The sequence below is a fragment of the Peromyscus californicus genome, unplaced genomic scaffold, assembly GCF_007827085.1.
Source record: "Peromyscus californicus insignis strain IS unplaced genomic scaffold, ASM782708v3 Scaffold_19__1_contigs__length_69161282, whole genome shotgun sequence".
Taxonomy (NCBI): domain Eukaryota; kingdom Metazoa; phylum Chordata; class Mammalia; order Rodentia; family Cricetidae; genus Peromyscus; species Peromyscus californicus.
This window is the reverse complement of record NW_026294491.1, coordinates 55,975,278-56,036,783: the sequence shown is the minus strand read 5'-3', so window position 1 is coordinate 56,036,783 and position 61,506 is coordinate 55,975,278. Positions and strand designations below refer to the sequence as shown.

Below are 61,506 nucleotides of genomic sequence, written 5' to 3'. Positions count from 1 at the left end.
TGCGGAAGACTATTTCTCCCACTCCAGCATTCTTCAGTCCCCTGGAGTTCACGTGCAGGGTTGAGGCCTCGTGGCTTTTCCCTCGTTCACTTTAGCATGACCATTGGTGTCAGCCTGGTTCAGCTCACATCTGGGCAGTCATGGCGGTGAGACTTTATGCGTGTAGCTTCTGACATTTTGCTAAGAGATACACAGTCTCACAGCGAATTCATGAAAATCTTCTTCTGACTTTCGAGGATGTAGGGCAGACTGGAGTTTCACCATTACGGTTCAGTATAGCTCAGCACGGACTGACACACCGGCTCCCGCTGGCCAGCGTGCTTGCAGCTCTCACAAGTAAATGAAAGAGACAGCCAGAGGGTCCGTCTCAGGACTCTTTATACATTTAAAAAAAAATCACTTCGAGATATTAAAACACAGTGCTGTGTGACTTATGGAAGGGACTCTGAACACCTGTGCACTCAGCCCAGAAGGGACATCGATGACAAGCCAAAGGCATGACGTCACTCAAGTCTCGCTTGGTGAGCCTGTGAGTTTATTGGGGTTGATTACAAGAGCATCGGTGACTCAAAGGCAGCAGCATCACTGGAAAGCCCACCCAGCGTGAGCGATGACTCACTAACTGCGTTCTAGGAGGTCCCTGTGCAGCAGTCAGAGGCCAGTTCTCCCACAGCTGCTGCCTCTGTGTGTGCAACATTAGGGGGCTTGGGAGTTGCATGCCTCCCAGGAGCTTCCTGAGCCCGCGAAGTTTTGTTTACTCCCTGGCCATCATGAACCTCCCTCCTACCCCCATGGGAAAGTATTTTCATTGGGAGGGCCATAGAGCTACACAACACACAGAAGCATCACCCTGGAGGAGAGCTACAACTTTCGGGCTTCGTGAGTGTCTTTCCTCCACATTTTCCATTCATGGCTTTATGTGCACGGATACATAATCTCTCCTCATTTAAAAGTGCAGGTGCTGTGTGAGGGGGCTGCCTCATTCCTTAGCAAATAGTTTTCTCCTTTTTCCATTCCCCAGTTTAATCCTTCATCCCATCCCGAGGCAAGAAAAGTACTTGGAAGCAATAATCTTGTACTTCCTTCAGATACACACACCCCCAACTAGGATCCTCCCAATTTTCCTGAAAAAAAGGAACGGACAGAGTTCTCCTTGCTGCTTCAAAGGAGCAAAAAGGAGCCTGAGACTTTGACAATTTCATACATGCATGTAATGTATTCTCATTGCTCTGTTCCCCATGCCCTCTCTGAAATCCTGCCCCCCCCCCCCCCCCCCCGCCACATTTCCTATCTCCTCCCTGTCCCTACCAACCTTTCTCAGGTTCATGACTTCTGACTTTTTTATTTTTGAAATTATAATATAAACACATCATTTTTCCTTCATCTCTCCTCCCTCCAAACCCTCTTATATACCCTTCCATGCTTGCTTTCCAATTCATGGCCTCTTTTCTCATTTATTGTTGTGGCATGCATATATGTATGTAGATATATATTCCGAAATACAACCTACTCAGTCTGTATAATGTTACTTGTGTGTATGTTCTCAGAGCTGACCATTTGTGATGCATTAATCAGGGTCATCTGTGTGACCAATGGATGGGATTATTCATTGGAGCCCAATGGAGTCACCAGTTTGTATACAAATGAAGACAATGATTTCCCTCCTCCTTGAATGAATCATTCAGTAGCAAATGGCTTAGCAGTGAGGATTAGGGCCCCCAGAGCCCCTCCTCCACCCATGCCTAACTGTTAAAGGGCCCTTTCTTGTACTGAAATTGTGCAAGCATCTGCAGCTGCTATGAATTTGTGGTATGTTTCCCATCATGTTCATGGACCACTAGCATAAGAATGACTGAGGGATTTTGTTGCTGAAATTTTCCTGGTCCTGCCTGGCCCATGGTCAGGACAAATCTCTCTCACCTGCCAGTCCTGCAGCCACTTGGACCCAAGTAAACACACAGAGGCTTATATTAATTAAAACTGCTCGGCCATTAGCTCAGGCCTACCACTGACTAGCTCTTACATTTAAACTAACTCATATTTCTTATTTATGTTTAGCCATGGGGCCTGGTACCTTTTCTCAGTTCTGCCTTCACATCTTGCTTCCTCTGTGTCTGGCTGGTGACTCCTGACTCAGCCTTCCTGTTCCCAGAATTCTCCTCTCTGCTTATCCTGCCTATACTATACTTCCTGCCTTGCTACTAGCCAATCAGCACTTTATTTATTAACCAATCAGAGCAACACATTCACAGCATACAGAGTGATATCCACAGCAGGATTTGCTAAAAGTCAGTGTTCAAAGACTAATTCCAAACCCATGGAGACTGAGTCTGAGAGAATAGGTCAGAACCTTGATCTGCAGATAATTCTCATCTACATACAGCTATGACTCCTGGGTGATTACATCACTGTACCTCCAGGGAAGCACACTATGGAGATAAACAGTTTGGCTTGTTCCTCAAAACCTCCTATCACCTTGTTACTGGCATTTAGTAATACTAAGTACTTCCTGATTAAGTATAGGAACAGAACAGAGGCTTATAGTCATATAAGAAGATACTTTGCAGGTCAGTTAGGAACAAACATGTAAACATAATAGAAATGAGGCTCTACTGCTTATCAGTGTTTGACCAGGGTCAGGAATGCTTCAAAATTCCCAAAGATACCAAAGAAATATTACTGTCTTACTTCATTGTGAAGGATAACAGAGTTTAAAGGGCTTAAAGCTATTTTCAATAGAAGCAATCAAGAATAATGAATGTGGAGTAGCAGTGGCCAGCCACAGCAAGGCTTCTAATCAGCCAGACTCCACCCTGATACCCGAATGTCTTTTTCACCATGCCATTCAGTTTTTCTTGCCAGAGCAGAAATTCCCACAGTTGTGGTCATTTTGCTAAACCAGGAGGGAAAACAGTATTATTGAGTAAAACAAACAGCTGTTATCAAGGATGGACTTAAACTTTTACACATACAAGCTTTTTCTCCTATTGGCTAGTGTCCTCCATGAACCTCAGCATAGGCTAATGTGGCATAGGCCCTGACCATGAATATCCACAAGCCTAGCCATATATGCATACATGGGAACATATGTATGCACATTATCTGTGGGGTGAACTGGAGGGAGATCTATAAAGATACAAGAACATAAATTCTGAAGCCCGTTTTAGTGATTTGTTCTTGTTTTTTTTTTCTGATTGTCTCCTAGAAGTGCTTCAAGTCAAAGGCCTCTTTCTGAGATAAGAGATGCTAACAACCAAAAGATGCTGGCGTTCCAAAGGAAATGTCCTAACTAACAGCGCTGTTCCCTAAGACTTCAACCGCTTCAACCTCACCCCTGTGATCTGTGGTCTATAGACTTGGAGGTGTGATCGCCTAGGGGAGGATTTAAAGTGGACACCAGAGGAATCCTTTTCAGTTCAAGTGTGCAGGAAGCTGAGGACTGGACATTCCCAAGGAGTTCAACAACAGTCAGGCTACACAGTGGGTTCCAGAGCTGCTACAGCATGACACCCTTTCTCAAATAAATATTCTTTTCAGAAGAATTTCATTAAATCACATGATTAAAAACCAAATTTATTTGTTTCTTCATGCTTGAACATCCATGGAAAGGAAATAAGGAATATTATTTGGAGAGGGTCACAGCACCCAAGTGCCTCTTATTTCTGTTTTGGAGGAAAGGGATACGGGTGTGAGGGCAGATGGAGACCTCACTAGGCAGTTGTGGGGTTGGAGCCAAACACACCAAAAAAGAATCCGGTCTATGGCCAAGGGTAAAGAAGAGGCGCCAAGGCTGTGTTTGAATAGGTGGAGAGTCATGAGGTCTAAGGGCGGAAAGGAGACCCAGAGAGGAAGCTGGAATTCTCAGCTACCCTGGCCTGCGGCTGCTCCTCTAGTCTGTGACTCGCTCAGGCCACACCCAGTGCCTGCACCACCCGCGGTTTTCCGAGCGTAGCTGGAGTTTTCCTTTGAGAACTGGAGAAACGAGGACATATGAATGACCCCCTCGCCGGGGACGAGATCCGGGGGCGCGCCGGGTGCACCCTGCGCGCGGTGGGGTGTGGGCCACCCTTGGATCCCCGCGCCCCGGATCCCGCCCTGGCTGGGACCGACGGGGACCTTTCAGCAGCAAGTGGGGACGTGAGATCGCGAACGCGAGAGAATCTGGATTGCCAGTCCTGGGTCAGAGAGAAAGTGCTCTTTCTTCTGCACCCCGAGAGGTGGTTGGGAACACCAGCGGACCCTGCTTGTGCAGAGCTGGAGGATAGCGAGGACTTTCCCCCGAGGACTGGAGACCACCGCGATTCCGAACCGGACCCGAAGCTTTCCCGCAGGCGCATTGCCACGGTTCCCAGAGTCCAGCCCGGGGACCCCGCAGCCACACCCAGGTCGGTGTTGGTGCGGGTCGTGGATTACCAGGTGACGCAGGAGGTGCTGCAGACAGCGTGGACCAAGGGGCGTATGACTACGAGGACCGAGGAGCGCTCTGTGACCGCGGTCACCTTTCGCACCCAGAGTGAGTGATACAGTTTGTGGGCCCCCCGGGGCCCCGGCAGAACCTGGATGTACCCCGCCTTGCTACGGGAGGATAATTCGTCGCCAAGGACCCGAACCTGAGAAATGTTCCAGGGCTGTGAATGCGAGAAAATGCTCGAAGTACCAACTCGAAGCAGCCCTAGACTTCCTCGGTGGCGCCAGTGTCTCACAGTCGTTTAAGAGGACAAAAGGTATTTTTACATGGGCGGTAGACGGGAGTTTGAAAGCGCAAAGCCTTAGTTCACTTGTTGGCGTTTTGGGAAGTAACTCTTACTGCTTGTCTGCGTCTCTCTTTTCCTGTTGAGCACCCAAAAGCGGAAGTAAAGTTTGAAGTCTGCTCTCTATAGGATGTGTGTGGTGTGTGGAGCGGGTGCAGAGAGGCTTGCTTTGAAAGCCTTAAGAACTTTTGTTGTTTTTGTTGTTGTTTAACATATAGAAGAGAAAAAAAAAAAGAAACAGGAAGTGAAGCAAAACGTTTCTAGGCACTCTGTACTGGTGTGCAGCTTATACCCCTGTCCTTTGTATTTCCGTGTTAAGAAGAAAAGGAGTAAGGGAAAGAAAGACCGGGGTGGGAAGGTGGGGTTTTTTGGGAGGAGGGGACTGGCCTGAGCTTTGAGGGTAAGATGCCATTTAACAGGGCTTTATCCCAGAGGACATCTAACCTAGTTTCCTGTTTAATAAGTAAGGTAGATATTCTGTATGCAATATGTCATAAATGTTTGTATGCCCTATTCTTATTTTTTTAATTAAATTTATTTATTTTACACCCCGACCGCAGTTTCCTCTCCCTCCTCTCCTCCCATTACCCCTGCCCACCATCCACTCCACCTCTGTTTCTGTTCAGAAAGAAATATGCCCTATTTTTATCCATACTTTTTAAGCGACTAAGATTTCTAATTAACACTGAATTGACAATAACTCTGCTGCTTTTTAAAGTCTAGTTTTATTTTTATTATCTTCAATTAGATGTACGTGTACGTGGTTATGTATGTGCATGTGAGTGCTGGTAGGTAGGTGCCTGGAGGCCAGAGCTCCTTGGGACTAGTGCTATAGGAAATTGAGAATTGTGGAATTGCATGTTGGGAACCAAACTTGGTCCTCTGCAAGAGAAGTCTGCACTCTTGACCACTCTGCAAACCTTTCCCTGTGTTTAAAATGATCTAAGGCTGCTTACACTTGGTCTTTTAATGTATATTCCCTTTGTCATAGACATTATCATTAAAAAAAACTTTATTATTTTATTTATGTGAGTGTTTTGCTTGTACATACATCTGTGCACCGCTAGTGTGCCGGCTGCTCTTACAAGTCAGTGTTGGATCCACTGGAATTGAAGTCAGAGATGGTTGTGAGGCACTGTCTGGGTGCTGGGTATTGAACCTGGGTGCTTGTAACCACTGAGGCATATCTCCAGCTCCACATCATTATTGTTTTTAGTACTGGGACTTAGTGTGGAACTCTAAGGAGCAAAACAAAGCTCTTAGAAAGAGGTTGAGGGGAGAGGGCTTGACTTGACCCTATGAGAGGGGTATTTGGTAACAGATTAGTAACAAAGGAGAGGGGCTCTGCTTTTGGGGGTGAAGCTTGAACAGCTGCTCTTGTCCCAGTCCTTCCAGCTGTCTTCAGTTAGAGCTTGAATAGCCTTTAAGCCATCATCTTATCCACCTCTTCTAGTCTTCCTGGCCAGCTAGCATCCTTCTTTTACAGATGAGCTAAGCTGGGCCTAGAGGTCACATAGCTTGTGGAAATCATAAGCAAGTGTTTGCATATGCTTACTAAGTAGACAAGAAATGTGATCATCTCCCTCCTGAAGATTCGTGGATGAAGTTTGTTGGGTCTTACTTCTAGGAATCCAAATAAGCCCAACCAGGAGAATTTGAGTTCTAGGCCAGTCTGCTACACAGGGAGACCATCTCAAAAGTGGAGATATCTGAGGGCACCATGGGTTTCTAAGGCAGGTTTAGAAAAAGTATGAGAGTGGAATCCCTGCATCCTGTAAGGCCTGTTCACTGAGGTTCACCACTGGCACTTCTCAGGCCTGGGAGAGCTTCCCTTGAGGAAGGTCATTAGTCCTTGAGCTTATTCACAGATCTGTTGAGTAGTTGGAAAACATGATGTTAGCCCACTAGTAGATTCTTCTTTTCCAGAAATTCTTTGTGGCTTCGTTGTAAGGTTAATCATGACTGGTAAGTGGCATCTCTGCACTTGTTGGATTGGTCCTAGGAGATTGAGTACTGAATGGAGACAAGAAAAACAACCCTCTTTTGCAATGACCCAGAATGATAGCATCCTTCAGCTCTCAGAAGGCAGGCTCTGGAGTTTTGTGGCTCATACCAACCCTTTGTTAACTAGTAACCTTGGGCAAGGTGCCTAATCTCTATGTCTATACTTGTTAAGTGGGGATAACAAATGCTGAGCTTTCTGGGTAGGATTTAGTTAAAATACTTAGAATACTGCCTGGCATGTAATACATGCTCAACATTAACTCCTAGTAGAGTTGTTATCATTTAACCCCACTTTTCTCTGAACCAGGATTCAGTTTTTTTTTTTGTATTTCATAATGTAGTATAGAAATCAACAACAAAACAAACAACAACAAATAATGAAAACTGAACTAGTGTTTTTTTACTAAGACTTGTATATTCCTGAAAGACTTATTTTCAGCTTTTCCCAACATTAATGGATCATTATGTACATTTTCCAAATTTCTTAGAAACAATTTCTACATCATGTGGGAGGCCTCAGCTAAGGCCTCACAGTTGCTATGCTGAGTGAATGGAGTGATTGAAAAGCTTTCCTTGCCTCCTTGGCAGGTTGAAGCTTTGGACATATATGTGTGTGTGTGTGTATGTGTGTATACATATATGTACACACATATATATATGTATACACACACATGTATATATATATATATATTTTTTTTTTTTTTTTGAGGGTCTTGCCATGTAGTCTTGATTGGCCTGGGAATCTTTATGTAAATCAGACAGACAGACTTCAGATCTGCCTGCCTCCCGAGTGCTGGGACTAAAGGCATATGCCATCACACCCCATATTGAAAAATAATTTTAAAGCTACTTTACTAACCCCCTGCCCCAGTTAGCTGTCTGCAACATGTTTACAGGTTTAAAACAGATGTCACATTAAAAGCAGAAGGTAGTTGCTGAACTGTCTTGATTTGCCTTACAGGTGAAGAACACTTTCTATTTCACAAGTGTCTCGGGAAGAGCATTCGAACTTGTCTCCAGTACTAAGGAATCTCTCAGGATGACCGGGTCTCCGCTCTTTGACTTAATCTCTACCTCACAGAAAAACAAGTTCATCTAAAATTGTCTTTGTTAGATAAATTGCATCAAAGACTCCCAGATGCCCATCTGAGCATGTTATGACCGAAACAAATGTCAAAGCCACATAACCACCATGGATCAGGCCAGTGTCTACCTCTTTTTTTTTTTTTTTTTTTTATTAATATGTATTTTTAATTTGTTTGAGACAGTGTCTCACTGTGTATCCCAGGCTTACTTTGGACTTGGTGTCTAGCCTGTGACGATTGAACTTGAAATCTTCCTCAGCGTCTCACATACTGGGATGACAGTGTGTGCCAGAATACCTGACTGCCACCTCTTTTTAACCCATTTTTCCACACCTCTTACTACCTGTGATTACCTGTGATATTCATTGTATTTGACTTGCTGTTGTATTGAGGGGCCTTACCAGCTCACGTTAATAAAGCTCACTGTGACTCTTTTTTCTTCCTCAGATTTTAAAATTTTAAGTTTATTTTGTGTATGACTGTATGCCTGCATGTGTGGATGTATACAATGTGTGTGCCAGCGTGTGTGCCAGCGGCCTACAGAGAGAAAAAGAAGCTATTAGATTCCCTAAAACTGGAGTATAGGTGATTGTGAGCCTCCATGTGGGTAATGGAAATTAAACCCAGGTCCTCAGTAAGAGCCACAAGTGTTTTTAATCGCTGAGCCATTTATCCAGCCCCCAAAGTGATGCTTAGAAGAAGAAAGAATAAACTTTATTTTCAAAATAAATTGTTGGGGCCCAGTGTAGCATAAGCCTTTAATTGCAGCAATCTAGAGGCCTAGAGGTGGGAGAATCTGGGATCCTAAGGCCAGCAGGGATACATATAGTGAAACCTTGTAATAAAACAAAACAGAAAAAGAAAAGAAATAAGAAAGAAAATGAGAAAATGTTTGCTTATCTAGAAGAAATATTATGAGGTTAATAAAGATAGATTAAAAGACAACAAAAATCCCACATCTCTTTTAATATTTAGTATCACTTAAATATGGTTTTAATTCTCTTTTTATGTGTATACTTAGGTTGACACAAAAATACAGTTTTCACCTCAATGGGAATAAAAGACAGTTCATTCTAAAACCAAACATGGGTGACCATGGTCCAGGAACCCAGTGATACAGGTTATGCCAAAACCCATGTGCCAATGTGGTATCATGACATTCTTATAATATCAGAACATCAGAATAGTTCTTAAATGCACAGGCTTTTTAAACACACTGGTAGAAACATCAGGTAGATGGGTACAGCAAAGTGGGAAACTTCTGTTAAAGGTCTCAGATGCAATCTGCCTTTGTGTTGGTGGAATCCAAGAGTCTATATATTCCGTGGATGTTACATCACACATAGAGGTGAGCTTACATAACCCAAGATACATTGGGTCTTGGCCTGCAACATTCAAACTCTGTATAATCATTCAAGTTATAATCAGTTAATTAATTAGTTTATCAGCAACGTAGAATGTTTAACTCAAAGTGTAGCTTTCTTGTATTAGTTTCAGCTAATGCAAACTTATGCATTTATTTTATTATAAGCATAAATTATAAAAAAAAATGGTCCTGGTGTAACCCCTGTTTTTTTTCTGAGTAATGCTTTTATGTAAGTGTCCTGGTTGGTTACTGGGTAGTATGAGAAAAAATGAAGCATTTCCTCTACTGAGTCCTTTTTCATCATAAAGTTTAATCACAGCAGCAGAAAAGAACCAGAGTGATAAGCTCCCATGCATGCTGTTGTCAATGGTAAGTTCCATTCAGGCTGTTGTCAATGATAATCTCCCAAACAGGCTGTTGTTAATGGTAAGCTCACATACAGACTGTTGTCAATGGTAAGCTCACATACAGACTGTTGTCAATGGTAAGCTCACATACAGACTGTTGTCAATGGTAAGCTCACATACAGGCTGTTGTCAGTGGTAAGCTCACATACAGGCTGTTGTCAATGGTAAGCTCACATACATGCTGTTGTCAATGGTAAGCTCACATACAGACTGTTGTCAGTGGTAAGCTCCCACACATGCTGTTGTCAGTGGTAAGCTCCCATTCAGGCTGTTGTCAATGGTAAGCTCACATACAGGCTGTTGTCAATGGTAATCTCCCATACAGATTGGTGTCAATAATAAGCTCACATACAGGCTGGTGTCGCTGGTGATCTAGCTCAAGGGGCCCCCCAAGGAGAGAAAAGCAGAGTCTCAACTTCCTTCTGAGTCAGAGCATGCTGTTCTGCAAAGATCCCTGGGTGATTCACATTAAAGTTTCGCAAGTGTCAACCTATCCCTCAGGTTTACTTCAACGTATCAGTCACTTACTAGAATTAAAAATATAGTTTTAAAAAAAATTATCATTTATTGTTAACAATACCTGGTCAATAACCATGTGGAGGATTATGGAACTAGTGTTTATAAAAAAGTATAACAATACAGTTCATAAGGGATTTGTAAGTTGGAAAAAAACTGTCTTTTTAAATAGTCATATTATTCTATAATTGTCCTTAGTAAACTATTGATTGATTGATTATTGGCTCTCTTAACTGAGAATGAGTCTTTCATTATCAAAGAATGTGAACTGGTTTCTTGTCAGAAGCCCTTGGGGGAGGAAGGGCAGGAAGTTATTAAGGACAGCACAGTGGCAGACCTCTGCGGCTGAGTCACAGCTTGTCAGTCACTCGTGATGAATTATGAGGGAGTCAGGTAAAGGTGGGGCTTGAATTTCAATCAACTGATTCAGGTAAGAAAACAGGGCCGGGACTCTGGAACACCCTGAAATCTCTATAGCCACGGCCAGTACTTTGCTCTTTAATTAGAAAGGGTGACTCTTTATGAATTTATTGCTCTAAATAATCTCATAAATGGAGATAAGGAAAGGAAAAGTCCAGATTACTTGGAGCAGCAGAAGGAGTATGGTCAGGTTATGGGCACTATTCCAGCCAATAGTTCCCAGTAGAGTAAGAACAGTTTATGCTCAGAACAAGGAAGTGAATTTAAAATCAGAATCTGACTTCACAGCTTAAAAGAGAATAATGGAGGGCCGGAGAGAGGATTGCTCAGCAGCTCAGAGTGCTTACTGCTGCATCTGAGTTAGGTTCCCTGTATCCATATTGGGCATCCCATAGCCACTTGTAACTCTAGCTCCAGGGGCTCCAGCACCTTCTGCTTCCTCAGGCACTAGCATGCATGAGACATACACTCAGACACACACGAGATATACAATTACCCCCACGTACATATGTAAAAATTAAAATCTTAAAAAACAGAATAGAGGTTGTAATAATGTTAAGGGAGTTGGCTAGCATCTCTCAGGCCGGCTGCAAGCAATAACACCCAGGTAGTGGGAAAATTTTACTTGCTTTCTTAGCTTGACTTAGCCCATGAGTCATTTCTGCAAAATGGAGTCATTGAGGAAGAGAGGACCCTGAATTCTCTTTCTCTGTGGGAGATATTCCATTACACTGTGTAAAGATATGTCACTGTGATTGGTTTAATAAAAAGCTGAATAACCTATAACCAGGCAGGATTTTGGGGGCAGAGAGGATACTGGGAAGAAGAAGGCAGAGTCCCTATTCAGACACAGGCAAAGCTGGAAAGCAGCATGGGCAGTACAGAGTAAAGGTAATAAAGCCACAAGGAAGAAAGTAGATTAATAGGAATGGGTTAATTTAAGTTATAAGAGCTAGTTAGAAACAAGCCTAAGCTACTGGCAGAGCTTTCATAATTAATAAGTCTCTGTGTCATTATTTGGGAGCTGGGGCAGGAGAAAGACTGGATACAAGAAACCTAAATTTCCTAACTGTCAGGTAACAAACACGGATTGCCTAATCATACTGTCCAACCTGTCTCCAATACCCTTCAGCACATTCTCACCAGTTTAAAAGCTTTCCTGCCATGGCTCTCAAAGGAACTCAGTTTATTCTCCTTCCCGAACATAAAAATCTCCAATAAAGTCTCCATTTGTTCAAATCTGTCTGGGCAAATTTTCTTTGACAGTGAAGTGGAAACAGAGAAAAGGGAAAGGCTTGAGATATACTGCTTTAAAAATCTTGGCATCAGAATTTGGGGAGGGGGCTGTTTAGAAAGACAACTTCTCATCACAGGGATTTATATCAGGGAGGGACTGAGTGACAAGGTGGACCCATCAGAAAGCAGGCAGTTATTGAGTAAGCTTGCCATTAGGGACAGATGGCAGCAGAGGCTGAGTGGCATTCTGTCAGCATTGTAGCAATTCTCTAAGATTAAATTTAATGAAAGCTACGTAGTGCCTGTCATATAATAAACACCTAAATTAGCTATTATTATCATCATAGCAATCAGTCATGGTGCTCATGTTTACTTCCCTCTTCATTCTAATCAACTGTAATTTTTATTGTTTATTATTTTGTATGTGTGTCTCTGTGGGGGTAATGTGCACTTCAGTGCAGGTGGCTTTGAAGGACTCTGGAACCCCTGGAGTTGGTGTTATAGGCAGTTGTAGGCCACCCAACAAAGATGCTGGGAACCGAATTCAGGTCCACATCAAGAGTAGTCTCCATTCTTAAGCACTGAGCAAACTTGCCAGCATCCCAAGCTGTACTTTCTAATGACAAAAAGCAGAATACTTGAAACAGTTTCTGCAGAGATCCCTTTCCACCTGTTTTCAAGTATCTCCATGTAAGATCTGGCTGCTGTCACATGGACTCAACCTTGGCCTGGGGGCGTGGTCTAGCACAATGCTTGCCTGACATGTCTGAGGCCCTGAATTGGATCCTCAGTACACCCACTAACTCCAGTAAATAAACTGACTGTGGATCCAGTCCTCTACTAATTTTGAGTTTTGCATGTCTTGGAGATTAAAGTCTTGCCAATATAAAACATGCTGCCTGCTATGGAGTTACATATCCATCCCACTTTGATCAAGAAGAAGTGTGAGGATTCTGGGAATTAGAAAGATATTGTCACAGAATAATAACAAGGCTGCAAAAGAATTAAGACTGGGCTAGACTTAATGCTGACCCAGATCCTCAAAGTTACAAGGACTCAGGTGACAGGGACTCTCCATCCCGACGTGGAGGAAAATTACAAAGGCCTAAGTGAAATAATCTTATAATAAAATTCTCTTCGGGGATTATGTTGGAGTAGAAGAAAGGAACCAGCAACCCATATTCAGGTTTGAGCCAAGGTTTAAGCAATGGGGATGGAGGATTGTCCTGAGAAGTAAACAGAGGCATTCAAAACTGATGATAAATCAGGCTAAAGGTTGGTCTGCTTTTTATTGTCATCATGAGTTTAGATATAAAACACTTCCGTTTTTAAAAAGTTATTGATCTGATTTTTATTTGTTTCAAAATTTTAAATCATTAAAAAACTTGCTAATAAATAAGTAAGTAAAAACATCACACATCAAAGCTAACCAGACCTGAAGTCTACACAACTCAATGTGTATGATAATCCGCAAGTGTGAAATCTAATGAGAAGCTCTGCAGCTTCCTTTCTGAAGGCCGAGTCTGGCTGTGGTTGCTGCTTGAATTTTAATCATGCAGATGTAAACTTTAAAGTATCATGTTTTAATTTCCCTTTACCATTTTTTCATGCAGAAGCTCATTTTAAAGAGCAGTATTTACTCCCCCCACCCCACACACAAACAAAACAAACACAAAAATCCTCACTTTGTGCGTTGACTTGTAGACCCTCCTGAAGGGTAGACATGTCCATTTCAAGTGGATCTTTTCTTCATCCTCAATCTATTTCTACATTTCAAGAGTAGATTCAGCTGGGTGGTACTCAGAAACACAGCTTTTGTCTAATACAGTTTCAACACTGAGCTTTGCAAAAAATAAATTCAAGGGCAGAGCACGAGATAGCTCAGTGATTAAAGGCATTTGCTGCCAAGGCTGACAACCAGAGTTCAATCGCATGTTGAAAAAAAGATGTACACGTGTGTACATACAATAAATTCCATGTAATAAGAATATTTTAAAAAAATTTAAATGACTAATATAGACAATAGCATAGCAATTATGGTGGCTAAGGAAAAAAACTAAGTTATATTGATTCTGATATATAGTTTATGTGTAACACTTAAAACAGGTAAACAATAAAATGTAATGTTTTTACTATATAAGTACAATGTTATTAGACATGAATAGCTTGAACAAGAAATTCTTTATTTTATAATTGTTATTATTAAAGAATGAATCAAGGAATAATATATTAGTAGAAATCAGTTTTCTATGGTATCTTCTACAGACATTTTTTAGCTTTCTTGAAGTTTAATTATTAGTTATTTTACAATGACATAAAATGATGTTTCTTATTTTACTCTCTGACCACAGCAAAGATGGCTCTTTGTTTTACTTTATGCTTATCACTAAACATTATTTTCCCTCCAGCTCCTGGTGGCAGACAGAGCATGTATACCTCACCAGTGTGTGGTTCTAATGTCATAAAAATATAAAGCTGACAAGGTTGTAACTTGGTTAAAAGTTGGGTCTCCTGACACCTGACGCAAGATATTTTCACCACTCCCCAGGTAAGAGAAACAGGTCCACCAGCAAATTTTGATTATTGATTCAGAACTGACTGAAATACTAGTGAACCCCAGCAAAAAACTAAGAGTAGCCAAGACAGTGTACTTTTCTCTGTGTGTGTGTGCGTGTGCGTGTGCGTGTGTGTGTGTGTGTGTGTGTGTGTGTGTGTGTGTGTGTTCAAAAAGCAATATAAGGCTAGTACGTTCCATTTCTTTGTTTCCTTTAGCTCTCTGGCAAGTCAGGGCACCTAAGGACCTCCCATCAAAAGTCTTTGTGGATAACGATGTCTTGAGGATGGCCTAGATGGCTTAACTTTGTCTGGCCTTACTGACCTAATGACAGGGACTTCTCTCTTGAGATTTGAGTTGAGAAATGTTCTTGTTAATTCTTTCCCTTTGAAATCCAAGTCTTTTTTAAAAGATCTCTTGCCAGTTTCACAGATGTGGACTCTATTTCTGAAGAACCTAAGAGCTTTCCTTGAGATGAATTCTCAAGGAAGATAGGTCATTCTGACTCCTATTGTCCGTGAGAAGTAGCAGCTTTTCAAATGAGGCTCAGGGCCTGGGCCTGGAGCTCAATGGTAGAATGCTTGCTTAGTATGCACAGTGTTCTGGGTTTTATCTATAGCAGTGGATAAAAAGATCAAATGGGCACCGAGTAGCAAGGAGACAGCCAACCACGGAAATATTTGAAAATGCAGGAGTAATTCAGTGAGCTTGACAGAGCCTATTGGCCAGACTCCTTCCCAACTTCCAGTACTTTTCCATGGCACACCCCACTGTGGAAAGCCTTTTTGCTTTGCTCTTCTGCACAGTTGGGCCCTGACCAAGTTCTAGCCTAGTACAATCAAGTCTTAAATAAAGTCTTCTTTGTCTAGTGCAATTCTCACTTAGATACGAATCAGATAAGAGCAGGGGAGAAGCACATGCATGGATGGTGGGAGGCTGCAGTTGGCTTCATAAAAGCCAGAGATGTTTTTGTGTCTGGGGAACAACATGGTTTTCTTTGTTCTGCTGCCAGGGTCCCTTGTATATGACTTCATTGGGACTTTAGAGCACTGAGCACAAGCGTGTGACTGCACATTCTGGATATGCCAGAACACAGATGAATACTTTCTTTTCAAAACAAGTAGTATCATTAGTAATAATGTGTGTGTGTGTGTGTGTGTGTGTGTGTGTGTGTGTGTGTGTGTGTGTATGATGTATGGGTGTAGGTACTCATGCCATGGCATGCATGTGCAAGTTACAGAACAACTTTTGTGAAGTCAGTTCTCTCTTTCTACCTTTACGGGAGTTCTAGGGATCAAACTTATGGTGCCAGGCTTACATGACAAGTTCCTTTACCACCCCCCCGCCCCCCCCCCATCTAGTAGAACCCTGATTCACTAATACTTTCTGATCTCAGCGAACTGACTGTACTCCCAACCAATTACCTGTTGTTAGCCACCACTTCTTTATTCTCAGAATGTAAACAATGCCTTATGTTTAGTGTGTGCGTTACCAAGAGTTGAGTTTTCCTTACTGCAATTGTGATGATATTCATGGATATTATCCCGTCCCCTGTACACAAACACCAATTATGACTCTTGATTGGTGGTCCTTAGATGTCTCATGGCTAAGAAGACCATGTCTGTTTCATGTTTGGGTTCTTTTTGTGGAATTATCTGTTCTTTTTTTTTTTTTTGTCTTGGGTAATAGTGGTAGGGAGCTTTCTTCCATAGCAGTTAGCAGAGAAACCCATTCTGACTTGAAACAGCAGTCCTCTGTGGGAAGGCGGCTAACTGCAAAAATAATCATGAAGGATTTAGCGAAATATCAAAGCTATAGAAATGACAGAAAGGAAAGCTTTTGTGCTAGGGACCACAGGTGACGCCAAGAGCTGGGGCTGCAGCAGTAAACTCAAAGAGCTGAGGCTCGGAGCACAGCACATATCTTATGAGGCATTGGTTGGATGGTAAAGCCAATGTCTGGGGTTAGGTCCAGGTCCAGATGGGAGACTCCAGGGGGTGGTTGGAAGGTAAACTTCTGCATGAGACTGGCGAAGAAAAGGAAAAGCTCCATTTTTGCCAGCGGTTCACCAGCACACATCCGACGACCTGGAGACACAGACACCATAGGAGGTCATAAGGCATCAGCACAAAAACCTGAACAACCCCAGACAAAGACAAGACCAGAGCACACGTTTTTCCTCCACTTTGGAATAAGTGGATCAGTCATCAACCTCTTCTGAGCTTTATTGGTTGTGTTTCACAGCAAGGCCCAGAAAAAGAAATCCAATGGCAGCTTTAATGATGGAGAGAAGCAATTAAACCTAATAAATTGTCCTCATTAGTTTTTTATTTTAAACGATACAACCTAGAGTCACTTGGGAAGAGGCAACATCAATTGAGGAATTGCCCAGATCAGATTGGCCTGTGGTCACGTCATCTCTGAGAGGTTTGGATTGATGGTTGATGTGGGAAGGCCCAGCCCACTATGGGTGACATCCTCCCTAGGTAGGTGGATATGGGATGTGTAAGATATCTGGTTGGGCATGAGCCAGAGGTGGAGCCTGGAAGCAATGTTCCCCCAAGGCCTCTGGCTCTAGTCTCCTGTTTTGAGTTTCTGCCTTGACTTCCTCAGTAACGCAATATGACCTGGAAGTATAAGCCTTTCCTCTCTAAGTTGCTTTCTGGGTCATGATGCTTACCACAGTAACAGAAAAAGAAAACAACAAGAACAATATTTTAATCTGAAAATATTTTGTGACAAAGTCAAGTGCAACACATGATAGTGTGTAAAAGCAAGCACATGATATATCTTCTTAAGTAAAAGCTAGCCATTCAGACCACAAACTCAAATTTAATGTCAACACGACAGCTACTGAACTTGGCTCAGAGTTGGCTATTGTTCTCCAGAGATTTACTGTGTAGCAGATGACCTGCAGATGAATAGGTGATTGTAATACTGTGTCACAAGCCAGGAGGAGACCTGTGGCAAGATCGCCAATAAGCCAGGGAAAGCTCATTCTTTGATCGAGAGCTTCATAACTAAGCTTTGATAGAAAGGATGAGAAATTTGCCCAGTGACGAAGAGGGAAGGTGAAGATGAGGTCCTTGGGCCATTCATGGGCTGGATGAGATTTGACTCTCACTACACCTGGAGCACCAGGTAGATTATCTTGCATCAGAGGAAAGAGCAGGAACTAGGTCACAGTGATCTCGAAAATGATATTAAGCTGCAGAAGCATTTTGGTAAAAGAGACCCAACTGGTATAATTCTGAAATTGTTTGGGAAAATGAAATAAAATTTAGAAAGGAAACTTTCCTGGTAGAAGCTTATTAAAAAAAAAATAGTTATCTGTATTTTCTAGATTGTACTGTTTGAATAATGATCTTACTTTTAGATTAAATATAATCAGTTTTTTATTCATTTTGTAGATTGAAGGCAACCTATTTGAATGAAATGTAGCATTTTAAACGTAAAATCTGATTTCAGTCCTTCTGAAGAGACAGCAGGTCTATTTATCCTGCTCCCAGGGGGGAGGGCTTTAACATGTTGCTTCGATTATGACCAGCAATTTTTGTAGTTAATACAGTTGTAGATCTCTGTTTTATTTTTTTGAGCGTAAATCGCAAGTGTACAAAATCATGGAAGACTTCTATTTTAGAGCAGAGGGAAAAGATCTCATGTTAACCTTTTGGTTTATTTGAGACCTACAAGGAATAGAATAACTCTCCATATAATTACACATTTTGTTATTGGGCACAGTAATGAGGCAAGATTTTTATGGGGTGAAAAGTCATGGGTATTTCCTCTCTGTTTAGAAACGTCCATAAAACAGCTAACCACTCAGTCCACGAGCAGGTTTAATGTCAACAAGACGCAGGTATTATTGTGCTTGGTTTTGAGACTGCTATTGTTCTCGTGGGCTTGCCTGTGTAACAAGTGACCCAATAGGGAAACGGATAATTATAATACAGTGTCACAAGCTATGGAGGAGTCTGTGGAAGGGTCAGCTAATATAGTTTTGGGTTTTGATCTTTCCATCTCCCAAGAAATAAGGACATAATTGAATGGTGTTTAACAGGATGGTAAATAAAGTAACTTGCAATGTTAATTATGACCATCTGTTTAAGCTTCATTGAGTTTCATGGTAAACTCTGAACAGCCCAACAAGATAAAGCATGTATTATGAGACATTACGACCATAGCAAGAGAATCTTATTGTACATGTAAATCTGAGAATGATCTTTGGATACAATTAAAGGCATTTAGATCACAAAAGCCCTTTAGAGAGCAGGACTTTGAACAGTGTGGCTGGAAATGGAAATGGAAATGGAAGGAAAGGGTGCCTTCCCACAGATAGAGGGATACAAGGTCAGGGAGGATGTAGCTAACATAAAATTATGCATATTTAATATTTTTCTTATAGTTTAAATTTTACTTGTTTGTCTATGACTAAGAAATAGTATTGGGCTGGGTGTGGTGGAATGTTGTACGAATCCTAATTGGTCTTATAATAAAAACCTGAAGCCAGATATTGGGGTAAATGCTGAAAGATCAGAGAGACAAAGGAACAAACCACTAGAGAAACTTCTCACCACTACTGAATCCTGAATCCTCAGACTGAAAGGGAGGTGAGATCCTGTCTCCACAAATCCTCAGACTGAATTCCTTTGAGTCCTCAGCTGAAAGGGCACTGAACTCCTCTCTCCTCCTGCCTTATATTCCTGTCTCTGTCCAGCTATATCACTTCCTGTCTCATTCTTCCTAGTGCTGGGATTAAAGGCGTGTGATTCTCAAGTACTGGGACTAAAGGTGTGTGCTACCACTGCCTGGCTCTATTTCTCTTTTAAACTGGATTAATCTCATGTAGTCCAGGGTGTCTTTGAACTCACAGAGATCCAGATGGATCTCTGCCTCCCTCCCAAGCTCTAGGATTAAAGTTGTGTGCCACCACTTCCTGGCCTCTATGTTTAATCTAGTGGCTGGCTCTGTTCTTTGATCTTCAGGCAAATTTTATTTGTTAATGAGTACAAACAAAATATCACCACAGTGGCACATGCCTTTAATCCCATCACTCCAGAGGCAGAGGCAAGTGTATCTCTCTGAGTTTGAAGCCAGCCAGGAGTACATAGTGAGTTCCAGGATGGCCAGGGCAACATAGAGAGTTCTTGTCTCAAAACAACAACACCACCACCAAAATCTGATCAAATAAAAAAGTAGTATTGTTACTCCTAGCTTTCTTTAATTGAGGCCTACAATAAATTCCCTTTTTAAGATTTATTTTTAATTATGTATGTGTATGTCTATGTGTTGGTGTGTAGGTATGTGCACATAGGTCAGGTACCAGCAGACTCCAGAGACAGTGAGGACTCCTGAAGGTGGAGTTACAAGCAGTTATCACTATCAAATGCGGGTGCTAAGAACCAAACTCGGGTCCTTCACAAAATCTCTTTTAACTGCTGAGCCATCTCTCCAGCCTCATAAAGAAAATTTTGATTTCCACACTAAATTGAGTAAAATCCCTGAACAGGCTTCTCATCCTGAATAAGGATGACGGCTGCTTGTTTAAAGGTCTAAAGAGGCTTCACAGTGTGTGCAAAAGCCAGCTAGGCTTGGATACAATGCTGATCATGGGACCAAAGGAAAATTGGAGATAATTGTCCATAGGGCAAACCAGAAGACATCAGCATAATTTGGAGGTGACATCTCTCTTGCTTTTCAGACTAGCTGTGTTAAGTAAGGCTCCTTACCCACTGAAAAGGGCACGAAAGCATCTCTCTTGACAAACCTCCCCTCGGAACTGAGGAAATGAGCAGGATTGAAAGTGTCTGGTGTTTCCCACTGCATCTGATCCCGAAGTACTGACGTCAGTAAGGTGATGACCTCTGTGCCCTAGAAATAAAAGTGCTGTTAGTGAAAAAGATTCAATTTCTTCCTAAGAGGATTCTCTCCAATGTGTTATAACCATGGTTGGCAAATTTCCAGGTAAGGTGTGTTCTCGAAGGAATACGGTACTCAGGGAAGGCTTTAAGTTCAGTAATAGTAAAAGTTCATTTTAGTTACCAAAGTTTTCTTTAGTTCCTAACTGAAAGCAGGACCTGAAAATGAGCCTTTAGTGTGTATCGGTCATGTGATAACAGCATGCTATTTAACAGGTCCCTCTATGTGGCTCAAGATGGTCTTGAACTCACTATGTAGCTCAGGCCAGCCTCAGACTCATGATCTCCAGCTTCTCGTGTGCTGGATTTACAGTATGAGCCACCACACTCAGCTTGTTAACTTTTAATAAATTCATTTCTAAGTCTGCATGGGGGGAGTTAAATGATCCTCACTGGCATTGCAAATTGTAGGTGAAAAAATACAAATGAAAGAACCTGGCAGAATTTCTGGAAGGTTCAATGGCTCGGTGAAGATTTGCTCTTTTATCCCCAAGTTTCATGATAGTGGATGGCAAATCAAGGAAGATTATATGGACAGATTCTAAAACATAAACTTCTCTGCTTTTATGGTGCCACATGCTGTAAAACAGCTTTCTATCAATAAAGGGGGCGATTTTAATTGTATAGGAAAAGACATTCTGAGAATGAGAGCACCCAAACAAAGTAAAATAATGACTAAACACAAAACTCTGAGCAAGAGGCATGGTTCAGACGCAGGAAAGCTTGCCTTGGGTATACAACATTCAAGCTTAGTCATCAGGAAATAACTAAATCAATTAAAGAAAATATTCACTACTTTATCTTGATAGCTACATCTTTAATGAGGCTTTGGATTATAATCTTCTGGTTAACTATTTTATCACCTGAAGTCTTTGTGATTTTTTTTATTTAAGTAGACAGTTTTGTTTTAAAACTTGTGTGCTATCATTATCTATCTTCTATCTATTTACTATAATTCATCTATATATCTATTTATATAGATTATATGATTATGTACTTTCTCTGCCTCATAGCAAACATGTTATTTATATTCATTTCTCCAAAGAGCTGACTGAGATGTGCCAAGACTGAGCCTATCTCTTAGTAGCACAGCACATTAATTAGATCTCTCTGTACCTGCAAAGTCCTCTTGACAACACTGTTTTACATGGATTTTAGCAGAGTAGATGGCTAAAACCAAAATCCTACCACTATTACTGTTTTTTGTGGATCACATTTAATATTATTTTTCTGTTTTCACTTTTGCTATGGTTTGAAGATGGGAAGAATCTTCCAAAGGTCCTATGTTCACAGCTTGTCCAAAGGATGTGGTAGAACTTTAGGAGATGAAGACCATGGGGATGTTCATCCTTATACCAGTGGAGACATTCCCTTCTAGGGGACTGTGGGACTCTGTCCATCAGTCTTTCTCTGTCCACTGGCTTCTCCATACATTCCCCTCAATGTCATCTATTGTCCCCACCAGTTCAATTTAGATGGGGCTGGTATGCCTGATCTTGGATGTGAACTGGCAAAACTCTAAGCCGAACGGACTGTTTCTCTTTACAAGTCAGCTGCCTTGTATATTTTATTATAGTAATGTAAAGCTGACCACTGCCATGTTGCTTGCATTTTTTTTTTTTCTGTTTCACTGTTAATCGGGTTAACTCAGCTCAATAGTGTACCTAACATAGGCTGAGAAGAAAAGCTCCAAATGCGAGCATAGTCTTGTTCAGAGAGTGTTATCAGAGTAGGGTGCAGTAATGTAGGGAAAAGAACTCCAAATAATCAGTAGCTTCATGGCTTTATGCAGACATGGGCCCACCAGCAGTGCTCAGACTAGGTATTGAGGAAAAGAACTGGTGCCATATGTGTATGATAACCTTCTGCTCACGCTTGCCTTCAGTCTAGTTTTAAGGAAGTTATACATACATCTCTTCAACTGTCCATAGGAGCAAAAAGGTTTGCATGAAGAAGGTGCCTGGGAATCAGAGTGCATGATTCCATGGGAGGATGGGATTGAAGCATGGAAATGTGGATGAAAGAGCCTGCCTGGAAAAAACTCAGAGCTCTGATCCTGACAGCTTACCTGGAATCCTGGCTCCTTCAAGGAGCAACCTTTCATCCCAGAAAAGGCTGACATTCTCTGAATCCCATTTCCCCCCTCCTCAGCTGTAACATAAAATAGGATAACATTTCACAAAGTTTTAGAGAACAGTTGTCATCAGTCACATACGCACATCCTCTCTCTCTCTCTCTCTTACATACATACACACACTCAGTTATCTTGTTTTGAATGATGGGGAGGGAGACAAGGGAAGAGATAGTAAAGGAGAGGGAGCAGGGTGGAAGGAGACTTCAATCTCAGTGCTCTCCATCATTGTCAGCATCTGGAATACACCCTCTCCTCTCTCCTGCATGAGCCCTTACCTTTGGAATATAGTAGTTCTTAAATACAACATCTGTGGTTGTCTCATGGGGTAAGCTGGTGGGCAGTATGTTAGCAAACCTCTGTATTTCGTGAACGACAGCGTCTGTGTAGGGCATTTGAGTTCGGTGCTCAATCCGAGGCTGAGCCGAGCCCACAACTTTGATGATCTCATCGTGGACCTTTTCTGGATACAATGCAGTTAGAGTTTAGCGTTCTGCCTGGGCACGGATTCAAATGATTTTACACGTTTTCTTCATATAGGAAAGTCAAACCCAAATGTTCTCCCAAGTTGAGGGCTTTTTTTTTTTTTCAGCATCCTTCTTTCTTTCCGCTTCTGTTTCTAAGGCTTCTCTGTGAATGAGCATGGGAAGATTTCAGACTATCTCAGGGGGCTTAAAGAGCAAGCCCTACTTCCTTATAAAAGGTTTATTTAGTTTTCAAGTGTGTGTGTGTGTGTGTGTGTGTGTGTGTGTGTGTGTGTGTGTATGTGAATGTGAGTTCAGGTGCCCATGGAGTACAGAAGAAAGTGCCTTTGGAGCTAGAGTTAAAAGCAGTTGTGGCTGGGTGGTGGTGGCTCATGCCTTTAATCCCAGCACTCGGGAGGCAGAGCCAGGCGGATCTCTGTGAGTTTGAGGCCAGCCTGGTCTACAAAGCTAGTTCCAGGACAGGCACCAAAACTACACAGAGAAACCCTGTCTCGAAAAACCAAAAAAAAAAAAAAAAAAAAAAAAAAAAAAAAAAGCAGGTGTGAAAACTGAGACTTGCCTGAGCTCTGATCCTGTGCAAGAGCAGTATGCACACTTAATTGCTGAGCTATCTCCTCATCCCCAATGCTCCCTTTCTTATTCTCAAAGGAAACTAACCACGCAAGCTTTTGTCAAGGCTACAATTTATAGGTATCCACTATGACTGTAGAATTCTGAATTTTTGATTCCTAGAGACTTTTGTTCTCCTTCATTTGGGCAATGCTCTCAGAGACTTACCCTGAACCTCAGGGTATCTCATCATGAGTATAATTCCCCAGCGCAGTGTGGAGGCTGTGGTCTCAGTTCCTGCTGCAAACAGATTACTAACAAGGGGTAACAAATTTCCTTCATTGAAATAGTCAGCAGATGTATTGTTTTCCTAAAATGGTAAAATACATCATTAGTCATGGAAGAATTTCACAAAGGTTAATTGTAAAAGATTACCATAAATTAAAAATAGCAGGTATTGCATTCTTCAACTTAGAGGAATTCCCCTTTATTATACAAACGTCATACCGAACTTGCGGATGCAGAGTATATCCCAGATGCTGACAATGGTAAATGAACTAAACATAACAAAACCTATTTTGTTTAGGAAGGTTACAAGTTAGCATTTAATTGAGTTATTAAAACATTTCCCACATTTTATTATAATATTGTGAAATACTATATTAATTCTCTTTAAATTTTTTTCTCTTTAAAAAGTTTATATTTCTCTTTAAAAATTTTAACAAAGTAATCTTTCTTAGATTTATCAGCTGAAATACATTTCAAGATTGTAAAAACAGAATATTTTTAAAAACTAATATAAAAGATCTATATATCTTTTCCCCCAAAGAATACTATGGAAAATGTATGGAAAATGTAATAAATAGCATTTTCAGATTCTTTAAAGTACACACTATTAATCTGAGTCTAGTCATCTGTCTTTTTTGAAGGAATGTTTTGCTTCTAGAAGTGATTAGTTAAATAGTGAATATTAGCTAAAGAATCCTCTGGGAAAAACACCATTACCTCCTGCTGTCTGAGAAGAAAGGCATCAATGAGACTTCTGGGATCATTTTTGTCAAGATTATGGTGGTGTTCTAGGAAGGTCATCCTTATGAAGGAAAATAATTCATCTCTGTTTCTTATGATCTTCTTGTGGCTTCTTAGGAGAAATCCCAAAACAGGAAACATATTAAAAAGCTAAAGGAATATAAAAAATGTACTTTAAATATGAGCATAAACTAGTTGGGATAATGTAAGTGATAATGTTATTGAAAAATTACAGAAATAACACTTTCAATTTTTGCCTCAGCTAACAATGATAAGCAGGATTATATAATGATGCTTTTTCATTTGTCAGAATTAGGCGATCAACAGTGAATCCTGTTACAGCTCATAATCTCTGTGTGTGCAGAGTATTTTACATATTGTATCTGTGGGGTAATATAGTTGAAGATGATAAGGTACACCACAATAATATCACCTTTATGCTAAGAGTGATAGACCCAGTATTTTTCTCAAAAAAAAAAAAAATCTTATGTGAGTCCTGGTAAGCAACTGCATTATTTTAATCCTAAACAGCACAATAAATTTACTTATGTTTCCTGTAGAATCACAGAAATACTTGGGTTTGTAATAGACATTATCTGTAGATCCTATCAATAAGTACCAGTTAGTCAAGTGATCCCCTACTCTTAAAAATGTTCAGAGAAGATTTGACAGGGACACTTCCTCTGTATTGTGTACTCTAAGGACACTCTTGAATTCCTTGACGTCGAAAAGGTCCACCAGGTACACGATATTACTAACTTAGCTTACACATACTATTACTGGTTGACTTGTTCTCAGTTAACCACCTCCCGGCCCAGATGCTACTGGAAGAGTCCAAGGGTAATACTGACTGACGACAACTAGATTTCAAGACGTTCTCAGCTCAGATGGCCAGACAACGAGGGAAGAGTGCAAGGGATGCTGAGGACAAGAGAAGTCTCAGAACTGTGCCAGATCTCTTGACCAGAGAGGCAAGACTGAGCCCCAGGAAACTGACTGCCTTTGTCTCTCTCCATCCCCTCTTTTCCCTATTTAATCTGCTGGCTGAGGATGAGATCTAAGACAGATTGTTTTAGGATGTGAATGGCTCTCTGAATAAAACTAATTTTAAAGATTCAATACTTTTTTTTTTTTTTTTTTTCAAATCTGCAACTGGTAGGCAGCAGTAAGCTTTGACATTCCAGGTACAACTTTACTGTTTGCTAAAATTTCTCAATATACTTATTTTTAGTTAGGTGAGATCGGATATTTAGCCACCTTCTCAAGGGAGTTCATGACTTCCCCAGATGACTTAATGAACAAAAGAGACAAAAGATCTCATCTAAGTTTCTGTGAGATAGCTACCTGTGCCTGTCCCAAGCACCAGTATTGAGAGCTGATCTGCATTTAGAGTAAAAGCCTAAATTGTTCCAAAGTGAAATGATATGATTGGCTGGACTGGTACTATTCAAAATTTTACAAAACTCTTTTTCTTCCCTCGGATCTGGAAGATGAAAGATGTAAATTATATAGATATCTCACATGTATGGGTTTTCATCTGCATGTATATCTGTGCACCACTTGCATGCCTTGTGCCTGCAAAGGTCAGAAGAGGACATCTGATCCCATGGAATTGGAGTTACAGATGGCTTGTGTGTCCTGGGAATGGAACTAAGATCTGAAAGAGCAGCCAGTGCTATTATCTGAGTAGCCATTTCTCCAGCCCCCAGAAGACGGAACTTACAATGATAAAAGAATCGGATTGCTGAGCCACTGTGAACGTGTATAGCTCAACATAAATATCGAGATAGTGTTTAGTTGGGCACTTTCTTTCTCTTTAATATGCTTGTTAGTTCTTCTTGTTAAAACTCTCTTTCTTAACTGAATTCTACTATGCACTTCTGTTTAATTGATGCTAAGTTCATATCCCATGAATAGTTGTTGGTGTAGGTAATGACAGATGGCTACAATTATAAGACAGACCAGAGCCATACAACATTAGTGTGAGTCACAATCCATGCATTAAGGTATTTATTGCAGTGTTTTGTGGTGACAGAATCATCAGATATGCTAAACAAACATGTTTGTCATACCATTAAACTTAGAACGCATTAACATCCTTTGCACAGTCTCTTGAACAATCAGGTGTACCTCAGAGGAACTAAATCAAAAAAGGAAAGAAGTTACCACAATTCTCGGGCTTCCAATGAGTTTCACATTTTCACCAATTAAAGATAAGAGTCTCAGGAACTGGGGGTCTTGGTAGTCAAACCGTTTCCCAAGCAACACGGACACAATGACGTTGGCAACAGAAGCATTCAGTACTCTTTTGATCTCAAAGGGTTTTCCTAGAAGGCAATTTATCAAGCAGGTCAGGAATAGTCACACTCACACAGCACTAAGCTACTTCCAGACTGTTGGGGCAGCCTATCCAGTGAAGAGTTTCATAAAAGGATTATTTGTGATTGTGTCTTTCAAGGACATGAAGTTTACAGCTTTGACTAATGCCCGGAATTTGCCACAAATGCTCAGGTGGCCACAAAGAAAGTTAAATGGAAATGTGAAAGAAAAGTGGGCATTCAGCTCAGCTAAAGAAAGACTAATGAGGCAGAGGCATCTTAATATTTGTGTATGTACCTTTGTAGTGTAGTCAGTGTGTGGAGAGAAGGTTGGTAGTGCACAGTATGGAAAAATATCATTCACTATAGTAGGCTGCATTCAAGTTTGGGGTAGAACATTCTATACTACATTCTGATGTTTTCTGCATCACTGAAATCTACACAGCATGAAATCAGACCTGGTTTCATAGGTTTGTATCCATGTTACATGGAGGCTGAGGTAGGAAGATTTAATATTCAGGGCTTCCTAGGCTGTAGAATGAGTTCAAGGCCAGCCTAGACAACCTAGTGGGCTCCAGTTCCAAAATAAAAAAATGAAAGGAAGTCTGTAGGTGCAGCTTAGTGATCATGTGTTTGCTTAGTATGCATGGGCTCAAGGTTCATTATCCAGTTACATCCTTAATACATATATACAAAACTCTACTTGGATTATGAGGTTATTAAGTATGTGTCAGTAGGTAAACATTTATTTATTTATTTATTTGTTTGTTTGTTTGTTTATTTATTTGTTTATTTATTTATCAAGAATAAATTTCAGTGCATTGCAAGAGGGCTTTATCAGGTTGGGCACTAACTAGCATGCCACCTGGGAACAGACATAATTGTCTGTCTATTTATTTATTTTTGAGGCACAATCTCACTATGTAACCCTGGCCAGCCCAGAACTTGCTATATGGCCAGGCTGGCCTTGAACTCACAGAGATCCACCTGCCTCTGCCTCTTGAGTGCTGAGATGAGTGGATCATGACTGACAATCTTGGCTACTTTTCAATTGCTGTGAAAACACCATGAACAAAGCAACGTTTCAAAGAAAAGTGTTGAATCGGTTTACAGTTTCAGAAAGATTAGAGCCCATTACCAGGTCAGGCATGGCAGCAGGCAGGCATGGTACTAGGGCAGTGGCTGAGAGCTTACCTTCTTATCTACAACTGGGAATGGTGTGGGCTTTAGAAATCTTAAAACACACTCCCAGTAACCTTCTCCAACAAGGCCGCACTTCCTAATCCTTCCAAAACAGTTCCCCCAATGGAGGACCAAGTATTCAAATGTGGGCCATTCACATTTAAAACATCATAAAAGATAAGTTAACGAGAGAATGACAAATTTGTTTGGTCACTGCTCTATATGACATAGGCCCCCTTAGATTGGAGACATGGAAAGAAAGGGTAAAGTGTGCATTTTCTGCTTTGTTTCCATGAATCAGGAGAGTTAAGTGAAAACATGATTGGTCACAAAGGGTGTGATCTCATCATAACAGACTTAGTGTGGAAACCCAGGGAGGCTACTCAGAGTCCTATTGTCCCTCTTCCTGTTAGTTCCTCCAAGGGACAGAGCAGAACAGCTTTATAAATGGGAGTTTTAGGATCTAATATCATAGCCAACTCCGAGACAGAAAGGCCAGTGAAAGTTAGAATGATATTCCCAGTTTGCCTTGAGCAAAAGGGTTTCCTCGAGAGAATTTTCAGTTTCCGTAGTGTGGCTTTAAGAGGAGACATCAGAAAAAAAAAAAAAAAAGAGTGCAAAGAGGCCTGGAGCCTGATTGCCAGGCACCATTTGGGGTCTAGCTTGGCATCTGCTGGCACACCTCTAATGGCTGATAGTTGGTAATCATCTTTTCAAGTGCCTGGATGTGTAATACCTCCCCTTTACTAATGAGTACTTCCTTGTCTGGACAAAGCTGAGGACCTCCTTTGTGACAAGGAACCTTCCTACATTAAAGATGAGAAAGCATTATAGCCTAAGGAAGGTCAGGTGAAGTGCAAAGATAAAGAAGAAATATGATACACTTGAGGATGACCTGGGAATCTCAGCCTTGGGGGTAGTGGATCTCAGGCATGTACTACTGAGCCAGCCTTCTTTCTGACTTCTTCTTTCATGAGCATAACTCTGCTACCTCCTCTATCTATCTATCACCCACCATCCTGGCAGCTGCCCAGATGCAAGGCCCGTCTGTTCTGTTGCCCAAAGCACCTTTTATCTGTTCTCAAACTCTCCATCATGAGCCAGTTTTTAAATTGCTTTATGTAGGAGACCAAAAACCTGAAAAATGCCACTGTGTGTCCCCAGATGCTATGTATTATGTCAAAGTTAATTTTTTTGACATGTAAAGATTGTATTACTGTTACAAGAACATTACTGTACATTATTTGAGAATAAAAGGACAGCATATTTTCAAAATACTTTCAGTTTAAAATTAATTTTATATAAAGTGATTTTTAATTTATTCATATATGTAGGGAAAATAAGGGAAAGAGGGAGGGGCAAGGAAGTGAAGGAGGGACAGGGAGAGAGAGAGAGAGAGAGAGAGAGAGAGAGAGAGAGAGAGAGAGAGAGAGAGAGAGAGAGAGAGGAAGAAGAGGAGGAGGAGGAAGAGGAGAAAGAGGAGGAGGAGGGGGAGGAGGAGGAAGAGGAGAGAATGAGAGCAAATGTTTACTTTTGACATGAACAGTCAAATTGGAGTAGCCAACACTGGGATTTGTGTGTCCTTGGGATTTTTCTACAAGTTAAATTATGTCAAACTAAGTGACTAAATATACCTTTTGTTGATTTCTCTCTCATGAAAAATGAAATGGCTTTATTTGCTCTACACACCTTGGTGAGATTCAAAATTCTGCATGAGATGATGGCATTCCTCTATAATAGTGTCTTCTATAATCTGTTTGCCCATGCCGAAGTTCCTTAAGGTGGTCAAGCTGAATCTTCTCATTGTTTTCCAGGTTTCTCCATGAGCAAAGGTGATTCCTTCCAGAGAAAAGAGTGTGTTTAAGCTACACACAACAGTGTTAAATTTAGTGCTCAAGGACAAGTAAAAATTATAAACGAAAGCTTTGATTTTTTTCCCTGCCAGAAATAAGGGAAGAATGGATTGATGGTATAGTCTAATAGTAGTTATCTAGTATATTTCAAACCCTAATTTCATTTCTCAGCAAGCTAAAAAAGAAAACAAATGAGATGCACCCCCCGCCCACCGCCACCCGCAAAAAGTAGGAAGTCTTCCATTTTCCATTTCCTAGAGGATTTACTGTAGAAAACATTCTAAATACTTTCCCTTCTCTTGGAAACATACACAAATCTTTCTGAAAATCAAGCCATCATTTTGTATAGACGTCCATATGACTAGAATGTCCTTTCTCAAGATCTGAAGACATGCCTGACATGATCAGGGAGGTAAGACCCTTGTTTCTCAGCTCCTATGGGAAGATAGGAGCCTGACTTTAGGGGAACTTAGCCTAACTTGTAGAACTAGCTTTTGTCATAAATATGTAGTAAATTTACTTTTCTTGGTATGAGTCCAATTAACAAAGACAGTATCTTGAGTCTTAGCTATTTTTTTTTAAATCCAGAGAGCATGCAATGTGAACATCTGCTCTAGTATGTAAAAGGCATTTTTTCCTGGTTTTGCAGTGGCAGGTTGGGAAGCACATTCCTCTCTTGCAATGCTTATTCAGTGAGAAGGTGTTTTCTTTAGTCATAACAGCAAGGACTTTTGGGTTGGGAAAACATTTTGTATTTTTTTTTTGTCAATAAATTCAGTACACAACTTTTTTGGTATTTTATTCTTATATCAAGCTAGATGTGAATGAGGTGTCAATGAACAACTGTAAACAGATTAGTTATTTTCCAGGGCGAAAGACTAGTCCAGAGCATAGAAAACCATCAAAGTAAAGAGATAGGAATACATAAATAAAACAGTTGACTGAATACTTTTAACCAAAGGGATATATTTGAAGTGTAAGGGTCATTACCTTTCTCATTGAAAAGTCTTTCAAATATAGGCACTCGGGAACGCTCCCCAAACTGATTGCCATAATTAATAAGGGCATCTTTCACTGTCTCATAGCCAGAAAGCACCACCACCTTTTTCAGCCCCATGTGAATGCTGTAAACGGGGCCATATTTCTTGGAGAGCTTTGGTGTATAAGAAAAAAAAAGTAGAGAAACAACTCAAATATCACGACATAATTAAAAGTGAAGTTGATCATGACCTTGGGACTGCTTTACTAGGGTTATGTCTCCAGTCATCAAGGCACCTGGAGCTACTCTGATGACCTTCAGTTGGTGGTCCCTGGGCTCTATTTGATTTCAAATTTGAGAGTAAGACTCTTCTTTTACTACAGAACGACTTGTGTCTATCCCTATTATGTTTTTGTCTGAAAACAGAAAATGCCCAGCCAGAACTCTAAAAGAACATAAGACTTCTTTGGTACCATGCTGATATATTCCATATGAACATCCTGTTTCTTAGGGTATGCTATGATGTTAGTAGGGCCAAGTTAATTCTCCATTATTGCTAACATTCTTTATTAAAAGAAACATTTCTCTTTTCTTTAATAATTAAGAAGTAGCAGAAGCCAATGTATATGACATCCTGACTTATTCTCAGCTCCGTTACAACCTTGCCTGATGTAGATATATCATTTCCATTGAATAGAAAGGTTATTCTATCTTCATGAGGTCACACGTAGGTGGTGATGCTCAGCAAGGGCCACACGATCAATAGCACACTGGCTGAGAACCTGTGGTCTTAACCCAACTGAGCTTTGGTGAAGACTGAGATGACAACTTGGAATACTCCTTTATATAGGAAACCTGACTTATTTACAATTGCAACAGGAATCGAAGGATGGCTCAATGATTTAGAAAATTAGTACAATTAGAATTACTACTTCAGAAATTGAAATTAAAATGGGAATTTGAGAACAGAGTGTCTTATTTGAGAACTACTTTACATAGGATAGATTAGCTCATGTCAGAAAAACAATTTAAGGATTAGTTTAATAAAAAGAGTATAGGTAATGGAAAAGCATTGAAATCTCCCTTTTTTGTAGGTAGAAATCATTCAGAACAATGGCATATCTGTGGAAATGAGAAAGAAAATGAAAGAATATATTGTAAAGAATTTAGGCTGGTTAATACATAAGCAAAGGACAGGAAGAGTATAGAAATAAAGGTGAGGAACACATAATTAGATGAAGGGATTTGTTGAAGAAAGATCTCATTCTTTATGAGGAACTAACCTGATTTTGGATTGTAGGAGAAGGGGCCACAAAGTTGTTTTAAGTAATGATTTTGTTTCTAGAAAGTGAATTTCTGCGAAGTATATGTAAAATGGAGATTAAAAATGCCATTTTTAGGGAGAGAGGCCCACAGAAATCCACAAAGATACCCACACAACAGACTGCTGGCAGAGGTCGAGAGACAGCCTGAACTGACCTACTCTGGTGATGGGATGGCCAAACACCCTAATTGTTGTGCTAGAAACCTCATCCAACTACTGAGGGATCTGGATGCAGAGATCCATGACTAGGCCCCGGGTGGATCTCTGGGAGTCCAATTAGCGAGAATGAGGAGGGTTTATATGAGCGAGAATTGTTGAGACCAAGGTTGGATAAAGCACAGGGACAAATAGCCAAATGAATGGAAACACATGAACTATGAACCAATGGCTGAGGGGTCCCCACTGGATCAGGCCCTCTGAATGGATGAGACAGTTGATTGGCTTGATCTGTTTGGGAGGCACCCAGGCAGTGGGACCAGATCTTGTGCTCATTGCATGAGTTGGCTGTTTGAAACCTGGGGCCTATGCAGGATTGTTTGGCTCGGCCTGGGAGGAGGGGACTAGACCTACCTGGACTAAGTCTACCAGGTTGACCTCAGTCTGTGGGGAAGGCTTTGCCCTGGAGGAGATGGGAATGGGGGGGGGGTTGGGGGGAAAGTGAGGGGGACGGGAGGGGGGAGAACAAGGGAATCCGTGGCTGATATGTAGAACTGAATTGTATTGCAAAATAAATTAATAAAAAAAAAAAAATGCCATTTTATGCCGGGCGGGGTGGTGGCGCACGCCTTTAATCCCAGCACTCGGGAGGCAGAGGCAGGCGGATTTCTGTGAGTTCAAGGCCAGCCTGGTCTCCAAAGCGAGTACCAGGAAAGGCGCAAAGCTACACAGAGAAACCCTGTCTCGAAAAACCAAAAAAAAAAAAAAAAAAAAAAAAAAAATGCCATTTTATTTTCCCCCAGGTTAGTTAGGAGGAGTATGTTAAATCCCCATGTTGATTTATTAAATAAAAAAGAATACAACAAATTTTAAAGTGTTTTTTACTTTTGTGCTGCTTGAGGTAAAATTATAGTCTCTTAAGATTTTAAAATTAAAACGTTACCAGTTCTATGAGAACTCAACCCAGAAACACTTCAGAAGTTAAAGTTTAAACTTAATAGTTAATTTTCCAGCTCCAAGAGTTGACACTATCTGTCCTTGTAACCAATAACTGTAGAATTTTTCAGTGAAAAACAGGAGGAATTTAGTCCAGTTCTTGCACCAGCTCTGTAAGCTGGAAGACAGTGTCACAAGGGGACAGAATCTCAACTCATTCATCACATTAATAGAAGACCTGGATCTAAACTGTTGGATCCGTAATACAGATTCCCATCTTATTTATGATAGAGTTTTGAGTAGTTAATTTGAAGTTTGCAGATAAACCAATAATCAAAACTTAGATGTTTTGTCATATATAAAAAAGGTCATATATGAAAAAAATATAGATCAAAACATTTGACGTGAAGATTATATGCCATAAATACTTCAGAATAAAATTGCCACTTAACTCTTTGAATCATGTTGACTCATCTACACACACACACACACACACACACACACACACACACACACACACACACACATATTTCAATGTGTATATGCATTTTTAAGCAGCTCTGCTAATTTTGAAATCTGATGACCTCAAAACATATATATGAACTATTGTTAGCACATGTAAGCTATTAAACATCTCAGTTCAAGAATGATGTAGCAACACACACACACACACACACACACACACACACACACACACACACACACACCCAAGTGAATGGTCATGTATGCCTTTATGTCTTACCTCTAGCATGGTTTGATATGGCCTCTTGAGGTTGAGGATGTGTAGATTTCCAATAACTGGCCAAGGTTTGGGTCCTGGAGGAGACTGTAGTTTGGATGATTTAGCCTTAAAGACTTTACTATTTAAAATAAAAATGAGTATGAGTCCCAGAAGTGCAAGTATAGCAGAAGAATCAAACCCACTCATTATCTTAAGCTGATATAATTACTGAAGAATTAGAGATCTTCCCAATTACAATCAGATAGACTCAACACTTCTGATGCTAATCAAAGACTTCAAGGTGTTGCTAAGTTTGCTATAGCCATTGTCTTTCACCCATTTTATAATTAAGCCGAGATAAACCCTGTTCTGCATCCTTGCCCTGTTTTGATCTTTTACCTTTCCCCTTTGACCTTCCAGTTCAACTTGTTCTGCCCAATAAAACCTGGAAGGATTTTCTTTTCATGTAAAACTGGGATTAATCTTATATTTCCTGTTAGATAATACACACTTAATCCCGAACACAAAATCCACACTTCCACAGTGAGATCAATTGCATTGTTTGGTAAGTAGAGTGCAGCACGATCTCTGAATGGGTGGATAGATGTGGCAGCCACATCGAGAGCTTCAAGTTTCTTAGACTGTTATGTGATCTTATGTGTCCTTCCCTTTAATGCCCTGGACAGGGCACTTATTTGAAGCTTAGTAAGCACTGAGCATAGACTCTCGTTCAAGTCTTCAATAATCTCTTCTAAAAATATTTGAGAGATTGGGACCACTAGAAGGAAATGGAGGAAAGTAATGGTGTGTGGGTATTCTCAATTTATATTATACAATGATACAGAACTTTGAAAGAATATTATTAAATATTTTATTAGTGTGTTCTAATTCTAATAATTGGCATTACTTTGATAATACACACATAGAATACAGTTTGATCATATTCTTTTTCCCAATTGCCCACTCTTCTACTTCTTCCCACCTCCTACTGGTGCCCTCCTCTTTCTAAATAGTCCCCCTTTTACTTCATGTCTTTAAAAAAAATTCAGATTCTGTATATGAAAGAAAGCATATATGATTTCCTTCAAGTCTTGTTTATTTTGATTAACATTATGACATTTTATTCCATTCACATAATAATTTTATTCTTTGTATCTAAATAATACTTTATTGTATATGCATATTGCATTTCTTCCTTCCTTTCTTCCTTCTTTCCTTCCTCCTGCCGTCCCTCCTCTCTCTTTTTTCTCTCAATCTCTCTTCTTCCCTTCACCCCCTCTCTCTTTGTCTGTTTGCTTTTGCATTTTATTTATCGTGTGTGTGTGTGTGTGTGTGTGTGTGTGTGTGTGTGTGTGTGTGTGTGTGTACACTGTGTGAAGGTCAGAGTACTGCTAGTGGCAGGTGATTTCCTCCTATATGTGGGTCATCAGATTTGACAGCAGGCCCTTTTACCTCCTGAGTCCTCTCACTGACCTCCATTTCATGTTTTCTTTATCTATTTACATATTTGTGGTGCCTAGGGTGAGTTTACAACTCAGTTATTACGAATAATGACAACAAACATGGGAGGGATGGTAACTATTACATTCTGACATTTGTTCCTTTAGGTGTGCATCCAGGAGTGGGTAGCTGTATCATATGATCTTGCTATAGAGCCCACACTGGACTTAAGCTGGCAACCTTCCCGTCTCAGCCTCCGGAGTGCTGGGATTACAGGTGTGCACTACTTGTCTGTTTGCATAAACTTTATTGAGCCTTTACTTCTCAACTGACACAGAAAAGCATGATAACAGCACAGCATATAAGTAATTGAATCACTTGACGGATACTGAGTATGCAGCCCCTGGTGTACATTGAAGGTCCAGTATCTGCCATCCATCCTTTTCCTTTCACCCACCAGCTCTCTGGTTTGTGTCTTCATTCTTTTCTGAAGAGGACCCTGTCTTGTTGTTCCCCCATTTGTCAGCTTTCTTTGTACTTTCAACCCGAGAGAAGCTCTCTCTAGCTCAGTTGCTCAAGAAAGAAATGCACATTTTTTTTCCTTTCTGCATCAGAACTGTGAAAAGGAAATTGGTTATCCGGCTGCAGTGACTAATCTTCTGCACATTGTTTCCTTGATGGCATTTCCTCTCATTTGCTCACTTGGTGCTGCCATGGTTCATGTTGAGTTTATCATTTTGTCTTTGTATCAAACCAAAATTCTTGAAAGTGAGTATGTTTCCTTTTTTCTTTCTTTCTTTCTTTCTATCGGGGACTAGGGGGGTCCAGCCCCTCGATAGTCCCCTCCCAGGGTCCGGGAAGAATCTACAACCAGCTGATAATTAATCTTTGATGAAAAGAAATGAATCTATGTACACGAGACTCCTTAGTTCATACACTTTATTATTTTTTGATAGTTCTCTCTCTACACAGCTTCTATTCTGCTCTCATGTCTAGCTCCTTTCTTGCCTAATTTCTCTGTATTTATCTACTGTCCCCTCTAGGTTCTATCTTAATTCCTTCATCTAGTTCTGTCCCTTCTGGATTCTCATCTATCTAGTTCTTTCCCCTATCAGCTCCTCTTCCGTCTCCTTCTCTCTCATCTGGCTCTTCCTCATCTTGTTCTTCCCCATCTGGCTCTTCCTCATCTTCCATTTCGTTCCTCTAGTCCTCTCTTCTAGCCCTTCAATCTAGTTCTTCCCCATCTCAGTTTGTTCCTCTCAAGTTCTTACCCATCTAGTTCTTCCATTCTCTTTTCTCTTCTCCCTCCTGTGCCCTGGAAGTCCTGGTATATATAAGGAGGGTTCGAGCTAAATTGTGTAAAGCTATTACTTAATGTCCACCTCTCCTAGGCTGTGGCTCCTTGTGGAATTTACCTTAAGTCAGGAGACTTGCCTGTGGGCTGCTATCATTGTTAGTCCTCTGAAGTTGGGCGCCCCCCTGGGTGGTGTCTCCTTGTGGAATTTAAGTCAGGAGACTTGCAGGTGGGCTGTTATCGTTGTTATCTTCGGAAGTTGGGCACCCACCTGGGTGGTGTTTCCTGTAGTCCTTGAAAGTGGCTAAGGGAGATAATCTGATTCCAGAGAAAGCCTTTCCTGATGCTGTTCTCCAAATACCTGGAATGTGTATGTCCAGAGAGTGATCAGTCCACACTATTAGCCCTTCTTAGGGAAAAGTCAATTGGGAAAACTATGAAGGCACACGTGATTTTCATAACAGAATACAGCTGATACATAACAAGCCAAGTAACACCAAAAGCTCCTTGGGATTTGGCTTCCTCTGGAGGAATTCCCTGATCCCTCCAGGTAGTGACTTTGCCATAACTAGCTGAGTTCTTACGATATATTCCTGTGGCCTGCAGCATCTTTCTTTCTTTCTTTCTTTCTTTCTTTTCTTTCTTTCTTTCTTTCTTTCTTTCTTTCTTCTTTCTTTCTTTCTTTCTCTCTTTCTTTCTTTTTTTTTTTGAGACAGAGTTTCTCTGTGTAGTTTTGGTGCCTGTCCTGGATCTTGCTCTGTAGACCAGGCTGGCTTCGAACTCACAGGGATCTGCCTCTCGAGTGCTGGGATTAAAGGTGTGTGCCAGCTCTGCCTGGCTCCTTTTTACTTTTCATTTTATTTATTTTTTGTTTTTGAGAAAGGATTTCACTTTGTGTCCCTCGCTGGCCTGGAACTCTCTGCGTAGACCAGGTTGGCCTGGAACTCACAGAAATCTTCCTGTCTCTGCCTCTTGAGTTCTAAGTACTGTGACTAAATACATGCACCACTGACACTTGCTTTCCTTCTGAGAGTCTATGATGTTGGTACATTACCTTTGTTACTGGTCTCTGGCAAAATTCTGGAGCACCACAGCCAAAACAATTTTGGCGGTAGACTGCATATCACAATGTTACACTTCAGTTGCTATACTAGTTCACAGCTGTGAGTGTGATGACACTAAGTCTTATATATCCTCCTAGCAGATCACTGAACCTGGTTGTGTTCTCAGGAGTACCTGGGAAACAAATGCTGAGGATGTGTGCTGGCAGCCTTAGGGCAGGCGAAGAAGAAAGATGAGTGGGGGGGGGGGGAGGCATGTTGTGATGAAATTTTTGTTTTGATACTTCTTATATGTAGCCAAGGCAGAACTTGAACTTACTATGTAGCCCAGGCTGGTCTCAAACACATAATCCTTCTTGCCTCAGCCTTCCAAGTGCAGGAATCACAGACATGTGCCATCATATATTACTAAAGCTTAGAGATTTGAAATGGAAATATGATGTATTTTTACCTACCTAGGGCTATCATAAAATAGACACTAGTATACTTACAGTAGAGACATAACAACTGCTTTAAGCTGTTCTTGTTTACATTGGTACTGTAAGTACTTCTGGCTTATATTTAAACCGGGGTTCTGTTTTAAAAATGTGTGCGTCAATATTTCCATACTGTTACATTTTGTGTCATGGGAGTTTAGCAAACCTTTTGTTCATCACATTCTCAATACAAGACTTCACCTGTTAGATAGTAAAGTAGATGTTCATAAAACACAGGATCCTTACTCTCCATTTCCCCCCAAACCCTATTAAAACAACAGATCATTGTTTTGAAAAAGTCTACAGCTTTTATAAATATGCCATACAAGAGTGGTGTTGAGATTTTGAACATCACCCAGATCATCAAAGTCCTTATTTGTATTTCCTCTCAAATTTCTTTTAACATCTAGTCATTTTCCTTGTATGATTTCTTGTGTTATATATATATATATATATATATATATATATATATATATATATTCATTATCATGTTACCACTATTAATATCCCTGGTAGTTTTGTATTTTTATTTCCTATTAATGCCTCACGATGTAAAAATAAACTAATTTCAACTAAAACTAAAAAGACATGCACCACTGTGCACAGCTACTTTCCATTTTAATGTTTAATGCCTCTACCCAAAGTGCTTAGCACAGGACTCAGCTCTTAATGAATATTTATCAAATTAGTAGTTAGGTTAAAATTGAATGAATGATGCATTTCACACTTTTTGAAGAGTCAATCTTAGTAACATTGAATTGAGAGGAATCATGTGACTACATAAAACAAATTCTGCCATTGTATGGGTGAAGACAGTGAGCACAAAGAGATCAAGAGACCTGCTAAAAATATTGTTAGCTATTTATTTTAGCACGGCTGCAAAACCATGGTTTAGTGGCAGGATACTAAATATTTCTCACACATAGCTGCAAGTCCCTCTAATTGGGAAGACTTTGGACTGCTAGATCTCAGTCTCAGATAACCTCATTTGTCAAGCAGTGATAAAAATCTCGATCAAGTCTTGAACATTTGGACAGTTTAAAAGAGGCAGCTATAGCCACAAAATAAAAAATAGCACTTCTTTGTACAGAATATACTTTGTGCAGACAATACTGTTATTTATTGTGGCCATACTGTGATTATTCAATGTTACACGTGAGGAAATGGAGGCTTTAAGTAGTTGAGTGATCTGATCAAGGTCAGTGAGAGGATTCAAGTTCACCTGATTTGAATGCTCCAGATCTCTATGACACTTTGCTAGATCCCACTCCTAATGATAAACACATCTGGCTCACATCTGGCCATGATTAATGTAGCACCTGGAGACTGATTGTGACAAGTAACAAAGAAACATGGCCATAACTGTTTCTTATTGTTACTCTGAATGCGTAGGCTAATTGCTGTATATTATCGGTATTATTTCCTGGCATATATGTATGTCAGTTAAGGAAGCTATGTGTTTCATGTTTTGACTATTATTAACTCTCCAAAAAGAGGAATGAAATCTCTGACCATAACTTTGTATGTATTCTCAAGCCTCCGAGTCAGAGAGGGTAAATGTTAGCTGCCAAGAACTGGCATATAAAATGACAGGGACTGGTAGGAAGAAACGTAGGGACATCTTGTCCATGCCTTCATGGATTCTTCCTCCATGCGTGACTGTATCCTAACCTTGTAACTCCAGCCACACTGAAATCCATAAGAGGTAGTCACAAGACACGGTCAAACATGGAGTCATGGGAGGTCACAGAACTGCCTGGACATAAACTGGTGGACTGAAAAGTTTCAGGGCTAAATGTGGTGACTTAAGTAAAGTTGTCCAACTGTTGTTTTCATATTTTTTCTTTTTTCATTAAAAAATGTATGCAAGTGATCCCAAAGTTCTTCTTGCACTTCCTTTTTATGCTTTAAAATGATGTCATACTGCTACGGAGGTCATTTTGATTATTTATTAACGTGGACAATGTCTACTCACTGCCATCTCTCAAACACTGTTTTCTGTATCATGAGGTGTGTCCAAAAGCTTTTCTTCCATGAGCTCCAAATATTATACTTTGGTAATGGTGTTTTGGGTGTAGAAAAAGTCTGAGGCAGCAGAGAGACTAAAATGTGACTTTTGACAGACTTGAATTTGAATTTAAATTCTGCCTTTTCTTAGGTCACTTGTGATAAAGTACTCAACCTGTCTGTGGCTCAGTTATATAATATGATTTGTCCTTAATCATAGTTATCAAAACTGAAATATATAAAAATAATGTGATTAACTGGCCAGTTGTCAGCCTGTGTTAAGGTCTGGAAGTGTTCTATAGTTTCAGGGCATTGAGTAAACAAATTCCCAACTTAAAACATTTTTGACTCTGCATTGATTCTTAAAATAGCATTGAATCTGCATCTTGGTAGGTTGTTTATTACATGTTAATTCAAATGTGCAGTAATTATTATTATTATTTTTATTTTTTGCTTTATTATTAATCTCTCTCTTTCACTACATCTAAGACTGTATAAGTCATAGAACTCTTACTTTTTCATTTAATGAACTACTTCTGTAAATTTCCTATATTATTTGTCTTACTGTGATTTTTGTAGCTAACTTAGAGACATGTACATGGTAGGCAAGCACTTTTAACTGAGCTGTATCTGAGGCAGGCTATCTGTAGGGGACTAGGATGTCAAGTATTGTTAAGACTGGAAAGTGTAATTAAAGTTTGGGTTTTCCAGTAATTTTTAAATGTGAAGAATATACCCTGTTACTCACAGAAGTAAATTATCAATAAGCTGGACTTCTGTGTATATTTGTTTAGCCTTGATGAAATACCTACAAGTGTAAAGGTTTTCTTTCTTGTGAATTTTAACCTAATTTCATTAATATAAGGACACTGCATAGTCTATATAAGCTCGACATTCAACAGCATCTATCAAATTAAAAACAGATCAATATAGTAAAGTGAGATTTTTAATTATAGTGATTATTATAAAGAAAAGAGAGGGATTATTGCTGCAATAAGAGGAGGGACTATTGAAGTAGGAAGAATGCTTTGACTAATGGTGTACAGATGTTAAGTAACCAGGCCAGAAAGAGTTGGGTGTATAGGATAAACCAGTAGAAAGATTGAAAAGTGGGTCAGAATGTTTGTTTGCTACCATGTGCCAGAATGTTCTCTGGAGAGGTTTTATGTTAGAACTGTATGAGGAGGAGCCACAGTTTGGAGGAAGGACAGGGGGATTATTCTGATTGATCAGTGACTTAGCAGTTCAGCTATTCATTTGTGTGGAGGGAAATTTGGTGGGTATGTGCCTGGCCTTGTCATAGGTCAGCAAAGGGCCATCTATGAGGATTATATAAGTCACAAAGGGAAAGATTTAAAACAAAAAGAAGCCGTTATCTGGAACACAAAGGGTGAAGTGTTCTCCTTTATCCTCACTGTTCTTGTGTGGCAATCTGTAAAATTGAGATTCAAATCCCTGCAATCTAACCTGGGGCATGTGAGAAGCATGTTAAAAAAAAAAACACAAAACAATAAAAAGTAAGTAGGGAATGAAGATCCACGTGTGGGTGGGTGTTTATTTACTAATCTTGTGTACTGACTGGAATAGTCTATCTTCTGTCATCTAAAACTTCATAAAAGAGGCATTATTTGAAGGCAATGCCTTGTTTCAAACCTTTAAAATCTTTAAAGGTGATAAAGAAATCTGACTAGAAATCTAAATTAGATGCCTTTTAGGCTTGTGTGATTACTGTCTTAGCTAAGAGTTTCTAATGCTGTGACAAAACATCATGACCAAAAGCAACCTGGGGAGAACAGGACTTATTTCAGCTTACAACTCTCAGGTCCAACGCCATCACTGAGGAAAGTGGATCTCCAAGGCAGGAGCTCCACGCAGGAGCTGAAGCAGAGTCTATAGTGGAATGCTACTTACTGGCTCGATTCCTATCGCTTGCTCAGCCTGCTTTCTTAAATGATCTAGGACCAGCTACCACAGTGGACTGGACTTTTCAACATCAATAATTAATGAAGACAATACTCCACAGACTTGCCTGCAGGCCAAGTTTATAGAGTTATTTTCTCAATTAAGATGCCTTCTTTCAAGATATGTGTAGGTTTGTATAATGCCACAAATCATTGATAAGAGTTAAGTCCTATTTGCCTGACTCCATGAAGTCCAAATAACTGCGAGCCTGTGCCTGGGTTTCTCTTGGCTTTATCCTGAGAACATACACCCCTGTCCAAGTATTATTTAATTTGTGTCCTTTTACAATAACAAAATATGGCTGCCAATACATTATCTTTTCCACACTGTGTCTTTCTAACAACTTAATTGAATGTTAGAATGATCTGGATAACCCTTAAACTTAGTATTTTCTGGTGCATGCAACATAGCAGTTCTCATTCTTCTTAACTACACTAATAGAATGTAAGCATTGTATTGACTTTTGAATTTTGTACAATTCATTTTGATCATACTCACCATCCCCCAACTCTTCTAAGAACTCTTCTAAGATCCACTCCCCCATTTTCTTCCCACCCAACTTTGACACAAAAATCTTAAGTAATCATTATTTAAGAATGCATAATGATGCCTGAAAATCCCTCCTTTCCTTCCTTCCTTCCTTCCTTCCTTCCTTCCTTCCTTCCTTCCTTCCTTCCTTCCTTTCTTGCTCTCTGTATCTCTCTCTTTCTCTCCTTCCTTCTTCTTTCCTTTCTTTCTTTCTTTTCTTTTCTTTCTTGCTCTCTCTATCTCTCTTTCTCTTTCTCTCCTTCCTTCCTTCTTTCCTCTCTGTACCCAGGACTTTTTGAAGACATTGGAGAGTCTGTTTGGAATGTCAAAATCTATATGCCAGCTGCTCTAATTCAATATAGCAATTTTCACATCCACTCTGAAGGGAACAAATACACACAAACCCGTTCCATAATGCAAATGCAAGAGAAAATATGGTAATGTCACTACCTTCTGTTCTTCTGCCACAAACTGTAGTTGTTTAGCTTTCTTCACCCCTTTTCATTTCTTCTTTTAACAAGACACTCATTTACATATCCAACAATTGGGCAGGGAGGATATAGGCACAAGCCTGGTGCTGTGTGTGCCAAAGTGTAAAGTGGCATTCACACAGGGAAGCCTGATGCAGATGGTGAGGATCCATCTTGACTGAGAATGAGGCAGTATTAGTGATGAACGATCTGTCTTGATCAAATAATTATCATCAGAACAGTAGGAGCCATGTTTATATTGAAGATATGAGCTTCATTATAGAAAACACTAGAATGAGTTCTACAGTGCTGGACTTAATTGAGACATATTTGCATGCACTTATAGTTTTTAATAGCATTAGTTCTGTTGTGACATATGCCTTAGTAAAAACCATTGTGTCATGGAAAAATCACACAAGACAATGAAGAGTTTATGGAAGAACAAAATTGGAACCCAAAACACAAATATTTCATCAGGGACACACACACACACACACACACACACACACACACACACACACACACACACACTCAAACATCCAAGATAGAGACCTAATAAAGGTGGTCATATAATTTATAAATAACATGGATAACAGATTCAAGAATTAGAAAATGTAGACCTTTACCTTACAAAGGGCCTAAAATTTTTTTGCATAAGTAAGCATCAGAAAGATTGCAACTTTGGAGTCATTTTGAGGTTGATGTCACAAAACACCTGACAAATGCCATTCAAAGAAGGAAGGTCTAATTTGGTTCATGGTTTGGGAGGATATAGCCTGGCATAGAACTGCAAGCTTGGTGGTGGGAATGTGAGGCAACAGGTCATATTGTGCCAGCATTCTGGAAGCAGAGGGATGAATGCTGGTGATCAGTTTGTTTCCTTATTTCCCCTTTGTATTCTAGGCACCTCGGCCATTGAATGGTGCTGCTCACATTCTGGGTGGGATTCCTACAAGCAAATCTTCTCTGAAAGTACCATATCAGATAAGCCTAGAGGTGTGTCTCCCAGGCGATTCTAAATCAAGTCAAGCTGACAACGAAGATGAACCATCACAGAGGGTGGCTTGAAGCTAAGAGGTGAGCATCAGATGAGGTATGTGTAGACAGATGCTTCTTTCCCACACACCAGTTCTTAAATAACCACTCAGAGGCTTAATGTTACTTATAAATGCTCAGACTTATTACTAACTAGCTCTTACACTAAAATTAACTCATAATTCTTATCTATGTTTAGCCACACAGCTTGGTACCTTTTCTCAGCACATCATTCTCATCTTGCTTCCTTTGTATCTGGTTGGTGACTCCTGACTCTGACCTTCCTCTTCCCAGCATCTTTTTTTTTCCATTTTTCTTTATTAAGAAATTTTCTACTCACTCCACATACCATCCACAGATCTCCCCTCCTCCCTTCTCCCACCCCCAGCCCTCTTTCCCAAGCCACCCCGCATTCTCACATCCCCCAAATCGAGGTCTCCCATGGGCAGTCAGCAGAGCCCAGCACACTGAGCCTAGGCAGGTCCAAGCTCCTTCCCACTGCACCAAGGCTGTGCAAGGCATCACACCAAAGGCACCAGAAGCCTGCTCATAGACTAGGGAGAGATTTTGATCCCCCTGTCTGGGTGCCCCCAAACAGTTTGAGCCAAACAACCATCTTCTGTATCTAGAGGGCTTAGTACAGTCCCATGGGGGCTCCACAGCCACCAGACCACAGTTCATGGGCTTCCACTAGTGTGGCCAGTCATCTTTGCACGTCCTCCCATCATGATCTTGATGTTCCTCACCTGCAGAATCCCTTCTCTCTCTCTTCAATTGGATTCCTGGAGCTCAACCTGGTGCCTGGCCATGGATCTCTGCATCTGCCTCCATCAGTCACTGGACAAAAGCTCTATGATGACAGCTAGGTTATTTGCTAGACCAGTCACCAGAGTAGATCAGTCCAGGCACTCTCTGCCAGCAGACCAAGGTGGGGTCATCCTTGTGGATTCCTGAGAGCCTCCCCAGCAGCCAGCCTCTTCCTATTCCCATGATGTCCTCATCTATCATGGTATCTTCCTCCCTGCCCTCCCACTCTGTCCCTGTTCCAGCTTGACCCTCCCATTTCCCTATGTTCTCATCCCCCACTCCTCGCCCTCTGCTACCCCCCACACACCCAGTCCGCTCATGTAGATCTCATCTACTTCTCCTTCGCAGGGTCATCCATGTGTCCCTCTAGGGTCTTTCCCTGTTAGTTAGCCTCTCTGGAGTTGTGGGTTGCAATCTGGCCATCCCTTACCTCACATCTAGTATCCACTTATGAGTGAGCACATACTATGTTTGTCCTTCTGAGTCTGGGTTACCTCACTCAAGATGATATTTTCTTTTTTTTTAAAAATATTTATTTATTTATTATGTATATAGTGTTCTGTCTGCATGTTTGCCTACAGGCCAGAAGAGGGCACCAGATCTCATTACAGATGGTTGTGAACCACCATGTGGTTGCTGGGAATTGAACTCAGGACCTCTGGAAGAGCAGCCAGTGCCCTTAACTGTTGAGCCATCTCTCCAGCCCAAGATGATATTTTCTAGTTCCATCCATTTGCCTGCAAATTTCATGATATCATTGTTTTTTACTACTGAGTAGTACTCCATTGTGTATATGTGCCACATTTTATTTATCCATTCTTCAGTTGAGGGGCATCTAGGTTGTTTCTAGGTTCTGGCTATTATGAATAATGCTGATATGAACATAGTTGAGCATGTGTCCTTGTGGTAAGATCAAGCACCCCTTGGGTATATGCCCAAGAGTGGTATAACTGGGTCTTGAGGAAGACTTATCCTCAATTTTCGGAGAAACCGCCATACTGATTTCCACAGTGGCTGTACAAGTTTTCATTCCCACCAACAGTGGAGGAATGTTCCTCTTGCTCCATATCCTCTCCAACATAAGCTGTCTTTAGTGTTTTTGATCTTAGCCATTCTGACAGGTGTAACATGATATCTCAGAGTTGTTTTGATTTGCATTTCCCTGATGACTAAGGATGTTGAGCAATTCCTTAAATGTCTTTCAGCCATTTGAGATTCTTCTGTTGAGAATTCTCTGTTAAGCTCTGTACCCCATTTTTAAATTGCATTCAGTATTTTGAAGTCTAGCTTTTTGAGTTCATTATATATCTTGGAGATCAGCCCTCTGTCAGATGTGGGGTTGGTGAAGAACTTTTCCCATTCTGTAGGCTCTCGTTTTGTCTTATTGACCATGTCCTTTCCTCTACAAAAGCTTCTCAGTTTCAGGAGGTCCCATTTATTAATTGTTGCTCTCAGTGTCTGTGCTACTGGTGTTATATTTAGGAAGTAGTCTCCTGTGCCAATGCATTCCGGGCTACTTCCTGCTTTCTCTTCTATCATGTTCAGTGTAACTGGATTTATGTTGAGGTCTTTGATCCACTTGGACTTGAGTTTTGTGCATGGCGACAGATATGGATCTATTTGCAATCTTCTGCATGTTGACATCCAGTTATGCCAGCACCATTTGTTGAAGATGCTTTCTTTTTTCCATTGTGCACTTTTGGCTTCTTTGTCAAAAATTATATGTTCATAGGTGTGCGGATTAATGTCAGGGTCTTCAATTCGATTCCATTGGTCCACATGTTGGTTTTTATGTCAGTACCAAGCTGTTTTTATTACTATAGCTCTATAGTAGAGCTTGAGGTCAGGGATCATGATGCCTCCAGAGGTTGTTTTGTTGTACAGGATTCTTTTAGCTATCCTAGGTTTTTTGTTTCTTCATATAAAATTTATGTATTGTTCTTTCCAAGTCTGTGAAGAATTGTGTTGGTATTTTGATGGCGATTGCTTTGAATCTGTAGATTGCTTTTGGTAAGATTGCCATTTTTACTATGTTGATTCTACCTATCCATGAGCATGGGAGATCTTTCCATTTTCTGATATCTTCTTCAATTTCTGTCTTCAGAGACAAAGTTTTTTTATCATACAGGTCTTTCACTTGCTTAGTTAGAGTTACCCCAAGGTATTTTATATTATTTGTGGCTATTGTAAAGGGTGATGTTTCTCTTATTTCTTTCTCAGCCCATTTATCATTTGTATATAGGAGGGCTACTGATTTTTTGAGTTAATCTTGTATCCTGCCACCTTATTGAAGGAGTTTATCAGCTGTAGGAGTTCCCTGGTAGAATTTTTGGGGTCACTTGTGTATACCATCATATCATCTTCCAATAATGAAAGTTTGACTTCTTCCTTTCCAATTTGTATCCCCTTGATCTCCTTTTGTTGTCTTATTGCTCTAGCTAGAACTTCAAGTACTATGTTGAATAAGTATGGGGAGAGTGGACAGCCTTGTCTTGTTCCTTATTTTGGTGGAATCGCTTTGAGTTTTTCCCCATTTAATTTGATGTTGGCTGTCAGCATGCTGTAAATTGCCTTTATTGTGTTTAGGCATGTTCCTTGCATTCCTGATCTCTCGAGAACCTTTATCATGAAGGGATGTTGGATTTTGTCAAAGGCTTTTTCAGTATCCAGTGAGATGATCATGTGTTTTTTTTTTTTCTTTCAGTTTGTTTATATGGTGCATTACATTGACAGATTTTCGTATGTTGAACCATCCTTGCATCTCTGGGATGAAGCCTACTTGGTCATGGTGGATAATTTTTTTTGATGTGCTCCTGGATTCGGTTAGCCAGTATTTTATTGAGTATTTTTGCATCAATGTTCATGAGGGAGATTGGTCTGTAATTCTCTTTCTTTGTTGCATCTTTGTGTGGTTTGGGTATCAGGGTAATGGTAGCCTCATAAAAAGAATTTGGTAATGTTCCTTCTGTTTCTATTGTGTGGAACAATTTGAAAAGTATTGGTATTAGTTCTTTAAAAATCTGGTAGAATTCTGTGCTGAAACCATCTGGTCCTGGGCTTTTTTTTGGTTGGGAGACTTTTAATGACCATTTCTATTTCCTTAGATGTTATTGGTCTATTTAAATAGTTTATCTGATCTTGATTTAACTTTGGTATGGGGTACCTATCCAGAAAATTGTCCATTTTTTTCAGATTTTCCAATTTTGTGGAGTACAATTTTTTGAAGTATGACCTGTTGATTCTCTGGATTTCCTCGTTGTCTGTTGTTATGTCTCCCTTTTTATTTCTGATTTTATTAATTTGGATGCTCTCTCTCTGCTTTTGGTTAATTTGGATAAGGGCTTGTCTATCTTGTTGATTTTCTCAAAGAACCAACTCTTTGTTTCATTGATTCTTTGTATTGTTCTCTTTGTTTCTATTTTATTGATTTCAGCCCTCAATTTGATTATTTCCAGGCATCTGTTTCTCCTGTGTGAGTTTGCTTCTTCTTGTTCTAGTGCTTTCAGTTGTGCTGTTAAGTTACTAGTGTGAGATATCTCCAACTTCTTCATGTGGGCATTTAGAGCTATGGATGTTACTCCTAGCACTGTTTTCATGGTGTCCCGTAAGTTTGGGTAAATTGTACATTCATTTTCATTGAATTCTAGGGAATCTTTAATTTCTTTTTTATTTCTTCCTTGACCCATTGAAGATTCAGTTGAGCATTATTCAGTTTCCATGAGATTGTAGGCTTCCTGTAATTTTTGTTATTGTTGAGATCTAACTTTAAGCCATGGTGGTCTGATAAGATACAGGAGATTATTTCAATTTTTTTTGTATCTGTTGAGATTTGCTTTGTGACCAAGCATGTGGCCGATTTTGGAGAAGGTTCCATGGGGTGCTGAAAAGAAAGTATATTCTTTTGTGTTAAGGTGGAGTATTCTGTAGATATCTACTAAGTCTATTTGAATCATAATGTCTGTTATTTCCCTTATTTCTCTGTTAAGTTTCTGTCTGGCAGACCTGTCCATTGGTGAGAGTGGGGTGTTGAAGTCTCCCACTATTAGTGTATGGGGTTTGATATGCAATTTAAGCGTTAGCAAAGTTTCGTTTACAAAGTTTGGTGCCCTTGTATTTGGGGCATAAATATTCAGAATTGAGACTGCATCTTGTTGGATTTTCCCTGTGATAAATATGTAGTGTCCTTCCCGATCTCTTTCAAGTGATTTTAGTATGAAGTCTATTTTATTAGATATTAGGATAGCTACACCAGCTTGCTTCTTAAATCCATTTGATTGGAAAATCTTTTCCCAGCCTTTTATTCTGAGGTAGTGTCTGTTTTTGAAGTTGAGGTGTGTTTCTTGTATGCAGCAAATGGATGGATCTTGTTTTTGTATCCATTCTGTTAGCCTGTGTCTTTTTATAGGTAATTGAGACCATTGATATTGATGGATATTAATGACCAGTTATTGTTAATTCCTGTTATTTTTTGGTGGTAGTGTTGTGTTTCCCTTCTTTGGTATTTGTTGGTATGAGACAATCTATTGCCTATGTTTTCATGGGTGTATCTAACCTCCTTAGGTTGGATTTTTCCATCAAGTGCTTTCTGTAGGGCTGCATTTGTGGAGAGATATTGTTTATATCTGGTTTTATCATGGAATATTTTGTTTACTCCATCGATGTTGATTGAGAGTTTTGCTGGGTATAATAGTCTGGGTTGGCATCCATGGTCTCTTAGTATCTGCATAACGACTGTCCAGGACCTTCTGGCTTTTGGAGTCTCCATTGAGAAGTCAGGTGTTATTTTTATGGGTCTGCCTTTATATGTTACTTGGCCTTTTTCCTTTGCAGCTCTTAATATTTTTTCTTTATTTCTGTATATTTAGTGGTTTGATTATTATGTGGCAGGGGGACTTTTTTTTTTTTTGATCCTGTCTATTTGGTGTTCTGTAACCTGCTTGTATTTTTATAGACTTTTCCTTCTTTAGGTTGGAAAAGTTTTCTTCTATGATTTTGTTGAATATATTTTCTGTGCCTTTGAGTTGGTATTCTTCTCCTTCTTCTATCCCTATTATTCTTAGGTTTGGTCTTTTCATGGTGTCCCGAATTTCCTGGACATTTTGGGTCATGACTTTGTTGACTTTATTGTTTTCTTTGACTGATCAATCTATTTCTTCTACCATATCTTCAACGCCAGAGATCCTCTCTTCCATCTCTTGCATTCTGTTGGTTATACTTGCATCTGTAGTTCCTGTTCATTTACTCAGATTTTCCACTTCTAGCATTACCCCAGTTTCTGTCTTCTTTTTTGTCTCCATTTCAGTTTTGAAATCTTGAACTGTTTTCCTCACTCATTTAATTGTTTTCTCTTGGCTTTCAAGGGATTTACTGATTGCTTCCCATTTTTTGTTTGACTTTTTCTCAATTTCTTTAAAGGAATTTTTCATTTCCTCTTTTTAAGATCTCTAATATCTTCTTAAAGTCATTTTTATAGTAGATATCTTCTGTGTTGAGATGTTCAGGTCTTGCTGATATAGTTTCTGATACAGCCATATTGGTTTTTATGTTGTTGACTATATTTTTGCACTGGCATCTACCCATCTCTTTCTCCACTTGGTGCAAGCAGTGTCTGTGTCTGAGGGAACCTCTTTTGGTCTGATTGATACTCTTGATCCAGTAGGAGCTCTTGGTCTAGTTGATGCTGATGGGCTCTTTGTCCCAGGGAGCACCTCTTAGTCCAACCAGCACTAGTGGGCTCTGTTTCAGGGAGTAGCTGCAGTCTTAGCACGTGGTAGATGGTGGTAGTTCTGACCTGTGTGCAGGAGGTCTGCCTGCCAACTGGCCTGAAACTTGAACTCTTAGTCCAATCTGGTGCTAGTGGGCTCTGTCTCAGGGAATAGTTGCAGTCTCCAAGGGTTAGATGGGATTTGGGGGAGGTGGGGCTTGGGTTACAGGGTCTGATGGGGGATGGTGGTAGTCTGACCTATGTGCAGGAGGTCTGCCTGCTAACTGGTCTGAAACTGGGACTGCAATGGGTGGTGGTGTAGGGGTGCAGGATTGTACCCCTGGGCCCAAAGCCTAGGGGCTGGGGAGTTCGAGTATGAGGATAAAGACTCACCTCTTAGTCAAGTTGGTTGCAGGCAGGCTCTGTCTCAGGGAACAGTTGCAGTCTCCCCTTCCCAGCATTCTTAGTTTGGTTGCCCACTTATACTTCCTGCCTGGCTACTGGCCAAGCAGAATTTTATTAAACCAGTTCGAGTGACAAATCTTTACAGTGTACAAGAGGATTATTTCATAGCATTTTCCCCTTTTGTCTAATTAAAAAGAATGGTTTTATCTTTAACATAGTGAGACAATATACAACAAAAACATTTATTAAGTAAGAGATACAGTAACACTATCTAATCCATTTGTAAAATTCTGGAAAATATTTAATCTTATCTTGATAAGTCCAAAATTTTGTATCTAATTTACTTTCTATTATTATTATTTTTTTTTTGGTTTTTCTGAGATAGGGTTTCTCTGTATAGCTTTGCGCCTTTCCTGGGACTCACTTGGTAGTCCAGGCTGGCCTCAAACTCACAGAGATCCGCCTGGCTCTGCCTCCCGAGTGCTGGGATTAAAGGTGTGCGCCACCACCGCCCGGCTTACTTTCTATTATAACTAAGGAAAAGTATAATCATAACTATTCTGTCTTCAACACTATCAAAGAACCAAGAAAGGTGAAATGACAGGGACCTCAAACTGCCTGGATAGTTACCCAAAGTTCCTCTGCAGCATTGGGGCATCCAACTCTGGCCTACAGGCCTAGCATGTCTGGTAGACTTTATTGTGAAGCAGGGAACTTTGAAGGACTGACCTACCTTGTCTTGGAAAGGTTCAGCAGTCACCTTTTTTGTATCCTGCTGGTCCAGTTTGAACAGTAACTGTCAGTCATTGAGGCAAGGGCAGTTTTTTTGCCCACATGGCTATTATTTTTACCATAAAGAAAAGAAACTTCATATGAAATTTCTTTGATGACCATCATCCTCTTTGAAGTAATTAGCTGCCAGGATCAGATGTGTCTCACTGCTGAGAAAAGTCTAAGTTCTTAAAACATTTTAAATGCCATATTTTGTAAGTCTTTGAAATGTTTAAAGATTGCCTATCTATTTAAAATATATTTCTGTATGACCTTGAAAATATACTTAACATGACTGTAAGTTTGCTGTTATAGATTCTATTAATCTGTTTTTCTTAATTATATATTACATTTTAAATGAGCTACATAAGCATAATACCCTAAACAAGAGTAGAAATATACATACAGTATAATGAAATTAACTTTAAATTTGTATCAATAAACCAAAATCCATACTAATATAAAATATGTAAGATTACTAGTTGTTTTTTGGATTAAAATAGATTCAATAGTCTACCCTTTTATCCTCCATTTTTATATCTCCCCTTTTCTTTTCAGAACAAGATCCCTGAATCTAATCCCCTTTGTTTAGCTTTTTTTCTGACCATTATCCGTAATAACTTGTAACGAATCCCCCTAAATGTTAATAAACATTCATAATTTAGATTTGGGAATGTGGGCATGGTTCTCTAGACTACTTCCTTTTGATTGGGGGTGCTGGTAATCTTTGAGGGATGTAGAAGTAAACAACTGTCTTATTAAATAAGAAACACAGAGCCAATACAGAGATAAAAGCCAAGAGGTCAGAGCAATAGCTAAGAGCTATACCCTTCACTATCGTGGTGGTCCTACCTCTCCGAAAGAGAGCTAGTTCCTGTGTGTCTGTCTTTATAAATACTTTCTGTTCTGCCTTTTCATTGGTTGTAAACCCAACCACATGACTGCCTCATCACTGCCTGTCTGTACAGACCTCCAGGTCTTCTTTGGTTAGTATTGAGATTAAAGGCATGTGTCTCCAGTGCTGGATGTATCCTTGACCACACAGAGATCTACCTAGCTCTGCCTACCAAGTGCTGGGATTAAAGGTGTGCACCAGGCTTTTGCTATGGCTTGCTAATATGTCTGACCCCTGGGCAACTTTATTAACACACAAATAAAATCACATTTCAGTACAAATAAAACATCACCATAGAGGGACCCTGAGAAAATTCATGATTATGGTCAAGTCTTGAATGGAGAATTCTGTGAGGCTGGATTATCTCGACCAGCAGTTTTAAAGCCATTCTGAATGCAGAAGTTGGAGGAAACTGTAACACAGAACTGAGAGGAAACTGCAACAGAAGTGCTTTGAAATGTTGGATCATCTGGGCCATCTGTTCCCATTGAAGACCTTTTGGGGTTGATCAAACCTGATTTTTCTTAACAGAGAATAACTCCACAGTCTCTAATTTCCCATGGAAATAAAAGCAGAACCTCTTTCCCAAAGTAACACATCCTTTGACTTAAATTTTGAAGTCAAGATATTTTTAAAATATATAGGTTAGATTAATCCAGCAACATTTATAATCAAATGTCTCTTAGCAGCTCTTGCTCCTTCCTCAGCAGTGAAACAATTAAAAAACAACACAATAACGTACAGTATCCAGACTCTCTGTGTATTTTCCATCTTTATTTGGCTTATTTTAGCTTTTTATTACTCTATTTATTTTTTAAGGACTTTCTATACCCTTTTTCTTGTTTCTCTCCCAAGCCTATGTATATATTTAAAGACACTGTAACCTACTTAGACTTTTTTTTGTTTGATTATTTGTCTTTTTGTTTTTTGTCTGAATCTATCTTTACTGCATATCTCTATCTTTTTCTGCCCTCATACTCATTTAAAATACTCAGTGGGCATGGCTAGGACTAAAGCAGCCACCAAGTGGCATGCTCTACCCAGCTCCTTGGTCTGTAAGAGCTTAGCTTCATGGCAGAGGTACTGGTAGGAGCCACATTTACCACCCCAATTCTGGGGAGTTTTTGAATCCACACTGTCATCAAGTAGAGTGCTACTTGCTGCTCATAAACCCCATTTAAGTGTTTAGTAGCAGGATCTCCTAAAAGAGCTGTCTGCACAAACCAGGAATCTTAATCTTAAAACTGTGCCTCTGATTACCACCAGCAAACAGAACTCATCCAAAAAAAATGCTACTACCAAGAAGCCTTTCTTTTGTGTGTTTAGAACCCTTTTTTAAAGGTTCTCAGATTTTATATGGAAATTCTTGCTAAATGTTTGGACTCCATGTGTAGACAGATGGTTCCTTCCTGTCCACCAATTCCCAAATAATCACTCAGAGGCTTAATATTACTTATAAGTGTTCAGCCAGTAGCTCAGGCTTATTACTAACTAGCTCTTACACCTAAAATAACCCATAATTCTTATCTATGTTTAGCCACACAGCTTGGAACATTTTCTCAGTACAGCATTCTCATCTTATTTTCTCTGCATCTGGTTAGTGATTTCTGACTCCACTCTCCCTCTTCCCAGCATTCTTAGTTTGGTTGTCAGCCTATATTTCTTGCCTGACTACTGGCCAATCAGCGTTTTATTAAACCAATTCAAGTGACAGATCTTTATAGTGTACAAGAGGATTATTCCATAGCAGGTACATGCAAAATGAATTGAATCAGGGGGTAGAACTTAAAGGTGTGTGTGTATACATACATAATATATGTTTATATTTTATGTGCCATCTTGTTTGGCTAGATGCAGTTTTCTGTGTTCAGCTTTTCTTTCTTTCTTTCTTCCTTTTTTTTTTTTGGTGTGTGTGTGTGTGTGTGTGTGTGTGTGTGTGTGTGTGTGTGTGTGTGTGTTTCAGACATAGTCTCTTTATATAGCCCTGGCTGTCCTGCAATTCACTATGCAGACAAGGCTGGCCTCAAACTCACAGAGATTTGCCTGCCCCTGTCCCTAGTGCTGGGATTAAAGGTGTACACCACCACCACCAGCTATTTTTGTTTCTTTTTAAGAAGCTTCTCTAACCTGCATTCATGTACATTATATGGTTACATACCACACTGTCACAGAAGATATAAGCAGTGCTAACAGTTGCCATGAGCAAATCAAAATCTCTCTTCCACAAACCTCTTTTTACAGGAGTCCATTGTCCTTCCAGATGCAACATTTGCCACTCTCTGATTGACTTTCTATGTATTTACTTATACATAGAAATACATAAATATATTTGTATAGATACATCATTGATTTTAATGTAAATACTATTACGTGATTTAAAAAATTAGTTCTTTGAGATTTTTTTGCACCAATTTAAAAAAACAAAATCTAATATGTGTAAACACAAATTTTGTTATACTTTCCCCCCTTAACTTGTCAATTACACTGGGAGAAATTCACATTTTTGAAGCAAATGTTGTCATAGCTGCCATTTTCTCTATGAATATTTAGATAGTCTGAACTAGTTGTAGCTGAAAACATAGGAATATAGGTTCACATGTTTACATCCTCTATTTCTGACAACAGAATAGGACCAAGAAGAACAAACACCACAATGATAATGAGCACATACATCTTTACATCCCCAGAGGTAAGTGCCACTTGAAGAACTGTTAAAGAAATGGCTGATTCCAGAGCTCACCTGGGCAAAACACCAGACAAGCACATAAAGGGAAGATGTAGAAAGTGTCATAAACAGGTGTATATTGTTCAAATCAGGGATAATTTCATCTTCACAACAATTTTATTATGTTTTGTTAAGAACTGAGTAAGAGCTGGGAATAGGTTTGGAGAGATGGCTCAGAGGTTAAGAGCACTGACTGCTGCTCTTCCAGAGGTTCTGAGTTCAATTCCTCATAACCACATGATGGCTCACCACCATATATAATGAGGTCTGGTGCCCTCTTCTGGCACGCAGGCACACATGCAATTAGAATACTGTATACATAATACATAAATCTTAAAAAAAAAAAGAAGAGCTGGGAATGATTGCATAGGTCTTCAATCTCAGTACTAGGGAGGCAGAGGCAGGTAGATCTCTGTGAATTCGAGGCCAGCCTGGTCTGTAAAGTGAGTTCAAGGCCAGCCAGGGCTGTTACATAGAGAAACCACGCCTTGACCACACTGAGCGACTTGCAAGGGAAGAGGCAGTGACACAGGGACTGTGAGCATTTCCCATTACCTCCCCACAAAGTCATAATTACAAAGACAAAGCAAGAAACGGTTGACTTATTGTGAATGTATGCATGCATGTTTGTGTAGGTGCTAGTGTGGGAATGGGTACATGTGCACAAGTGTGCACACATCTGTGGAGGCCAGAGTTCAAGACTGGGTAACATTCCTCAAGCAGCATCCTCTTTTTTCTTTTTTCTTTTTTTTAAGATTTATTTATTTATTATGTATACAGTGTTCTGTCTGCATATTTGCCTGCAGGCCAGAAGAGGGCACCAGATCTCATTACAGATGGTTGTGAGCCACCATGTGGTTGCTGGGAATTGAACTCAGGAACCCTGGAAGAGCAGCCAGTGCCCTTAACTGCTGAGTCATCTCTCCAGCTCCTCTTTTTTTTTTTTTTTTGAGATGTGATCTCTCATTAGCCTTGAGCTCAGCAAGCAAGTTAGTCTGGCTGGCCAGTGAGATCCAGGGATCTACCTACCTCTGTCTCCCAGCACTGAGATTACAAGAGTGTGCTACCACACATGGCTTAGGGGGATAGAACTCATGTCTTTGTGCTTGTGTGACAAGTATTTTACTATGTTGCCTGACCAATCTTCTCCAAACAAGAAACTTTAAGGTAGAGAGAGAGAAAAAAAAATCAACTTCATCAGTGTTCAAAGAACAACCATTAATGATGAAACAAGTTCAAAGCCTGTTCCATCCAAGAGGATGCAATTCAGTGCAGAGTCTCACCTTTGCAATATTGGCATTAATGTCGCATAGCGTGAAGGCAAGTTTTGGGGAAACACCAGATAAATCCAAACTGGAGACACTGTAAGTGGCCTGAAGTTTTCAAAAGTTTCAAGGTCACGAAAATCAGAAAAATACGGAAGGAACTGTTAGATGTTGAAGGACTGAAAAGCTGGATACCTGGGGGAGGTGGAATGGCTTTGTGAATAAAGCCATTTGCTGGACAAGCCTGGGAACCTCAGTTCAACCCTCGATTTCACATAAAGGTGGAGGGAGAGACTCCACAAAACTGCCCCCTACCCTCCACAAGTGCCCTGCGGCACATGTGCACACCCACATCATATACTACATGCACAATAATGATTACTTGGGATCCATCATGGGAGTGAGAAACAGCTCCTCAGTTGTGTTTTTCGGGTGGTAGTGAGAATTTTGATCGTTTGTGAGGCTCGGGAAGGCTCGTCAGGAACATTTATTCAGACTTGCCTTCTATAGGACTCGTACAGTCTTTTGCTATTGAAGAACACAGAGATCTTTTTCTTCAGCTGGTAATCCAGAAGACTTGTAACCTGGGACTGGGCAGATATCTGACTTATTAGGAAGAGAGTTCTTTTGTTCTTCACATTGTTTTGTGGTTGTAGTTGTTTGAGTGAGGGGTTTGCTTTGTAGCTCAAGCTGGCTGAGAACTCATGATCTTCCCACCTTGTCTCTTGAGTGCTGGGATTGCAAGCATGTGCCACCATCCCAGGTTGCCTCCCTAACTGCCATTCAAGGTACCTCAGCAGTGTGAACTTGACCTCCAGGACATAGCTACATCAATAAACTCTGCCTAAAGCAGGTCCCCCACTACACACCAGGGAAAATAATTAAAATAGGCTAATGTTTATTCTGAATAAAACTAATTGGAACAAAGTAGAAGTTTTGAGAAAGCCCCCAACCCCAGCTCATTCAGCAGCTCTTTCTCATCTTCTGCAAAAACCAGCTTAAAGCCTATGGAAACAAGAGCTGGGGAACACTGATGATATCTAAAATTTCACAAACTTGTTTGAAATTGCATCTAATAATAATGGGTCAGTCCTTCAGATTTAGTCAAGAACAAAGAATAACAAAGGTTTCCTGAAACCGATCACCTAAATAGATCTTGAAATTTTATTCAAATCTATGTACTGGCGCAATAGATTTGATATATTGAATTTTGTTTTGGAGTTGACATGAAAGTGATGTTACTTAAGTATTAAAAAAAACAGGGTTCAGACTTCAAACAAGTTAAAAAACCACGCCTGCAAACAAACATCATTAAAGTAATTAAGTTTTCAGTATGTCACATATACACTTGTGCAGAACCAGACTACCTTCACATAAAATTTTGTTGGATCTACGAAAATGGACATCCTTGGGGTAGATGAAGTGAACAAATATGATGAAAATGGGGATGGGAAAGACTGGGAGAGTAGACTTTCTATGTGAATGTCAAGATAAACTCAGAGCAAGGTTACAAAACAGCAAAACCGAATTTACTTGAGTTTTGAGTAGGGAATACAAATGTTCAGAATAAAATAATTTACTTACTTTCAGAGAAAATAGACTTAAAAGACGTGTACCACAACTTTGATCTCATTTATTAATATGGTAAAGTTTCCCCCCACAAGGTGAGAAAACAATCATTTGTTTCTATGTATTACCCATGCAAGCCCATCAAAGACTCAGAAAGTGATGGAACTTAGCTTGTATTGTGCCTTTTCTAGGGTCCAGCTTCCCCCTCCCTGTAAACTTTATAATGATAAAGGAAAAACTAAACAAATACTAATAAAGTAGTAATTATGAAAGGGATTCACTACAGTAACTTTAAATAAATTTGCTAAAGACTACGCCTTGTTATTTGTTCCCAATAAAAATACTCTGTCCATCAAAAGAAAGACAATGAACTACTGTGAATAAGAGAATGTTAACTCAGAGTTTAAACAAAGAAAACTTTAGTGTTCTAAGAGCTGTGTTGAAGAAAGGTAGGTGAGAGTGTTCACAAGCCAGACCTGGATGCCGTCACAACATGCTTCCAGAGAAGTCAAATCAACTCTCTTATAATTTAGTGTCCCCAGACCCTTCATGATTTTCCTTATGATCTGTAGAGCTTGAAGGAACCTTGAATGCCACTGTAATAAAGATGTTCCTTTGTGAAGGTCATCAGAGGAGGGGACAGTAGATTTTGCTTATATGACACATTTGAAAAGCCTGTTTGAAAGAGAACCTGGTGCAAGAAGTCTCCTGCATGACACAATGTATTTATGACCTAGAAACATTTTAACCTGAAATAAAATATTAAGTAATTCACCTTTGTCTGTAGTTTTTAAATGCTAGCCATTAATTGTGGCAGGGCTCACAGTCTTTTGGCACCTAGGTGCTTCCTGTTAAGATTTCAGGACTGGGGGATTAAAAAAAAGAAAAAAAGAAAAAAAAAGGCAAAAGATCCCAACATGGAAAAAACATTACTTGATTTTTATAAAAATGGTTTAATGTGACTGTGCCAGCCACCATTTCTAAACTCAGTGCTTTAAAAGTTATACTATGCAAAGGTCACTTGATTCTTATAGTGAATATTTAAGTCATATATTTGAATTAGGTATGCATTAAGTATGAGGTGTGTGTATACGTACTCATTATGAAAATGGATTTCAATCATCATATAAAAGCAAGCTAGAGACAAATACCTTATTTAATAACAATATTTAATTATTCAAAATTTTATACAGATAGCTTTTAAGTGCTTACTACAAATAATAACCATAAAAAGGAATTAAGAATAAGAACACACAGCAACAGTGTAATATTACTATGACTGTTTTTAGGATTTAAAAAGGCTCTAACTAGGACATTAGTATTACGTTTTATTTACAAGAACTTCATTTTTCTAGTATCAATTTCTTAGTATGTCATTTTATTGACTTCACCTTTATACTTTTTGGAACTGAAGACATGGTATATACATTAAGAAGCTAAAGGGATGGTGATGGAACACATGTAACAAAACGAGTCATATCTAACTGAGGGAAGAAAGGGACCCAGCTGGAGGGGTAGCGGGAGTAATCATGAGGAGTGCAGCAGGTAATGGAATGAACAAGAGCAAAATAATGACACACGTGCATAAAGACGCAGTGATGAAAACTATTATTTTATGCTAACCTAAAAAGTGGATGAAGGCTTACACGATTAAGGAGTGTTAGTTTCTATGTAAATCTCTTTTGCATAATATCAAGAATGCAAATATTTCCTATGCAGCTAGCCACGTGCAAAGTCATTCTTAGAGTCCGGGATAGAACCCAATTGATGGTCTGTTTTATGGGCAATTTTTTTGTCGATTGAGAAATCATTTGAACATCAAGGAATAATGCCCAATATAAAGGCATTTCTACACTGGCCATTTGGAGCCTGGAATGTATCTATTGATGGCCCTGTGTCTCTGGATACTACATTTTGTTTGTTTCAGCTTGACTCTTCTTGATAATAATGCAGAGGATGCAGAGTTTCAGAACGGAATTTAGACTTCATGCTCCAAGTGATTGTGATTCACGTGTTGAAAGAAGAGATGGTCAAGTTCTCTGAACTTGGGAACCTTGAAAAGCAAAAGCAATAGTGTGACACTTTGTGGTTCTTTCACTGGGCCTGTCTAAAGTTAGTACTGAAGCAAAGGTGTTTTCTGTAATTATTATCTAAACTTAGAAAAACTGAGAATAAAAATTATTTGAATTAAAGAAAAATATACAAGCAAATAATTTCTCTCACCAGCTTTGACTGCATTCCCCGTTTCCTGACCCAGTTTCCCTAACAATCTGTTGAAGCACCTATCCCACTCAGAGAGTTCAGGAAATGGTTTGGGAGAAAGCAACCATGGAGTCAAAAGGCAGAATGTGGGGCTGGAAAGAAGCTGGAGTTTGCTACTTATGGGACCTTTGGATGTGTGCTCTCTGAGAGACCAGCATTTGAAGCGCTCCTCCTTGCCTATCCATAATTTTGATCTGGAAGAGCGAAGGAGTCCTTGGCCATCTGAACTGTGACAGAACCATCATTTGTATTCTCTTTTTGAATTCTGTACGTTACCTTCCAATAAACAGAGTCATCGTAGCAGTCCTCATCAGGGGGCTGATCACAGCTACATAACTTCATAAGTAGACCTGTGAGGGCAGAGGGAACACGAATACTGATGAGGGCAGGATACTTCCTTACTAAGTATTAAAACGCTGTTATGAAAATATCTCTTTTAGCTAACATAGCCCATTGCCAGAACCTTAGCCCAGTTTGGAATGTGACCAATGAACTGTGTCTTAATCATCTCTCCGCGAAGTAAATGGAGTGACCGGGCACTGGTAGGAGTTCACATGGCTATTATCCCTACTTTTTCAAGATCATTTTGCAATGATCTGGAAGTCTTAATCTTTCCGTGTTAATCTCCCAAGCAGCCATGGTTAAAAGCATGTACCGCGAAACCCAGCTAAATGTTCACTTTCGAAGCAGACCTGTAACCAAGCCTCCAACAACTGCTGAGCCAATGGAGGAACCCAGTGCTGCTGCCTGCATAGCCACCGCAGACCTAGGGAAAGCAAATATGTAGCGTCAGTTATGCCTTTTTTCTTTCCCTTTTTAAAACACTTGGTCATTCATTCATTATGGTTAATAAAGAATTCTTCAGAAGGCATTTAGAATTTTCAAAAAATTGATCCTTGATTTGATTCAC

General features: G+C 39.9%; 3 protein-coding genes across 3 annotated transcripts in view; 1 reads left to right on the top strand and 2 right to left on the bottom strand.

Annotated features, from left to right (window-relative positions):
• The first annotated feature begins 3,746 nt into the window (after window positions 1-3,746).
• On the top strand, window positions 3,747-8,286 carry CUNH6orf141 (chromosome unknown C6orf141 homolog). The gene is made up of 2 exons (XM_052743978.1): window positions 3,747-4,724; window positions 7,717-8,286. Exon 1 carries the CDS (start codon window positions 3,991-3,993, stop codon window positions 4,519-4,521), a length of 531 nt encoding a protein of 176 aa, XP_052599938.1. The 5' UTR covers window positions 3,747-3,990; the 3' UTR covers window positions 4,522-4,724; window positions 7,717-8,286.
• A 7,943-nt stretch (window positions 8,287-16,229) lies between these two features.
• LOC128113944 (cytochrome P450 2K6-like) lies at window positions 16,230-34,127 on the bottom strand. Its single transcript, XM_052743796.1, has 9 exons — window positions 33,942-34,127; window positions 30,795-30,957; window positions 29,641-29,790; window positions 26,618-26,778; window positions 24,428-24,601; window positions 23,651-23,792; window positions 22,667-22,851; window positions 20,069-20,210; window positions 16,230-16,426 (listed from the first exon to the last, which is right to left on the bottom strand). The coding sequence occupies exons 1-9, from the start codon at window positions 34,125-34,127 to the stop codon at window positions 16,230-16,232; spliced, it is 1,500 nt and encodes a 499-aa protein (XP_052599756.1).
• Window positions 34,128-60,312: 26,185 nt separating this feature from the next.
• Window positions 60,313-61,506, bottom strand: part of Rhag (Rh associated glycoprotein) — a 23,907-nt gene continuing 22,713 nt past the window's right edge. The window contains exons 8-10 of the mRNA XM_052743977.1: window positions 61,289-61,362; window positions 60,873-60,946; window positions 60,313-60,387 (exon numbers count right to left, since the gene is read on the bottom strand). Coding sequence (XP_052599937.1) covers window positions 60,313-60,387; window positions 60,873-60,946; window positions 61,289-61,362 — 223 coding nt within the window. The remainder of the gene's footprint in view (window positions 60,388-60,872; window positions 60,947-61,288; window positions 61,363-61,506) is intronic.

Coding starts and splice junctions, on each gene's coding strand:
- LOC128113944 (XM_052743796.1), bottom strand. CDS start 34,127: ATGAGTGGGTTTGATTCTTCTGCTATACTTGCACTTCTGGGACTCATA. Junction 30,958..33,941: donor CATATCAAACCATGCTAGAG/GTAAGACATAAA, acceptor TATACACCAAAG/CTCTCCAAGAAATATGGCCC. Junction 23,793..24,427: donor TTCTTCTCAGACAGCAGGAG/GTAATGGTGTTT, acceptor TTACCATTTTAG/GAAAACAATACATCTGCTGA.
- CUNH6orf141 (XM_052743978.1), top strand. CDS start 3,991: ATGAATGACCCCCTCGCCGGGGACGAGATCCGGGGGCGCGCCGGGTGC.